The 55,874-nt window shown below is 30.4% G+C and overlaps 6 protein-coding genes across 6 annotated transcripts; 2 read left to right on the top strand and 4 right to left on the bottom strand.

The window, feature by feature from the left end:
• Positions 1-7,719: 7,719 nt before the first annotated feature.
• LOC8280442 (probable methyltransferase At1g29790) lies at positions 7,720-9,144 on the bottom strand. The gene has a single exon (XM_002533426.3). It carries the CDS (start codon positions 9,045-9,047, stop codon positions 7,845-7,847), a length of 1,203 nt encoding a protein of 400 aa, XP_002533472.2. The 5' UTR covers positions 9,048-9,144; the 3' UTR covers positions 7,720-7,844.
• A 5,524-nt stretch (positions 9,145-14,668) lies between these two features.
• On the top strand, positions 14,669-16,216 carry LOC8280440 (U-box domain-containing protein 21). Its single transcript, XM_002533428.4, has one exon. The coding sequence runs from the start codon at positions 14,752-14,754 to the stop codon at positions 16,093-16,095; it is 1,344 nt and encodes a 447-aa protein (XP_002533474.1). The 5' UTR covers positions 14,669-14,751; the 3' UTR covers positions 16,096-16,216.
• Positions 16,217-24,532: 8,316 nt separating this feature from the next.
• On the bottom strand, positions 24,533-28,560 carry LOC8280441 (receptor protein kinase TMK1). Its single transcript, XM_002533429.4, has 2 exons — positions 26,046-28,560; positions 24,533-25,303 (listed from the first exon to the last, which is right to left on the bottom strand). Exons 1-2 carry the CDS (start codon positions 28,369-28,371, stop codon positions 24,774-24,776), a joined length of 2,856 nt encoding a protein of 951 aa, XP_002533475.2. The 5' UTR covers positions 28,372-28,560; the 3' UTR covers positions 24,533-24,773.
• Positions 28,561-30,223: 1,663 nt separating this feature from the next.
• Positions 30,224-32,844, top strand: LOC107262399. The gene is made up of 3 exons (XM_015727963.1): positions 30,224-30,460; positions 30,657-30,989; positions 32,566-32,844. The coding sequence occupies exons 1-3, from the start codon at positions 30,224-30,226 to the stop codon at positions 32,842-32,844; spliced, it is 849 nt and encodes a 282-aa protein (XP_015583449.1).
• A 100-nt stretch (positions 32,845-32,944) lies between these two features.
• On the bottom strand, positions 32,945-35,518 carry LOC8280446 (PHD finger protein MALE MEIOCYTE DEATH 1). The gene is made up of 3 exons (XM_002533432.2): positions 35,197-35,518; positions 34,758-35,001; positions 32,945-34,676 (listed from the first exon to the last, which is right to left on the bottom strand). The coding sequence occupies exons 1-3, from the start codon at positions 35,492-35,494 to the stop codon at positions 33,122-33,124; spliced, it is 2,097 nt and encodes a 698-aa protein (XP_002533478.1). The 5' UTR covers positions 35,495-35,518; the 3' UTR covers positions 32,945-33,121.
• Positions 35,519-41,565: 6,047 nt separating this feature from the next.
• LOC8280449 (potassium channel SKOR) lies at positions 41,566-53,210 on the bottom strand. Its single transcript, XM_002533435.4, has 13 exons — positions 52,278-53,210; positions 50,038-50,262; positions 49,370-49,433; positions 48,933-49,272; positions 47,804-48,099; positions 46,822-46,902; positions 46,189-46,287; positions 45,652-45,873; positions 45,289-45,477; positions 44,625-44,700; positions 44,253-44,547; positions 43,710-43,831; positions 41,566-43,064 (listed from the first exon to the last, which is right to left on the bottom strand). The coding sequence occupies exons 1-13, from the start codon at positions 52,523-52,525 to the stop codon at positions 42,817-42,819; spliced, it is 2,505 nt and encodes an 834-aa protein (XP_002533481.2). The 5' UTR covers positions 52,526-53,210; the 3' UTR covers positions 41,566-42,816.
• Positions 53,211-55,874: the final 2,664 nt, after the last annotated feature.

Here is a 55,874-nt window from a genome sequence, read left to right as displayed (position 1 = left end):
CGAACAATTTTACCTTTTAAAAAAAACAATAAAAAAATAATATTAAATTTATAAGATTCAAATCGTAGTTAAACTATTATCATCAATCATCTCTGAGGAGTGTTTTCAATCCTTTTCAAAGGTATTAAAATGGCAAATCAATATCCAATTTAAGTCATATATTCTTTTTAAATAATATTATATTTAGTGACTTGAAACCGCAAAATGTGCATAATTTAATATATCTACTTAGTTGCATTTGCCAATTAATATAACAAATTTTAAAAGTATATTCCTATGATAACTAAGACATTATCCAAAGTTGGCATGTGTCTCTTTGGGTAACTCGATTTGAAACTAAAATATAATATTTAGTACTAAAAAGAAAAAAAAATCAAAAAATTAGACTAAATGAAAACATAATTCTAAAAAGGGATAATGACATCTATGGCTTTTCAACTTTTTAAAAAATAACAATTAGGTGTTTGAACTTCGAAATATCATAATTAAGTGTCTTAATCAGTAAATCGAAAACAAGTCAGTGTGTGCACTAAGTAATCCTATTTAACTGATGACATGGACAAGTTCGATTCCACTAAGGATGCTGATGTGGATTACAACGGTGGGGAAGGCTAAACACATGATATTCATGTGCGTCTACATTTTTCTAAATTACAATTATACCCGCTAGTGTTTTTACAGTATAATATTAGGGCTTGTTACAAAGAAAAAAATCACATAATGGAGAATCTAGTTTGAAGGAATTACAAACAATTTATGAAGAAAATCCTAAAATCGAATATGAAATTGGAGTTATGGAAATGTTATGTATTATGATTTCAATTTTGTATTTGTATATTTGAGTTTGAGATTTATTGTTTTTGGTGAAACTGATTTATTTATGTAAACTTTTCACACCATTGATGGGTATTTGAATTCTTTTTTGCTTTTCTGTGATATTCTATGGCAAACATGTTGTTGATGTGCTTTATGGTGGATTTTTTCTTAGTGACTATCGAGGTAGTCAAATATATGTGAGGGTTAATAAACGACGAGTTGAAATAGATATAAAAAGTTTTTCTTTTGTCTCTTTTAAAGAAAGAATTAGGAAGATGATGAAGTTTAGTTAGGTGGAAAAAAAAATGCATTTTAGGTCTCCACATGTGCCTATATCACATGGTATAAGGTATTTGAATGCTTTAACTTGTGGGGACATGGTATAGTTGTTGAAAGAGCATAAAAGAATAGAGGTTTATATTGAGCATAAACTACTGAGGGACAATTTTAGAACTTCACATAGTAAGGGGAAACTGAAGAACTAACCTGTGAAACATAATTGGGTGGTCCAAACTTGAGTAATGAGGTTGCTCCTATATCTGAGTTGGTTGGAAAAAGTAATGATACAGTTGTTAGTCAAGCAGAAGTTGGGGTGATTTTAATAGATCTGAAGATACAGTAAGAATAGTGTTAGATCAAGAGTAAAAAGTGAGGAAATTGAAGAGGAAGGTAGAAATTTAGGTAATGGTACATATTATGAAACTGAAGCTGGTGCAGGTGAAAATGAGCATATTGCTGGATTAGAGGTGCTTGATGACCATTTGGGTGAAGATGAGCCTTCAGATGAAGAAATTGTTAACTGTCAATATATATCTAGTGATGATGAAGAATTACAAAATGCAAAAAAAAGCTTTAAAGCAGTTTAAAGAAAACAAAAAGCATAGACATAAGGCAGCTGTAGGAAATGAAGAAAATCTAATAGGGTAGAAGGAATCAAGCAAGAGAAAGTTAGGTTAAGTTATGGGAATGCATCAGATAAATGGGGCTCTTCAGATGATTATTACAGTCCTGTTACAACTGATGCATCAAATAATGATCACACTGTTAGAAGAAAATCTAAATTTCCAGCATTTTAACCAAATGCTGAAATGATTTCTGTTTGCTTAGGTATGCACCTAAATGGTCCACATCAGTTTAAAAAAGCACTTATCAGATTTATAGTGCAAGAAATGAGAGAGATTAAACTAATTAGGAACACATAAACTGAAGTAAGGGCTAAGTGTATTAAACAAAGTTGTGATTGAATGATATTTGCTTCAAAAGTTACATCCATAAATGTTATCATAGTGAAGACTTATAGGCCTGAATACAATTTTCCCTTAACATATAAGAATAGAAGGATCACAACTAAATAGGTTGCTAAACATTACTTGTATAAATACAAGTTAATAGCATTCATGAGGTTGGTTGATTTGAAGGGATTAATCAAGACAGACTTGAAGCTAGAGATGAGTTTGACAAAAGTAAGAAGAGCAAGGATCATGTGATTATTAAGTTACAAGGTGAACTCAAGAAGGAACTTGCTATGCTCTGGGATTATTTATATGAGATTGAAAGAACCAATGTTGGAAGCACAACATACTTAAAAGTGAGAAGACCCATACCTGAGCAGCTGCCTATTTTTAAAAGCGTATACATTTCTTTTAAATGCTTAAAGAAAGGTCCATTAAGAGGTTGTAGAAGAGTACTTGGGTTGGATGGATATTTTCTAAAAGGTGCAATTAAAGGAGAGATTTTAGCAGCTGTAGAGAAAGATGAAATTAATCAAATGTTTCTAGTAGCTTGGTTGTAGTTGATACGGAAAGAAAAGTGACTTGGAAATGGTTTCTACAAATACTTGTCAAAGTTTTAGAGCTACAAGATATGATGGATGGACAATTATTACTTACCAACAAAAGATAGCTACAATCCTTTCATTGATATTTTAATATATTATGTATTTTTATGTAATTATTAAGTAATTGTGCAATTATTATGTGGTTATGCAGGGACTTTTAGATGCTATTAGTGATATACTCCCTAAGACTGAACATAGGTGTTTTGCTAAACACCTATATCCAAATTGGAAAAAAATGAATGAAGGAAGGCAAGATCTGCAAAAACTCTTTCAGAAGTGTGCCAAGTCTAGTAACATGCCTGATTCCGAGAAGAACATGGATGAAATGAAGAAACTAACACCTTAAGAGTTTGATGACATGTTTAATACTCACCATTGACATTGGTGTAGAGCCTAATTCAATACTCAGGTAAAGTGTGACATAGTTGACAATAACTTGATAGAAGCTTTTAATGAAAAAATTATAAAAGCAAGGACAAATAATATCATCTCTATGCTAAAGGATGTTAAAAGATTGGTTATGACTAGATTGCATAATAATAGGAATTTGACTAATAAATGGCTAGGTGAATTTGGAAATAGGATTAGGAGAAAGATATATAATAGCATAGTTGATAGTGGTAACTGTGAAGTAATTTGAAATGGGAAAGAAGTGTTTGAGGTGGCAGATAAAGGTGATAGTTATATTGTTGACCTTAAAAATCATATTTGCCTTGTAGAAAATGGAATTTAAGGGGCATGCCTTGCAGCCATGCCATTGCTACCATATAATATTTAGATAAAAATCCTAATAGTTATGTGCATAATTGGTTTAGAAAAGATAGTACTTAGAGGCTTATGGACATATGATACAACCATTAAATGGTCTAAAATTCTGCCATGAAACTGAAAAGAGCCACCATAACCACCCCTTATAAAAAAATACCTGGAAGGCTTGCCAAAGATAGGAAAAACAAGGAAGGTGAAATTATAAATGGCTATAAATTATTAAGAAAAGGAAGGGTAACAACTTGTCAAGTATGTTTTGAAGGACATAATAGAAAAAAATGTCTAAGGTTAAAGGATTTCATGAATCAGTCTTGAAACTGGCCTCATATGTAGCCTCAAGCTGAGGCAAACCAATCTTCCAAACCATAAAAACTTCAGGTATTTGTTCATCATTGGTACTTTCAAATTTTTTTATATTGTGATTATGATTGTGATTATGGTTGTGATTGTGATTGTGATTGTGATTATGAGTACTTGTTCATCTATATTTGCAGCCTCATGGTGGGAAAGGGAAGTCTGTGATTGGGAGTTCTACTCCAACAAGAATGAGAAAGGTTGAAATTATTAATTTTCAGCATATATTATAAAATACATTTTGTGAATGTGCTTTGAATGTACTATGAAATACTACTTGTTTTTAGGCTCAAGAAGGTTCAAGTACAAGTGTACTAATAAGTACAACTGTCCTTACAAGTATAAGTGTCCTTAAAAGTGCAAGTGTCTCTACTGTCCCAACAAGTGCAAATGTCCCTTCAACATTTGAATGTTTAGATAATATCATATCATATTCAAGAAAGAGAAGTAGAAGCACATATATTCCAGATTTATGAAAACAACCATCAAGGGGATATAGAGTCTATACTAACATTGGAACAAGACATGTGGTTGTTGTGAAGCTTTCACACTATTACATATTATTGTTAATTTTCATAACATGTGCTGCAACTAACATTCTTTCTATTTTCAGCCTAAGATCAGCACTCAAAGAGTGATTTACAAAGAAGGAATGAGAAGAGTTGGCAATAAACCCGAGCCAAAATTTTGGACAAAAAGAAAATTCAAGAAGTGGGGAAAGAATTTCATCACTGGTTCTCAATTGCAAGTAAATCTGAACAATTTATTTAATTTCTTAAAATTTTTTCTTCCTCAACTTTATCATGTTACTGACTTGCTTCTATATTAGGTTCAAAGATCCAAGAAAATGAGAACACAATCTGCCGAAGTAAAAGAAAAGATTCATGAGGATAGTAACCAATCTGAAAATATTAGTAGAATAAATGACAAAAGAAAGAGGCTCCAAGTTGCAACCAGTCTGAAAATGTTAGCATTGAAACAAGCAAGAGATCTACTCAACCAGGAACAGTGATTGCAAGTCAAGAGTCAATATAACTTAAACTATCGATTTTAACTCAATAGTCCATAATGATATCAAACACTCAATTACATTTCTTTTCTTTTTTTAAAGCCATAAGACTATTTTTATGATGTACTGTACCTTTAAGCTTTAAACTTATTTTGTCAATTTGCCTTGATGGCCTGAATCTTGTAACTTTCATTTCAGACAAGTTTTTATTTTGCTAGATTTGTACTCTTGATGTAAGTTAATAGTGATGTTGGGCAAGTTCTTATCTAACTAGTTTGGAATGAAACACAAAACTTTTATTTTTACAAGTCCGTTGTTGTCATTCTTCATCTTCCTTCTCAATTTAATCCTATAAATTCTTATCTAACTATTATTGTCAAAATTATTCTTTCAGTAATTTCATCAAACATATTACCAACAACAGAAAGTATACAAATATTAAGTATAAAATAGGTCATAATTCCATTACATTCATTAACAAAATCTATTACATTAATCTATTCTAGTCATTACGTTACCAAAATACTAACAGACCTAACTTACATTACCATTAGACTAAACAAACAATCATTTGAATATAAACACCAAAACTGAAAAAATCGCCCATGTCCACAGCCATTTCTCCCTTTTGTAGCTCTTTTGCCTTCGCATAGATCGATCAGAAATTGGAAGATCAATCCACCTGAAAGAATTACATCCTCCATCTTTGCATATCATGAATCTTCTTCTTGGATTTTGATTTGTCGAGGAGGTTTTCATTATGCATCTCTTATTATAAGAACACATATCAACATCCTCATTCATTTTCAACAATCTTAAGAATTTGAACGTAAAGAGAGATGAGATTCAAAGTGACTTTCTTCTCTCTTTGATTTACATATATATATATAAAGGGTTAAAGGTAATATTTAGATATAAATGTCTTTTTAAACATTAAATAGCACATGCTTCTCATGTGCAAAGTAAGTTATTTTCACTTTCTACCAGCAAAGTAAAGTTTTTTGGATCCCAGCGCTACATGTATAATGGTTTATAGGGCAATTAGAGATTTACTTGATGCACACACTGACTTGTTTTCGATTTACCAGTTGAGACACTTAATTGTGACATTTCAAAGTTCAAACACCTAATTGTCATTTTTTGAAAAATTATGACACTACATATGTTGTTATCCCTTTTAAAAATAACTCTGTTAAAAATTTGCAAGCTTCATCAATTGTTAAAGTGGATATTTCTAATGGATTTGGATGCAAGTCCGTCCATAATGGATAGATTAATATGGTCTAATAAGTGTATTTATATAAACTAAACTAAAGAAAAAGTAATAACCATTTAGTAGTTATTAGAGAATATTTTCTACACAAGGACTATTGTAGAGAAAAGAAAAAGGTATTCCTAATTGATATAATGTTATGCATAATGGGCTACATAATCATTCAAGTCCATAATGGGATGGATTAGAATTTTATTTTAATGGGCTCATTCTTTAAGTTGCACTAATTGACCCATTTCAAGTTAATGCACTCTTTTAATTCTATTTTATTATAAGTTTTGTTGTGATGAGAAAAAAAATCTAGAAACGCATTACAAAATATTTTTCTTAGCGTTTCATTATTAGTACTTTCATATTGTATGGAATTGTAGCCGTGGTTTCCAGTTTCATGCATCCTAATATATAACTCTTATTACTTCTATGCTTTCTAGTGGTGAATTTGATGCGAGTTCCTTGATTATAACAACAACCACATCACTGGTACGAGCATATCCACGATTACTAGTCCCCATATTGTGAATACAAATAATAATAATAATAATAAAATAAGCTAATGGAAACTTGCAAGTCCTACATTAAGTGGATGAATAGATTAAATATATTAAAAAATATTCAATAAATTTTAGAATGTATCAATATTTTTATATGTTTATTTAAAAAAAAGTATAAAATTTATAAAATTATATGTTAAGATATTTTTATATAAATCTTAAAAGAATTTTTTCTTATGTAAATTAATATAAAATTTTATAATTTCTACCCAATAAATATATTAAATATTGAAAAGTTAGAATTCACCAAAGTATTAAAAGTAACTTTCTCTTTAAGTTTCAAGGTAAGGTAAATATTTTTCCAAAGTTCCATTGTGCCAATATGAACTGAAAAAGAAATACAATACGATTGATACTCTGTTAGTTAGAATTGAGAAAGTTCTGATCAACTTATCAAAATAATTGATTCCCATATTTCGTACTTATTTAATTTTTATTATAAAATTTTAATTTATATTTTATTTTAATTATTTAATTTTAGTTATATTTTACTTTAATTATTTTTGTGAATGAAAATTTTGACGCATCGCAAAAATTAGTTAATCTATAAAGAGTAATTAAAAGAAAAATAATAATATATCAATCTTTTAATATTAAAATAATTAAATTATAACTAAAATTGAAATAGAGTGATTAAAATGAATTAAATTAATATTTTATATTTAAAATAAAATTAAATACAAAATAGAATGACTATTTAAATTATTATTTCTTAAATTATTTATAAATATTATTTTGACAGATAATTATTTGTAAATATTAGTGGAAGTTTATCACATATTCATAAAAATCATATTAAATTTCTTTTATTTAGTTTAATTCTATGTCTTTATTTATATATTAAATCTATAAATATTAATATAAATTTATTAGTTATATATAATTAAGTATAATCTATGATGATTAATTCTATTTAAATGTATATATAAAAATATATATGTAAGTACATATATATTTTTTTATATATATACATTTAAATAGAATTAATCATCATACTAATATTGTATAGTTAAGGGAGGAATTCAACTTTTAGATAAAGAAAAAAAGTTAATGAAAATCCTTTACCAAATAATAATGGGAAAAAAATAAATCAAGAATTGTAAACCAACTCTAAAAAGAAAGGACTCCGTATTTCTCAATTAATTTTTGGGTAAACGTAAAATCCAGTGGATGTAACTCAAAATGAAGAAAGAAAAATTTCCTATAATTTAAAGACTAAGAATACAGGAAACTAAATCACCAAGAATTCTTCAATGGCTTCTCTAACAAAGCAGAAAGGTACATCTCCCTAAGCTCTGGGCCACGATCAAGCTTCCTCCCAACAACCCATTTCAACTTGTTGAATCCAATACTTTCAATAACCGGTGCATAAACTTGCTCTAATTCCTCACCAACACAGAAGAAATGATCAAGCCAAAACAACCCACCAGGCCTAAGAACCCTATAGATATCAAACATCAAGAAATGAAGCGAAGTTGTTGGAATCCAGTTGCTTAATACATGCATAGAATGCACTATATCTAATGTATTATCAAAGAAAGGGAGTCTCTGCGATATGCTTATGTACAGAGGCACAACCCCTCGTGATGCTATGAAGTTATTGAATGGACCATTCAAGTTCATGGATGTTGTCACGATTGTTATGTTTCTGTCTCTCATTCTTACAGCGAATGTTGCAACTCCACCACCAATGTCGAGCCCAATTCGTATCGTGCCGGGTTTCTTTGTTGCTAGTACTTCATCAATGGCGAAGTCTAGTGATCCTGCATTACTTTGTTTTGATGCCCAACGTGCCTTTTCCCTTCCTTCAAGATCAAAGCAATCTTTGCAGTCGTCAAAACCCTTTTGTGTTCGGAATCTGTTGATGAGACATGTATAGCCTTTGCATGTGTAAGCTGTCCACACGACTGAAGAATCTGGAGGCGTAGTCCATAGACTTGTAGGCAGAGGATAGGGTTCGTCGTAATTAGGCTGTGCAGCGGGGCGGCAACGGCGGCGGGGGAGAGGCTCACAGCCCTTGAGGAGGAGCTTTTGAGCTAGAAGTTCGTCATCTGGGCATGACCCGTTGACCTTGTAGTTCATGTAGCGGTTGAGTTCATTAGAAAACAGAGTGCAAGATTGGCCTACTGGTGGATAGATTGTGTCCGAGTCAAAGTTTGTGTTGAAACCAAACGGAAGAAGTTGGCCTGAAGTGAAGGCCAAGAATTCAGATGGGAGGTCCAAACTTGTCTGAGAGGTAGCAGCAGTGGTGATGGTGGCCGTGGTGGAGATAGCAGTAGCGGCAGCGGTGCTGGTGGCGGCTGTGAGGGGGTTGAGAGAGCAAGAAGAAGAGGAGTAGAAGGTGGAGGAGAGGAACAAAGTAAGGAGATTAGTAGACAAAAGAAGAAACAGGAAGAAAAGATTGGTGGAGATAGACTTGGGTTTATGAGGTGATTCCATTTTGGACTTGTGATTGCTTTTGATTAAAATCACTTTGAGATGAAGTAAAATGTATCACTAGGACCAAGTGGGCGTCTTTGTTTCAAGTTTATCTACATTCTCATAAAAGAGATTAAGTAGATAGACTAAATAAATTAACAACATTAGGGAAGGGTTTATATATATATATATATATATTTGTAGAAATCAAAGAAAGAAAGAAGGACTCATATGTAAGTCACTGGAAGGAATAAATAATAGCCAACACTATTTTATAGTTTTTCTCCAAAGTTCCAACTCATAGGGTCAACAATGATTTTTCTACAGCAAGACCAACTTCATAAATTTTAATCTATACTATGATTTGGTTTTATATTAGAAAACCAAGATCCCTTAAATGTGTATTTAGTATACTAGTACATATGACATTAAGTGGTAGGTAATTTGACTTAATAAATAAAATGGAAATATCTCAAGTTTAAATTTTGAAAATTTTTAAATGAGCTCAGTTTATCTTATAGGACTATAAATTTTTCACTATAATTATATTGCATAGCTATAGTTAATTAATAGTAGTTCCATACCACCAAGTCTTTTATCAATATTTCTATAGGAATTTAATTATTTTTGTAGTGAAAATTATAAAGACAAAAAGAACTTGTAATCCAAATCTATAGATACAAAATTAATTTTTCGAATTAACTTATTAATTATATTATTTTATTTTATTCAAGTATCATATAACATATATAGCACTTTTTTTAATAGTAAATATAATTAATATGTTAATGTATTAGGTTAGAGGGAAGGAAAATTTTCCTTTTTATAAAAAAAAAAAAAAATGAGTCACTACATTTGAAAATGAAATCTCTTGAATTTAAAATCTCAATCTCCAATATTAAGTGCCTGGTTGCTAAACTAAGTCCCTGTTCAGTTCCGCTGATGAATGTAGCTGGTGGTTGATAGCTGATAACTGATAAGTTAGATTGTTTAGTAAAATTTTACTAATGATTGTTGTTAGTATGTTAAATGACCATTGAGAGTATAATCTATTTTAAAATATATTTTTATTTATTATACTATTTTCAATAATATAAATTAATAAAAATAATTTATAATTATTAAAAATATTATAATTTTAAATATCATAATTATTAAATATTTTCATTATTTAATTATTAAATATAATTTTAAAATAGTAATTAGTGTATTATAAAAAAATAATTATATAAAATCAACTTAAAATAAATTATTATTAATAAATTTTAATAAAGATAATATTGTCTAAATAAATAAATAAAAGAATCAAACTATCTATAAACTGATAAAAAAAATTAAAATAGAACTGATACTATGAGCAACTGATTGGGACTAAACGAACAATCAACTGCTGATTTTTAAATTTTTATAAAACACTTTAATATAATTATTGGACGACAAACAATTATAAACCGCACAAAACAGACGAACCAATCACCCTGTACATCCTAATGGTTTAACACATTAATTAACACATTTATGATGGGAGTGTTATGTCTAGAAGCAACCCAAATTTCCAATATGTTTTTGTACAAAGTTTAACAAGTCATAATAGCATGGCAAGTACTCCTGCTGCATGCTCTACAACTTGTGAAGGTTAATGAGTGAGTGATGCACATAAATTATTGATGCAAGTCCAAGTTGATAAAGTATAATGTAGTCTTTTTAGAATACCAAAGATTCGTTGAATTTTGTAATGGCTCGTCCATTTATGAATTCCATGGATTTCCCTTCCCTTGTTAGATCCGCATTAGCAGGTAGCATATGCATTTAATTGGGATGCCATTAAAAGCTTAAAAGTCTTCTTTTCTTGTTATAGGGATCCTCGCTCAAGCGCCACCATTCACATGCAAATCCGGGATTTTTGCTTCCACTCCATTAGTCTCAATGGGAATAGGTGCAAGTTTAGCTCGATTTGGCTATTATGAGGCTTTTAAGTTTTATTTACATTTTTAGAAATAGGAAATTTAATTAGTTTTCATTAATAGAATGGTATATTTCTTCTAATTGGGCTATTAAATGCATTATAAAAACTTATTAATTATAGTACATGTCATTATACTAATCATTTACTCCCTCGATTTCATACTTACTATTACATTTTAATAATTCACTTGAATTAAGAAAATATTTAACAAATTGAGCAAAATTAACTAAATTGAACTAAATTACCGTTCTATGGATATTATAAAATTTATTATACTTGTTCCATTGTAAAGACAAAATAAATTAATATTGCATTAGTTATATACAAGTGATAGATAATTAAAATTTTTTTAATTTGAAAGAGAGACGATTAACATGGAATGGAGTTCATCTTTTCATATCTAATCATAGTATAAGCATTAAAATGCTATCTCACTCAATGTGATCCTTGAACTTTATACTAAATGTCAAATTATATAAAAATAGATTTTATTGAGTTAAAGTAAAATTCTTTAATTTTAACATAAATTATTCATATTGTTTAATAAAATAATTAGATAATATTTTTAATTAAAAATTTTAAATTAAATAATATTATCAAACTCATTTAAAATTATACTTTTACAAAAATAGAATAAAATTTTATATTTTAGCATTATTTCTCCAACATGTAAATTACAGGTATGAAATCTATTGATGTTTCTAAATTTAGAATAATTTCTTTAGTGGATCTTTGATTTTAAAGTCTTATTTTATAGTTGTAATCTTGTCGTTACTCCTCTATTGGAGTTGCGTCGCAAGCATTTTTTAAATAATGAATGAAATTTCGTTACTATTAAAGAAAAAAAGAAAAATTAATAATAAATTCAATACAATGTTATATAGTTCAAAATTGATAGATAATATGCCATATGGTAAATATTCATCAATTGACTCGATTAAATCATCAAAAGAATTCTTACAAGAGTGATTAATTTTAAATTAAAGCTAAAACAAACTCAAGAAATTTATACTTGTAAAGAAATTAGATACTCAATTGAGTTCTCATCCTGATTTATTGTCATTCTATTTTAAATATTAATATTAGAACTTAAATTGAGTCCAATAAAATCAGACTTCATCTAAAGAAAGTTTTTTAAGTTACATTTAATCCAAGTATAACTTAGACCTAATCAAAAAAATTCAAAGCTAAGCAAAGATAACTTGTGGCCGAAAAGAGGTTTTCATGTTGGCCGAACTTTGTGGTTGACAGAATGGATAGGATCAAACCCCTATGAGCCCAGCCAAATCCAGCATAATATGACTTGGCCCTGCTCGAAGAATACCATAACGTTCTGTTTGGTTAATACAAATTGTACAAAATTTTGTAAAATTTATTGGTAAATTTAATGTTTGTGTGCTTCACTAAAATGAAAAACTTATTTAAAATTTCACATAATTAAATTTAGAAAATTGGTTATATAATTAAATTAAATTTTAATAAAATAAGTGGAATGAGAAGAAGCAAGGCAATAAAGGAACAAACAACCATGACTGCCACTCAAGCTCCTTAAATTAATTTAAACAGTAGATTCTCTATACCCTCACCAGCAACCATCAACAAACAGTGTCTCACAGGACCTCTGCTGGTGAAGGGTCCGGCCCTTATAAAACCAACAAACCCGATCACCAGTGGCCACATGAGGTACATGCAACACATCAGCAACAACATTAGCAGAGCAATTAACAATAGAAGCTCAACTGATCACTCAACTGATAGTCCCGAACCCATATATATTGATAGCCACCGAAAACAGTAGTATTATCCTAAATGACAGTATAATCCCTCAGATCTTGGAGAGCACAAGTAAGAATCTTAAAAAGGATTTAAATGCCTTAATAGGAAGTCATCCCAAAGTTAGAGGAATACCTATCAAATAAGGAACATTAATCCCTTTTCCAAACTAAAAAGTGGACAATTCTATGCTCTATTATAAAGGAAATTCTAGTAAAAACTAACTCATTCACTCCAGTACTCAGAGATTCTCTCAACTATCAAATTAACTTCATAGTTGGAGGATCGTTAGGCAATGATCCAATATTCACTTAATTAATATTTGTCTTACAAGTTCGTCTTCAGATTGCTATTATATTTATGGGATCCATCATGCACAACAAAAACAAAAGAGATTAGAAGTTAGCTTCTGGTGACTTGACCCTTTTCCCAAAACCATAATTTAAGGGTCCTATTAATGGTAAACAAGACTTGGGTTCTATGGAGAGAGAGTGAGTGAGTGAGTGAGTGACTTTTTTCTTTTATTAATTATTTTTCTTAAGTACAGCTGGATTGCCCCCCTTAAAATCATATGCTAATGAATCTCTGAATTTTCCGAATTGCACCATATAATAGCTACCTAATTGTCATAAGTAGACCAACTAATTACACATGCAGCATCACCAACATTTTCTACCTTTACTTTATTTTTTGTTCATTTTTCAAAATTGATTTTCTTTTGTTTGAAAAACCTAAAGATAAATTGCTCTCTATCACCACATCTTCAGCATCCATCAAATTTAATCACATATTTCAAATTGCCAGGAAAAAGATAATTTGAATACCATTTTCCTCAAATGGGAAGTAGCTTCTTTTTGTTTTTCAGAAAGTTGGCAAAGATTTCTTGGAATTGTAAATTTAGAACCTTCTTCCTGAGCACATGCACCTCAGTTTTACATAATATAGTCTTTCTTTTAATTTTCATGTGATTCTTTGTATGTAAGGATTGCTAAAATTGCTTAGTAGCTATCCATAATTGAAAAGGAAAGGAAAATTCCTGATAAAAGAAAGTTATAGTAATCAAAAGAAAAAGAGAAAAAGAATATAAATATCAAATAAAATAAATTCCTTAAGTTTTGTAAACAATGCATAGGATGAACATGTCCTCTATTGCAAATTTACAAATTTCTTGTCCAACTAACATTAACAAGTGGTTAGTTTTACTTTCCAAGATTTTGAAAATTATACTTATATTGATTTTGCTTTCCATTTTGACTCTCTTTTGAACTTCTGTCTCTGCCCCTGGTATTAACCTTTTACTAGGTACCCATAACTGTAAAAAAGAAAAAGAAAAAAGAAAAAAGAGAAGCTGTACTGATAAAAAGAAAAAGAGAAAAAGCATAAATGCAATGAAAGGGTAAAAAAGTCAGAAATGGAGGACTGGATAAAAAGCACACTAAGTTTAAGAAAGACAAAATATATTATTAAATTCTTGTATCTTTTATTTTATTTTTATTTTATTAAACTTTTACACTTTTATTTTGTTAAGAAATTTTATATATATTTTATAAAATATTTATTTATAGTATTAAATTTTTATTTTCTGATTAAAAATTATTAAATTTATAGTAATTTAAAAATATAAAAATTTAATAAAATAAAATAAAAATTAAAAGACTTGATAAAGTAAAACTGAAAATATGAATGATTTAGAAACTGTATTTTACCTAAAAAAGAATAGCAGTCTAAGGCCGGTCACTTGGTTTACCGACTAAATACGACTGTAGACTTAGTCAGCCGTCAAATATTCAACGGTCAATATTCCAATATTTACAACCCTAAACCAAACAAATCTTCCAATTCGTCACATTCTCTTCTGTAATCCTCTCCTAAACGTATTTTTCTTTTGACCCGCCATTTTCCATATATAAACCCCACACTAACTCTTCTCCATAACCAAGAAAAAGAAAAAGAAGAAAACCCACATACCCACCACAATCCAATAAGATGATGCTATCTTGGAGAACAAGAAGAGCTGCTGCCGCTGCAAGAAAGAAGAGACTCCAGGATGTCTCCGGCAATGATAACTTGGAGATGGATATCACCGTCCCAGTTCCGACACATTTCCGGTGTCCGATATCTCTAGACTTGATGAAAGACCCTGTTACTTTGTCCACTGGGATCACCTACGATAGAGAAAGCATTGAGAAATGGGTTGAAGCTGGTCATCAGACTTGTCCTGTTACTAATCAAGTCTTGTTATGCTTTGATCAGATACCAAACCATTCCTTGCGCAAGATGATTCAGAGTTGGTGCGTGGAGAATCGTTCTTTCGGCATTGAACGAATCCCGACGCCTAGAATTCCTGTCTCTCCTTATGATGTTTCCGAGATTTGTAAGAGAATTATGGCGGCTACACAACGTGGGGATTTCAAGAAGTGTAAGGATTTAGTTGCAAAGATCAAGAACTGGGGAAGGGAGAGCGAACGTAATAAGCGGTGCATAGTGGAGAATGGAGTTGGTTGTGTTTTGTCAATTGCTTTTGAGTCATTTGCAGGTATATCAATGGAGAAACACGCAGATCTGTTAGTGGATATTTTGTCAGTTCTGGTATGGATGTTTCCATTTGGTGTAGAAGGGAAATTAACGCTAGGATCGATGAATTCTTTACGTTGCATGTTATGGATTTTAAAAAATGGAGATCTCACAGCTAAACAGACTGCAGTATTAGTACTTAAAGAGCTTCTTTCTTTAGATCAAAAGCATGTAAACACATTGGCCGAGATAGGAGTCATTCAAGAACTAGTGAAGCTGATCAAGAAACCAATTAGCCCTTCTGCTACCAAAGCTTCATTAATGGTAATATTCTACATGTTGTCTCCACCATCAATTAGCGAAAAGATTGCATCCACATTAGTAGAATTGGGTTTAGTCTCATTGATTATAGAGATTCTTCTTGAAGGAGATAAAGGGATATCTGAGAAGGCATTGGGTGTTTTGGACCATATTTGTGATTCAAAAGAAGGAAGAGAAAAGGCATATGAAAATGCTCTATTTGTTCCTGTATTGTTTCACAAGATTTTGGGGTCAGATTTGGCATCAAATTTCTCAGTATCAATTCTTTGGAAGCTCTGCAAGAATGACAAAAGAAAGGATGGAGGTGTTGTAGCTGAGGCACTTGAACTTAAAGTAGGTGCTTTTCAAAAACTGTTGATTCTATTGCAGGTTGGTTGTGGAGAAAATACAAAGGAGAAGGTTAAAGAGTTGTTGAAATTGTTGAATCTTTATAGAACAAAGGTTGACTGTCTTGGTTCATCAATGGATTTCAGATATCTCAAGAAGTCATACTGATCTAGTGATTTTTTGTTTCTGTTCTTTTGGTAGGTTAGGAAAGAAAATGTAAGAGGTTATCATAGGACAAAAAAGAAAAGAAAAAACAAAATCCATTCAATTGTACAAATTTTTATTTTTATTGAAGTTATCATATGACAAAACAGAAAAAATAAATAAAATCCATTCAATTGTATAAATTTTTATTTTTATTTACATACAATATAGATATCTATAGAGAAAATAATAAAAAATACGAATTAGAAAATACTAAAATATTGAAAATTACCTATAATATACTTGAAATTTAATATGACAACTAAAAAGGATATCAAAATATATCTAAAATTTTACATCAACAACAATAACTTACTCAAAAATAATAAATAACTTACTCAAAATGATGAACTACATACACTTTATCAATAAAGATTGAGATTCTCTCATGGTCAGTTGAATATGATAGATTATGTTTATAATCTATCATTTTAATTTGAAACTAGCTCAATATCCGGCTTATGGACAGAAATCATTTTATATAAATAAAATATTTATATAAATATAAATATAAATTTATATAAAAAAAACAAAATTGAACTTAAAATATTAAATTTTTAATCGGAATGAACAAATAATTATGAATTATTTTACAAATTGAAAGTTCCATTATTTAAAAATTATAAATTTTGTAATACAATTTTAAATTTTTTTTTAAATTTTTTATTTACTTATATTTTAATTATATTTAAAGATGAAAGTAGAATATATAATAAAAAGTAGTCATTAATAAATTGATTACAGTAATAAAATAGTTTATTGCTCGTTCTTTGAGTAGAAATTATTTTCTACGAATAAAAATATGGCTAATAGATTTCTGAATTTGTCTCATTTTTACAATTAGTCCCACGATCTTAATTTTAATTCAATTAGACTTCTCAATTTTACGAGTTATTAGTTTTAAATCTTTCAATCACATAAGTTTGAATAAAATAATAATATATTTAAAATATAAAATAAGTAAATAAATTTTAGAAAAAAAAGTAAAACAATGAGTTTTAGTTCTCAAATAAAACTTGTCATTTTTTGATATCTGTTAAATATTTCATTGCTTTGTTATTGGTGTGGACAAAACCTGTAAGAATAAAAATAAGAACTTGATAACAAAAAAATGAAAGGATTACAACGATTTATTTTAGTTATTTGAAAAATATATTTTTTATTCTATTTAATAAATTAACAAAATAATTTTAATATACAATAAATAATATATTAGAATTAATGGAACACACTTTTTACAAGAGATTAATCTAAAACGCTTAATTTACATCTAATGAATGATTTTTTAAATATAACAACTCGTAAAATTCATACGCGCAATTGAATCAAAGTTGCGTCTAGGGGTCAATTATGAAAATAAAATAAATTCAATAGTTTAATTATATATTTTGCCTATTATAAGTAACGTCGTTAGTGAGAATATTAATTATTTATTACTACCGTTAGTGTAGTGGTTAAAAATAACAACCCATAAAGTTGAGAAGTCCAATTGAGTTTGTAAAAAGAGAGAAAGCAAGTTCGGACCTTGCTTTCATATATATACTAGCTTAATACACGTCCTTTGGATGGAACTCATTTCATATAAATAAAATATTTATATAAATTAAATTAATATGAACGTTTACAGTATTATTAAAAATAAATTATTTTAAATATAAATATAAATTTATATAAAAATATGAAATTAAACTTTTAATATATAAAAAAATAAAATTTTAAATCGAAATAAATGAATGATTATAAATTATTTTACACATTGAAAGTTCTATTATGTGAGAATTATAAATTTTGTAATACAATTTTAGAAATAGTTTTTTTTTTTAACTTTCTTATTTACTTGTACTTTAATTATATTTAAAGATGAAAATAGAATATATAAATAAAAAATAGTCATTAATAGTAGTAATAAAATAGTCTAGTGCCCATTCTTTAGGCGGAAGTTATTTTTATACGAATAAAATATGATTAAATACATAATGAGTTTCTGTACTTGTCTCGTTTTTATAATTGGTCCCACGATCTTAACTTTAATTCAATTGGACTTTTCAATTTTATGAATTATTAGTTTTAAATTCCTTAATCACATACGTTATGCATGACTATTTTACGCCATCTAAAAACAGGTAAGTTTGAATAAAATAATAATATTTAAAAATATAAAATAATAGCTAAATACATAAATGACTCACTGAACTTGTTTCACTGAACTTGTTTCAACTTTACTAGTTGTTATTTTTAAATCATTCAATAACATACATTAAAGGTGTGTTTTTTATGCCATCTAAAAGATGTCTAAGTCCAAATAAAATAATAATATATTTAAAATATGAAATAAGTAAATAAAGTAAATAAAGTAAAATAATGAGTTTTAGTTCTCAAACAAAATTTGTCGTTTTTTGATATTTGCTAAATATTTCATTATTATGGTTGTTACTGATATGGGCATAGCCTGTGAGAATAAAAAAAAAAATTCATGACAAAATAATTGAAGGATTATAACGGTTTATTTTAGTCATTTACGAAATATATATCTTTTTATTATATTATAAATTAATAAAATATTTTTATTATACAATAAACAATATATTAGAATTTGTGGAACACACTTTTCACACGAGGTTAATCCAAAATGCTTAGTTTTAATCTATGGAAGATTTAAATATAACAACTCGTGAAGTTCATATGCACAATTGAATCAAAATTGAGTTTAGGAGGGCAATTACAAAAATAAGACAAGTTCAATAGTTTAATTATGTATTTTGTTTATTATAAATAACGTTGTTAGTGAGAATATTAATTTTTTATTACTACCGTTAGTGGAGGGGTTAAAAATAACAACTCGTAAAATTGAGAAGTCCAATTGAATCAAAATTGAGTTCGCAAGACCAATTGTAAAAATGGAACAAATTTATATATATATACTAAACGGTTAAAATTTTACTAAAAATTTAAATTTAAAACTTTTAAAATAGATAATTATTAATCAATAGTTAAGATTATACAAGCATGATTATTATGTTTAACTTGAACATAAGAGTATTAAGTCTTAAATGGTATGTTTTAAGTCCTGACTGAACTGAATTTGGTATCTCTTGTTTAAAAGGATTTCTCCAGTCTTAAAAGTTGTAGATTTGTTCAGTGGAGTTAAGAGGAAAATCAAGAAGCAACTGAGATGCAAGTGAAAGAAAACTATTGCCTAGCAACTCTGCTTTTGAAGCTCTGATAGAGGTTTGGAAAAGAAAGAGAGAGGAAGTGAAAAGCCACAAAAAGCCAACCTCAATTGAACGAATATTTTTATACAAAGATGAATCTATATGTCAATTTCTTTTTAATAAAGCAATTAAATTGTAAATAAAATTAAAATTAAGAAATTAAAATAAAATAAATTAAAATTGTTTGTTAACAAAATGAAACTAATGTAAAGTTTAGTGATATTATTTTATTTTTTATGAGGTCCTTATCATTGCCAGCATTCCTTTCTATTGGAAAAAGAAAAAGGGACATTCTCCAGAAAGATTAAAAGAAAGGGTTAAAGGGAATCAAATGATGGGCTAACTAAGTCTCTTAATTTTTGGCTAATATTATCCAACTGTGACCTAAATAAATAAATAAGTGAAAGTGTAAGTATAAGTTAAGGCTTAGGAAAAATTATTTATTTTTTAGGTCAATTTAGCCAGCTTTAATTATAAATAAAATATATCATTTGATTCTCAGTTTAGTAATAAAATAATAGGAAAGATTTTAATAATATAAGAAATGATGCATTTTATTTCAAAAATATGGTGTTCCAAAATTTATTGAAAAAGTACAAAAGATTTTGGAAAGAGTATCTTCGTCTAAAATAGAAAATCTAAAAAGACAAAAGAATAAATTTATATAAATTTACTTGAAATAAATAAACATAAGTAGAATTATGGAATATCACTTTTTGAATCGATTTTAAAACTAAATTCGATAACTATATTCAAAAAGAAAACCAGAAAAAAAAAATCTAAATTTCTTAAGTCACAATTATAAATTGCATAATGTTATTTTATTTGTCTTTAAATTTTTATTTATTCTAATCGATTTTCAATTAATATTGATGAATTCGACGCAAGAGTTTCAAAACTGAATAATCAATCCGAGTTAATTTTAAAAAATTAAATCCGAAAAAATAAAGTAAATAACAAACTCAAAAATAATATTGATCTGTTACAAAAAAATAAATAAAAAAACAACATACATAAAGTTAAACCATAAAAACAACATATAATAAAAATAAACTAAAAATATTGAGTTATTGTAAAAATAAACTAAAAAATAACATATTGAAAAGTAAATTATAGCATAACAGAAAATTAACTAAAAAATAATATACTAGAAGGTAAACCATAATATAATATAAAATAAACTAATAATGTTGACCTGTTGTAAAAATAAATCGAAAAAATATATATTTAAAGATAAATATAGCTTAAAAATAAATAAAACATTATATATTTTAAAATAAAAATATTATTTTTGCTAAAATATACAAAAAGTAAATAAAAAATCATATACACTGAAATAAAAATGTTGATATGTTATAAAAATAAATAAATAATTACATGCTCTGAAATAAGAATATTGATTTATTAAAAAAATAAACCAAACATATAAAAAAATAAACAGAATTTTTTTTTTTATATAAAATTTAATCTCTTCATTCTTAATTTCTTCAAACTTTTAACAATACATTCATGTACTCCTTACAAATAAGTTTCTCGTTAAGACAAAAATATAAAAATAAATTATCAAATATAAAATAACAAGTTTAATAGTATCTTCATTGCACATCCATCTCTGCAAAAAAGAAAAAAGATATTCAATATCTTACTTTTTAAGTCTATTTACTATTAATATCATTAATAAAAGAAAAGATAATTTATATTCCCCACAAAATCTACTCTAATGATAAAAGCAAACTTTTGAATAAAAATTTTAAACACCTCACACCCCATTGTTATCAGGCTGCACCAACTCCTTAAAGCAGCAAATAACAAATGAACTAAGATTGAAATCTGAATTCGGGCATATCAAGTTCTTCTAAATAGCTGAAGTTCAACATTAAATAATTTTGACTTCAAATTCAATAATACATCATTTAACAATTTATATGCAACTTTAATGTAAAATGATCATTTGGATCAACTTTAAATTTTCAACTTTACCATACAAATAAAAATAAAATAATAAAATAAATAAATAAAACAATAAAAATAACCAATAAAATAATATACTAAATAATAAAAAGTGAGGTATAATATAAAAGACAAGAATAAACCAAAAACAACCAATAATGTACTAAATAATAAATAAATTATACTATAACCTAACATAAAAAAAAATCAAAATCAAAATAAAAGAAACAACATACTAGAGAATAGATCAAAAATAATATATTGAAAAATAAAACCATAGAATGATACAAAATAAGAAAAAGAGCTAAACCCATAAACAATAAATAATAAAGAATAAGGAAAACTTCAGTAAACTATCTCGTAATTCAATGTATTTTCACTTTAGGATTTGTGGTTTACTTTTTGTCATATTGATATTCTGTAAATATAGTTGTTAGCAAATAACAACTAAATTACATAACACCGTTAGCAAGTGTTAACATAGCAGTTGGAAGAACAATAGCTATTGTATGCTATGTCAGAATCTTTTAGTAGTATTATGCAATTTTTAGTTATTACTTGCTAACAGTCATGTTAATAGGATATTAAATTAAAAAAAAAAACTGCAAACCCTAAAGAAAAATATGTTAAATTACAAAATAATTTAATGGAGTTTTTCCTATAAAAAAACTATTGTATAAATAAAAATATCTATAAAAAATATAAACAAACAAAAGACACAACAGAATAAATTATAGCATAACAAAAAATAACTGGAAAACAATTAATAGTAAAATCTGTCAAATGAACAATAAATACTTTCTACATAAATAATCTAGACAATAAAATAAATATTTTAAAGAAAATATAAAAAAAATAATAGCATACAATTCTGAAATAATTTTTACATATTAAATTAAATAAGAGTAATTATACATTAATCGACTTCACAATCTAAAATCATATGGTTATATTGTTGTATTGAAAGAAATATAAAAATAAAATTACTTAAAGTCAAACAAAAGGGATGAAAAAATTATCAAAAAAAAATTGAGAAACCAAAATTTGCATATAAAAAAAACTAAGAGTAAGTGATTGCAATAATGGAGAAAAGAATAGTTTAGAATGGAGAAATTATGAATGAAAATGAAGGAAATAAGGAAGAAAATTAAAAACAATAAAAATATCAAAAATTAAAAACAATGTAAAAAAGAAAAATGAAAATATAAAAAAGATGTATAACTAAGCTATAGTAAAAAATAAAACTTTTAAATATTAGCATCAAAGAAAATTAAGCATAATGACAAAACATCACAAGTCTATAACAAATGAACAAAGTAGTGAAATGTGGTGTCTATTTTACATTTTAATTTATAGAAAAATAAATATTTACAAATTTAATATTTTAATTTTTTCAACCCAATATTTAAATTTTTTTCCAATAAATTATTTGAATCTATTAATTTATTTATGTTATAATATTTCTTACAAATTTTATAAATTAATATAATAATTTAACTACTATTTTTTATTCCTTTTGTTTTTATTCTTTTCTTATTTCCTTTTTATTTTTTATTAAAATCTTTTTAGCACTAAAGAAATGGTGGATTAATTTTTATTTTATATTTATTTTTTTAAGAACATGGCTCATTACTTTTTATTTTTAAAAATAATATTGTTTTAAAAATAATTTAGTATTTATTTATTTATTTTTATTTTTTTTTGAAGAGAAAGAATGTATGTTTTTTATTTTTATCAAGGTAAATATAAAAAAATAAAATACTAAAAGAATATTAATTATTTTTTATTTGATGAATAACATATTAAAAATTTTCTGTTTTCTAGTTTAATTTTTTAAAAAATAAATAAAAATTTAAATAAAATATTATTAAAAATGGATAAAAAAGAATAAGAAAAGAGAAAAAAATATAAATAGTTTTAATAATAAAATTTAAGTTGATGGACTATTAATTTGAAAAATTGATTAAAAATATGATAGTAAATATATTTAGTGGAATGAAATATTTAATTGAATAAAAAATAATTTATAATTTTCTAGGAAAGAAAGGGAAAGAAAAGAGTGAAGAAGAAAAGAAAAGGATAAAAGAATGGTGAATAAGATGGGAAGGGACAGATGGAAAGCATGTGAAAGGGCAGACAAGTACAGCCTAACACACTCACATGCCTCCGACCGCATCAACAGCCCCACACCTCACTCTCTCTCATGCCTTTCTCATTTTCATCCATCTTTTATTTCTTTTTATCTTTCTCTTCCTATTATTTTATTCTTTTTCCTTTTGTTTTTTAATTTACCATTTTATACTATCATTCAATTAATACCCATATTTAACAGTGAGATATATATAAGAGATTAGAGTTCTTTTTTATGCGTGAACCATTCTTTTGATATATAAATTGACACATCATATTTAAATTTATTTATAATTAGATAATTTATTAATAATAAATTATTTTTTATTAAATAATAATTTTATATTATACTAATTAATGAATTAATTTTTAATTAAATAATATTTTAATATTATATGACTAATACGTTAGTTTTTTCTAATTATAGAATTATTTCAAATACTAGAAATTAACAATATTAATTATATTTATAATATCAAAAATCAATTAGTAAATAATTTTATAATATCACATTAATAAAATTTTAAGATGTTAAATTTTTTTTAAAAGCAAGTAAAACCATTTGATTCATTATTATTATAAAATATATATAAAAAATATATAAAAAATTTATTAAATTTATACTATAATTAAAATAATAATAATAATCGTGCAGAATAGCTAGTTATATTAAATTCAGATTCCGTTCATTAGTAACGCTAAATATTAGAAAATAAATTTGTAAGAATATTGAACTGTGTGGCGTCCTTGTTTTTATTACTATGAATTATTGAAGTAGTAATCAGATATTGGTGCTATATGTTCTATTGGTGAGAACTTAAATTCTTGAAAATGAAGTCTTTGAGACTTATAATGTAATTGGAAAAAAATGATTTTGTTGGACATTTCACATAGTTTTCATACATCTTTTTTCTCTCTACATGGAAAAAAGAAAAAGCTTTGAACCAATCAGGGGCTTTTCTTGATCTGCTTTGGATTGTGTTGTTGACAGGTTTTAATATTTTTCATTAGTAGCAAATGATCTTCCTCTTAGTTTGGGGATTGTAGGAAATGGTTTTTCAATTCCTACAAGGAAGAAGCTTGGAAGAGATCAGGAAAATCACAGGAAATGAGAAATCGTTTGTTTAGTGTCGAGGCCCTCATTTCATTGCGTTATCAGAATCTTTTAAGTATGTGAAACAAAAAAATCGATTACAACAAAATGGGAAGAGTCTAAAAACATGAATGAACTAGCAGTCAGGTACTATTGTTCCCCAAAAATAAATAAATAAATAAATAAATAAAAAAGCAAATAAGAAGCAATGGAATTAACATAGAAAAACCACCACCGTAATTTACAGCTTCAACTCCTTATCTCCCATCTGCTGATGTAAACGAGGCGCCAAATCCACCCGGCACAGCAGGTATACTGGTCTGGGTATTGTCTATGCTGCGGCTGTAAAATGTAGATGGAGACTCCATATTGCTCATACCTTCAAATGCTTGCCATTTCTTAACTACTTGTGGCAAGGACAAGTCGAGATCAATGCCATATACGTCTTCGGGGTATTGGTCGGATGGTTTCCACAGCTCCACCAGAGAAGATAATACATTAACAGCATGCCCCATGTCTGGCCTTTGATATGGCTCCCTTGCGCAGCAGTGACCTGCTAGCTCAGCAACGGTGCTGACACTGGCAAGGGTTTCCTCATCGACATCAATTGCAGGGTCAATGGCCTTGCGGAAAGAGTCCTTGTTTATGTGCACCCTGCGGAACCAAGTCACAAGATGCATGCTTTCCTCGGGCTGGCTATCGTCAAGAGCTTTTCTACCGGTTATCAGCTCCATCAGTATCACTCCAAAGCTGAAAACATCAACTTTAGTTGTCACCCGACCAGTAACTGCAATCAGATCACCAGCAAGAGCTCAAAGTTAAAAACATCTCAAGAAGAATAAAAGAAAAATAGAAACATAGGCTATGTGCTGAAATAAAGTCTGATGCAACTCAATGACTAAATCCATAACAAACTGGTGAGGTTAAGAAAATATAAATATTCAAAGACCTTTGAATTTGATCATAGCCTAATGTAAAAAAAAAAAAAAAAAAGGGAAAAATTGCAATCACAAAATTAAGATGGAGTTGTTTGTCAGTTTATGTAATTTGAGCATGTGATAATTAACAGCATTATTTCGAGGAAGAAAATTGAAAGCATAGTTAGAATGATGCCAAACAGTACTTAGAGACCAAGCATGTGTTTGGTTTTCAATGATAATTACTTGGGATTAAACTGCGACCACCAACTCACTCATTGATGGTCCTAATAAGAAGGTGAAGAAGCATGATGTACAGACCTTCTTGTGCTACATGAAGACATAATTTACTACTTATAGTGTTATAAATGCATTTTACATTATAATTACTCCAACTGCACTTGCTACTACTAATAGAAGTAGGAACCCAACATATGGCAAAATGCAAGAAAATTCAAAGAAATAGCAATTTGCTTAAACTAACGAACTCCCCAATCAGCCCAACACAAACTAGAATTCCGTACACAAATTCCAAAAATATTTGAAGTATCGCTTCACATTAAAAGAATCGTAACCTGATGTAAGGGACAAAGAGACTAGAGCAAAAGTTACCTGCATACTCTGGTGCCAAGTATCCAAAAGTTCCAGCAATTCTAGTCTCAATTGAACCTTTACCATCTGGTGCAAGGCGCACAAGACCAAAATCTGCGACCTTGGCCCTCATATCATCACCAAGAAGAATGTTTGAGGGTTTCAAGTCTCTATGTATAAAACTTTGATGTGCCAAACCATGCAAGTACTCAACACCCCTTGCCACATCCAAGGCTATGATCAACCTCCTTGTCCACTCTAGGGGTTTTAATCCATCGTCTGCCCAATGGAAAAGATGCCTACTTAATGCCCCTTGTGGCATGAATTCATATACAAGAAGTTTCTCATTGCCATCCAAGCAGTAACCAAGAAGAGCAACAAGATGGCGGTGTCTAACCTTATTCAAAACAGCAATCTCTGATTTAAACTCAGCTAGCCCCTTCCCACTGATGACCCCAGATTCCATTCTCTTGACAGCAATCTTTGTGCCATCATGCAACTCGCCCTTATAGACCTTTCCAAACCCTCCTTGCCCTAATAGATTATCCTCGCTAAAATTGTTTGTGACGTTCCTTAAAACTTGAATAGAAATTACCATGTTCCCTGATTCAACCATTTGAATGTCACCTTGCTCGCTTGCAGGAAAAGTATGGGTCTCACTAATTGCACCCACACTAACACTTGAGCCAGCAACCGTTATCTTTACACTCTCATTATCGGATCCAGAATGGCGAGGATGGATCACCATTGCATTTGGGCTTTGCACTTTGCTAAACCGCTTTTGTTTCTTCTTATAAATGCAGAAAATCAACAAACCAATCAAGCTTATCACAAATACACCCCCAATTACAGAGAACAAAATTACTCCAATATTACTGGAAGATTTCTTTCCACCATTTCCAGAATTGCCACTTCCGGAACCTGTACCTGCCATCGTAGCTCCTGATGGTGAACCTGGAGTAGTAGAAGTATTGACATCCTTCCCAATATCTGGATTACCATTAGTATTCATCACCACATTACTCTTAAAAGTTGGAATTTTCCCTGAAATTTGATTGTTTGACACATCGAGTTGCTTAAGTGCAGGCAAGGTAGTAAGCTCCTGGGGAATTGAACCAGTGAGATTATTATTATCAAGAACCAATCTTTGCAGCGACAAAAGCATAGCAAACTCAGGTGCAACTGTTCCTGTAAGACCCATCTTTTGGAAGTTGACAACAGTAATGTTCCCTCCAGTACAAGTGATTCCAACCCAATCAGCACAAGGATCATTTCCTTTCCAACTCTCAGCGAACCTTTGTGGGTAACCCACAGATTTTGCAATCAGAAGCAATGTCTTAACCCTGGAATCGCAGTCACCGGGACTTGGCAAACAAAAACTATTCGAATCCGCAGTCAAATCCACAGAAACCAACCTTTTAAATACCGGCATTGGTCCTTGAAATAAATTATTTGACAAATTCACAGCCTTCAAAGACGCGAGAGCCGTCAAAGACAAAGGAATAGGACCAGTGAATGAATTATCCCTTATACTCAAAACCTCCAAATCTTTCAAACCCGAGAAGTCCGGTAAAGGACCCGAAAACCCATTAGAGTGCAACCAAACATCCTTCAACAAAGTCATGTTCTTTATAACATCAATACCACCTGTAAGCTTGCCTTTACTCGTCTGCCCATTAAGCCACAAAGACTGAATTTGTGACCCAGAAAAGGTACCAGGCAAGCCACCTTGAAGCTCATTCAAAGCCAAATGAAGAATCGTTAACCCCGGAAAAGAATCCGGGCCAAAAAAATCCGGAATTGACCCAGATAAATTAGCAGAATTTGCAGAGAAATTTTGCAAAGCAGAAGCATCTTTAATACTTTCCGGGATTACCCATGTAGAAAACGGGTTATCATCAATCTCAACAGATTGCAGAGAAGACAAACCAGTAAAAAAATCACTAGGAATTGAAGTAAACTGATTACCACTTAACATAACAACTAGAAGTGAAGCTAACCCTTTCAAAGTAGGTAAAGGACCTGAAATGCTGTTCCATTGAAGCTCTAAACGTTCAAGTTGAGTAAGGTTTTGAAGATTAGAAGGAAGTGTACCTTCAAGATTTTGCCTACCAATTTGGATCCGGGTAACCCGTTTTTCATCAGAACAAGTAACATGTTTCCAGTTACAAGGATCCGGGTCAGACCAGCCAAGTGAATCAGGTACATTGAGACTTTTCCTGAGTGCAAACATAACTGGAGCATCTTCACTAGGGCTTCCTTGACAACTTACATTTACAAAGAACGAACAAAACCCAGATAGAAAAATGAGTAAAGATTTGAACTTGATGTAAACTCTCTTCTCCATTTTCAGGGAGAGAGAGAAACAAGAAAGAGAAGTTGTTATATTATGAGTGTGCTTCTTTTGTTATTGGGTTTTCAGCTTTTCAATAGGCAAAAAAAGTGCATAGGTAATAACAGAAGTGGGTAGCTAAGGTGTAAATGATGGGAAAGCACATGGGTGAGAGGGTCCCAACTCCCAAAAGAGAGAGTTAGATAGAGAATCAAAAGGCTGGCAATGGCTGTAAGAGGAAGGAAAACTTGGTGGCTTTTTATATGGGTTCTTTGTATTGTTTTTGGGTAATATATTTTGTATTGTCGTATCTTCAAGCATTTGCATGTGTTATTGTGTTCTTTACAATTTCAATTAATATCTTTTATTGAAAATCCTCAATAGAAAGTTCAGCTTTTCTTCTGTTCTACTTTCTTTTTATTTATAGCAAAAACATGGAAATGGGTGTGATGTGGCAGATGATGATAAGAGGGGAAGAGTGAACAGTATGGATGCACATGGGCTCTTCTTGACTATTTTTTAGTTGGAATTTTTAAGGAAATAAATATAAAACAAAAATCATATTTCTAAATTTGTGGCTGTTTTCAAGAAAAATATATATATATTTGTGGTCTTTATTCCCATGATCTCCTCATACAAGATATATACTAATATTTCAATTCAGGGTCTTTTCTTTTTATAAAAATTTAAATCTTTAAAAATCTAAAGTATCGGCACTTATAATCTTTAACTTTTATAATCTTAAAATTTATTATTTTTAATAGATAAATTTTAAAATCTTATTTATTATATTTAAATCTTTATTTTTATATTAAAATTACATAAAAATTTATAATAAATTAAATCGATTTACATATTTTAATATTATGAAACTTATTCATATAATCTTAGCTTTTAATTATTAAATTTTATTTTTTAAAATATATTAAATATTTATATTAAAATCATAATTAAAGTAAAAATTAAAAATTTAAATAAAATAGTAAAAAATAAATTTAATAAATATATTTTATTATCAGAGATGATTGATCAACAAAGAATTTTAATTTGAATATAGTACTTCAAAATTTATTTTTCAAACTTCGAATATATTTAAAAAGTCTAAGACTAATAAATTTTTAAGAATTACTTTTAACTTATCTTTTTCAAATTTAGATTTTTATGAATTTAAAAATTCCATCTTCAATTATTTAAAAAACAGTAAAATCTTATTAATTTCTCATAATTTTAATTTTATTAATTATTATTCCATTTAAAAAAACCCTTATTGAATTCCTTAAGCTTCTTCTTAAATTGGACTGGAGTTCTTAAAAAAATAGGACAAATGCAACAAATGACAGGACTGTTGTAAGTTTGTTGTTTAGTATATTAGTTTAGATTTTGGATTGTTGACTTTCTTCTTGAATTAATCTTTCTGTTATGCAAATATTTGTCTCTTTTATTTGTTGAACTTTTGCTAAAATAAAAATCTTGTTCAATTTAGTAGTTTAAATTTAAATTATTCTAAGTTTGGATCAAATTTGGATCAAAATATCAATTTGATAAAAAGGAAAATCAAGAGTTCCGCAATGCAGGGCATGATTTTTATTCCAAGTCAAATTAATCTAATTCGTTTGACTATGAAAATAAAAATGTCTCTGTTCCTCAGCCTCTTTGAGTTTCATAAAGCTCCTTTCTTTGATTTAAAAAAAGAAAAAAAAAAGAAAAAGAAAAAGGGGTTTATTTGGGTTCCCTGAATTTTGTGGGTTTTTGCTATTGGATTTTTTAAGGTTTAGCCCGGTTATATAGTGAGTGAAGAGCAGGATTCCAATGATCAACCAATATTTTCTTCTAGTTCTCCGATCACCATTGATATTAGCGAATAACAATGTCAAAGTCGGTGCGAGATGATGTTGTATTCGATATATTAAGTTCCTTACCCGTCAAGACTCTTTTGCGCTTCAGGTGCTTATCGAAATCTTTTTGTTCATTAATCGACAGCCCTGATTTCATCAACTCCCATCTCAATCTATCTGTCAAAACCACAACCAATCGCCTTCTTCTTGCTGATGAATTTACTGGTTCCGTCTACGGGGTCGATGTAGACTCTCCAGCTCTGAGTTATGTAACATTCGACCTCCAGCATAAGCGTGTCCCTTTCTAGGAGAAGTTCTCATCAGCTCATAATTAAATTATATGGTACTATAGCTGGATCTTCTAATGGTTTAGTTGCTTCGCAAGATGATCACGGTATCACATTGTGAAATCCATGGACAAAGAAGCACCAATTTGTACTTAAGTTTTGGACTGGGGATGTCCAGCTTGATGGATTTGGGTGCGATGTGATTACTAATGACTATAAGGTGATCATAATCACTCAAACTGACCATTCTTTTAGTGTTATGCTTTATAGTTTAAAGAGTAGTTCCTCAAGAAGGATTCAGGACCTTCACACTCCTGCTCCTGATTGTTTTCCATACTGCAGGAGGCTGCAGTGTGTTTCTGTTGGTTCCTCTCTGCATTGGTTAGTCATTTCTCGCAATGAATCTACTCCGGATCATATAATCCTTTCATTTGATTGCCCATCCCTGGTTTTCATATATGTGAAGACATGGCTAATTATTGTATGCTTTCAGAACTTGGAGGATGCCTCTGTATGAGCAATAATGTCTTTGCATACGACCATGTTGATATCTGGATTGTGAAAGAATATGGTGTGGAGGAGTCTTGGACTAAATCATTTTCTATACCCAAATTGTTGGATAATGGTATTTTTCATCGTATTCGGATGAAGCCTTTATGCTATACAAAAATGGGTGATAAACTTCTACTAAAGTGTCAGCTTGTGGCATTTCTTATATTATATGATCTGAAAAATCATAGGGTTGATTTCAGAAAGTATGGCTATGTGACTAGGACTGGATTATTTTGTGTGACAAGTCTTGTTTGACTTGTTAATGCTGAGACTAATGTTGAGAGCAACAATCCCCGCAAGAGAACACCAGGAAAAGGCAATTAAAGCTGCTACTATTTGATTTCTTTATTTTCTTTTTTGCCGTTATTACTATTTTGATTATGGATGTTTTGTTATAATAACTCTTTTAAGCTGTGAATTGCTTTGGAAGCCAAAGTGACCGACTAATGTATTTTCTTCATGATTTTTTGCCGTTTTTAATATTCATTGATGTTTCTATATGGTAAGTAGCTCCATTTCACCTAACCAGATCTAAAGCCGCTTCAGCACTATCTTCATTCTCAATGTGGTGTGGCATCTTCCACATTCATATTACCCTAGTAATTATATATGCTGGTTGTTTAGCCCTGGTAAGTGGTTGGACAAACTTGTGTATACATGGTTTAAGTCATGTTCCTCAAACTTCAATTTGCAAATTTACAGTTCTAATTGCGATTTTATTTCTTCTAATTATGTTTTTAATCTTGCTCATGCATATAGTTTGATGCACAATTTTCTGCAAAAACTAAATGCACTTATGCTGCATTTATGCTTTAGATTATATTCCTTTAATACCACTTAAGTGTCTATGCTCACAAATGTCAGTAATATATGTTAAGCCAATGGGCAGTCGCGTCATAGCAGGCCATGAGATTCTGCCTGTTTTTCTATATATGCTACAAAAAAATGGGTGATAAAGTATGCAATCTCGCAAACTTGTGTATACGTGCTTCAAACAATGTTCTTCAGACTTCAATTTGCATATCTACCATTCTAAATGCTCGTTTCATTTCTTTTAGTGTTCAGAATAATCTTGCTTATGCATTCAATTGTGGAATTTGATTGTTGCACAATTCTGTGCACAAAAAATGCACTTGTGCTGCATATATGCTCTAGCCAAGCTTCAGTTTTTATCTTCAGGTTTCTTTCTTAAATTTAGATATCTTATTATTGCTGGACTATGAGGATGGGGAATGCCTGGTAGGGCACCCTTCTTCTGAAGTCTGATGTTATCCTACATGGTATGACTGACCTTTCAAGTATAGTGATTGGAAGTGAAAGTTTTATATGAGATACCAGGTCAGTGAAAAAGTTCTTGGTTATAAGTTAAAACCTTTTTAAGCTGTGATTTGCTTTAGGCTCTAAAGTGACTGATTAGAACTCTATTTCTTATGTATTCTGAACCAATAGTATGCCATTCTTTAGTATGAACAACATATACTCAGTGGTGCCACTGCCAATGCTAATTCCATTTTCCACTCAAAATTAAAAACCAGGTTTTATTTTTGGCGGAGACAGAGACAAACAGCAGGGATTTTGTACGAGTACTTAATACAACACAAGTGTCTATGCTGCCAGGTTTCAGTAATATCACTAGCCAAAGTGTGTCAGTAAAATGTGAAGGGGAAATGAAAAATCAGCTGGACATGAAAAATCAGCTGATTGAATTGAGTGGGGAAAGGGGAAATGCAGGACTAACCATTTTTCTGGATTCTGCACTCCGCAGAACTAAGATTTCAGCATTGCATCCTGAAATGATAAGCATTCTGCTCTAAATCTCCTTTTTCATCATTCACTAACAAGAACTGTGTGCAAAATCTCATATTTACTTCATCCACTTACAAGAATCGTGTAAAAGAAAATCTCAAATTTACATCATTCACCTACAAGAATTGTGTACAAAACTTTTACATCATTTTACAAAAAGAGTTGTGTACTAACTCTTATGTATGTAAACTGATTCTGATATTCTTTGACACAAGAATCATCAGTTTATAATGCATCATTTATGGAAGTCGGATTACTTGTCGCTCTAAACTCAATGATCAGTTATCATAGTAACATCCCAATACCATCATTAGCAAAGTCTTGAAATATTGCTGGAATCATCAACAGATCTTCAGAATTCCCAATTTCCACTTTCACTTTTTTCCTTGATTTTATCATAGAATCACAGCATCTTGTACAGACAAAAAGCAGAGGCACAGCCTCAGAGTCCTCAATGCCATTGCAGCGAGTATGCTGCCATACCTCACAGATATCACAAGCAACCATTCTCTCTCCATCATCATCTTCAGCCCCACATTGGCATCTCACCTTCCAGTTATCAGGTCCACTTTCGTATCTCAATTCAGTGTTTAAGTCCATACCGTTCCCTCTCATAAAAAGTTCTGCACCAGATTCAACACTTCCAAACAGCAACTCCTCATCCATCAGTTCTTCCATCTGATTTATCTCTGTCACCTCAAAGTTCTCCATTATACAGTAAGTATCCCTCAATGCATTCTCCGCAGCTTGCTTGAGTTCTGCAACTGTGGAGTGCAATGGAAGGACAACAATTTCCCCAGGAGGTAATTCCTTTTTCAGTTCAACTTCTAGATGAATGATGTTAGGCATCACTTGGCATATGAATCTCAACAACTCATCTTCTTCATCTTTAAAAGGCCACACCTTGACAAAATGCTTGGAATCAAGAATTGTCTGAGTCGCCAATTCCGCCAGTTCTGATTCTGGGTAGTTCAGTAGAACTTTCAAGTACAAGTAGCCCAAATCAGCATACAAATCAGCTCCTGGAACAGGTGCTGCTGGAAGTGGCTCTGGAACTGCTGCTTCTATTTCAGTTAATCCAGCAGACCTATTCTCTTTACCTAGCTCATCAATTGAGTATTCCAAAATCTTTGTTTTGGGATTCACTGCGCGGCGAACAACATGACCTCCAATAATCACGTTGTTCATTGATTTCAGCACATAATCAAGCAAACCAGTATCACCAATGTGCATTCTAGCTGCATCTCTCACATCTTGCCGAGTCATCCCTCCATGACTATACTTGTCAGCCTTCTTCTTCGCCTTCAGTGCATCAACAATCACCCCAGCTGTATATTCTAGTCTTCTTGCAGGCCATCTACTCTCCAAACTCCCAATTAAAGAACTAAACTTTCTATATCTTGTACATTTTTGCTTCACTAAAGGCTTCTTTTGTAATGCTGCTACACGGGCAGTAGACTTTGGAGCAGAAGATGAAGCAGTGGCATCAGCAGCCAAGCGTAGTTTCTTCTGCGCACAAGGACATGATTTGATCGTGAGCATGAACCTGAGAAGATCCCTGAATGTGATCAACTGGGTTTCGCTCAAGTTTCTATAGTAATCAATCATCTGCTTCATTTCTTTGTATTCATTTGTGTTGCTGAAGTCTTGAATGATCTTATTAAGTGCTAACGAGCTAAGAATCTCAATTGCACTGTTGTAGTTATGCTCTGTAACACCAAAGCTTCCCCGGCAGAATTTATAGCCCCATCTCCCAAACCATGAATGCCCATATGCAACTCCATAAAGTAATCGAAGATCCATGAATCGCTTCTTTGAAACATCCTCAACACTGATTTTTCTACGACACGAGGAAAACCAAGAAAAATCAGTAATACTTTTAGGCAACTAAACTCAAAGAATCTAAGAATTGATAGGTTACCTAGCTCGTAGATTTATACATAAACGATCCCAAAGATCCATGATTTCTCTACCAGAAAGGGTCTTGGAACCCCCTTCAATGCCATTAATACAGAGCAAATGACCAAATCCATTGCAGTGAATCAACCCATGTAAGATATGAGTATGCACATCAAAAACACCCTCTTCAAGTCTCTTATTCCACTCTTCATCTATAGGTATAATCACATGATACCTTCTTCTAGTCACAAAATTATCACCCCAACCTAATAAAATCATAAATTCATTTCCAAGTTAACAAAAACCAATTCGATATTTCAAACAAATCATAAGAAGTAGAACAGGAAACAATCCCAAGAACCAAGATTCAAACATACTACAGGAACCCAGATGGAAACAACAAGAACCCAGTAAAGAAACTCAAACAAGAGAACCAAAACACAAAAAAGAAGCTAACCAACCAGTGCATCGGCAGTGATCACAGAAGGGATTTGGAGAGTCATTGGCATTCTCTTCAATGGTGTAAAGAGGCAAAACAGTGCTTTTGCTTTCGATAGCAAGGTGAGTACACCAAACAGGCATACCATCAACATTATAATCTTCAGGTTCTGCACATTCTTGAAGAAAGGCTCTAATGTTATCTCTAAAAGGACCAGTAGGGTTTATTGCGCTACCTGGGTCACCAAAACTATGGAAATTATACACTTTTGTCTTCCTTTTTCTCATCATTTTACATGTTTGAAGAACTGGTATTGACATTCTTGATCTCCAATCTCACTCACTCACGCACGCTCTCTCTCTCTTTCTTTGTTCCAATAACTTGTGATTCTCACTCTAAAACAGTTAAAGGTTGTAGAGAGAGAGAGAGAAAAGAAGTGTTTAACGGATTGGCTTCTGTTTGGCGTCTCTCATGCGTTAGCGTTAGTTACAGAGCTGGATTAGGCTTTTCGCGCTCCATTTTGAAAGTGTCCTTGTGGACGATATTGCCCTTGTAAGGAAATATATTTACGGGTTTATTTATCAGTTTGGTTGTTGTTTCTTCAGATCTCACGGTTATTGTGAGCTAGAATTTTAGTGAACATTATCTAGACCGTAGGGTTCCTATGCCGTTATAGAGTTCGTTAGGGAAGCGGCATCTTGACACCGAGAATCTATGCTGACGTGGATGAGTTGCTGAGTTAGCTCGAGTTGACTCAGAGACCATTGACCAACAATCTCATCCGACTGTTTCATCCCTAAATTTTGCATTTTCATTCTCTAACACCCCTCAACTTTACTTTTTACCTATGATATCTCCCAATTTATATATATATTTTTTACTTATTTCAACGTTTTATATTTTTATTCACTTTTTCATGATTAGATATAAGTAAATAACAAATAAGAATTTCTACACAAATATAAGAAGTAAAAGATAAATATAAAGGATTTTATAAATTAATATAATAGTTAAAAGGTAATATGCAATACTGAAATTATACATAAAGCTATTATTATGCAAGACAAAAGAAATTATGTAAAATTAGTTATTTTATTTTTAAATCATCTTCATTTCAATTTTAATAAGATAATAGTTTACATGAAAAATATTATTAAAAAGAGCATGGAGTCCTGCATATGGTCGATGCAAATTACACAATTTAATTATTGGTATGATTTAATTACTTAATTATGTATCCACATTAGATAAGTTTAAAGGTACACTAATAATTAATTAGGAGAAGTGTCTTTTCTTCTCTCGTTTATTTATAGATCAATTCCAAATATGTTTATAGGGGAATTGACAACTCTAAAATCAAGATATAGTCTTTTTTTGTAATATATAACTAGTCATTTTTTATCCGTACGTTACAGAATCGTTATTATTATTTTGATTATAAAATTAAATTCATATGTATAATTTATAAAAGAATTTATATATAATATATAATAAACTACTTTTAAATGTTCTTAATTTTTTAAAAATTTAAAAATTTTATTAATACAATAATATAGAATTATTTTAAAAATATTTATTAATAAATTCTAGTATTATATAAATTAATACTATCAATACAATTGATACTACTACTTTTTAGGATTAAATATTTATTATATAATCAAAAATTAATTTATCATTAAATATAATTTAAAATATTAGTTTCCAGAATTAGAATTATTATTTAATTATAAAATTAATTTATTAGTTAATATAATATTAAAATATAATTAATATGTTATTTCTTATGATAGAATGAGTATTATTATCTAACTAGAAAGTTATTTATTAGTTAATATGATATTAATATATAATTAATATCCTATTTCTTAGGATAGAATGCGTATTATTATCTAATTAGAAAGTTATTTATTAGTTAATTTAATATTAAAATATAATTAATTTACTATTTCTTAGAATTAGAGTAAGCATTTAATTATGAATGTAATATATTAATCAATAAATTAATAAAAAAAGTTATAAAATTACAAATAAATTTGAATCCGATGTGTCAAAATTAAAGAAAAGCTGATATGGATAACACGTAACTGCTATTGACCTACTATATGCACTCAATTGTAAATATTTTATTAAATTTATACACTAAATTATAACTCTTAAAAATTTAAATATTTAATTGTCAAATCTTAACTAGTTCATACATTATTTTTATAATTATTTCTCAAAAAAAAATGATCCTAGAATTTCTTTTAAAAAATGAAACCTTTTATAATAGTGATAATAGCTATGTAACTTACCTAATTGATTTACATTTTATACGTTTGTGTTTTCTTCTATTATTTAATAACCTTTTATTTCACTATATACTAATTATTAGAGAGGTTAAATTACAAACATAATTGATATAAAACAAACATGGTTGTCTTGAGTTATACATATATAATAAATAAATGATAGGTCATATTTTTTTTAAGGAAAAATTCCAATCATCTACGGGCTAATTAAAGCATACACATTATGGTATTCAAATTTCTTCCTTGGTTCATTGTCTTTTGTCTCTTCCAGTCTCCCACCCGGCCCAAAAAGTCATTCCTGGTGAGTTTGACATAGCATCTTCCTTGCACTTGACTTGGTTGTATTAATATAATTTCAGTTATATATTAGTTACCCAGGTTTCAGTCAGCAATGTACCCATACATACATTCGATTTTTTAGCAGAAATCACGCGATAAACCCATGATTACTAGAGTCTTTCTCTGTCTCTAAATTTGGGTCATTTTGCGATCGAGAATTGGTGTTCAGGTCAGTAATTGAGAACAATAAAAATTGAAACCAATGACTCAGATTTTGGCTCAACGAGGCAGTGGCTCTTCTTCTTCAAACCAGAGCCGAGCACGGTCCTCTTCAGCTGCTCGGTCAAGTTATAGCTACCCCTCAATCCTCAAGTCATTTCAGCTTTGAAAGATGATGAAATTGTTGATGAGGCACAAGAACTTCAAGTTGTGGAGTATTGTGGGAGTAGCAAGATCAACGCTGCAAAAAATGATGAGCTAGTGAGATCAAGGCTGCAAAAAATGATGAGCTACTGGTTCAAGCGGTGGTTCTCCAAAGTAAAGGGTAAAAGGATTTTTGGGATCTTAAATGGGGAGAAAATTAGGTTATATTGAGAGGGGAATTTGGGGATTAGGGATTAGATTGCTGACCAAGGACTATTTGGGTACAAATCATGGGTGATTTATTATCTGGTCACTAATTTTGGCTGTCACATCAGCTAAAAGTTTATAAATATTTTCACCTGATTCATTAATGGGGAGATTGGGTATTTATTAAATTCTCTTTATTCAGTTGAGGTACCCCAATACCCAATCGGATACTAAATCACCGTATATCTCTACTCTTCCTTCCTTGCAAGATGACAGTGTTTCGAGCAGCTTCAGTGCCTTCTCTGTCATGGTGTTTGAAATAACGCCTATGTTTGGCTCTGCTATTAGGTATTCCTCAATTCAGGAATTATTTTGAGATTCACTAGTTTTGATCCAACTTGTTTTGCCTTTGAAATAGAGATGAAAGCAATGGAGCTTAAAGTGTCAAAAATCAGACCGAGGGCATCAGCACCAGCTCCAACAGCCCCTCCAAACATAGTTAATGTCACCAGAAGATAATTCAAAAGGAGAGGAACCTGAATATTCCGCCGAAAAGAATGGTAAACAACTCTAACCTCCAAACATAGCACAACGATAACCAAAGCAACAACACCATTGAAGTTATCATCATGAACCTTTCCTTTGTGATAATTAGCTTCCTGTTTAGATTTTTAAAGGAAGAAACTCTAAGAATCACAAATAGCTAATAAAAGATGCAATTAAAGATCATGAGATAGTAAGAGGCGTTATTCATTCTAATTGCAAAGATTCAAGCCCATATGAAGAGGGAGGAAGCTGCAAAAGGTAGCAGGCGAACAAGAGTCGCTCGAGAGTAAGCACGATGGTACGGTTTTCAAGCTGAATCCACTTGAATTGAAGCCCATACACCGATTTAAAAATTAGCATAGGCGTAATGGCAAGAGACCAAAAGGAATAAAATATAAAGTGGTGATGAGGGATGAGCTAAAGAAAAAAACAATCTGAGCAGCAATTAGAGAGAACCAAATATTGAAGATTACACCTGACTTGAAGTTGAAAGAATTGAGGATATAAGAAATCATCAGACCGTGAGTCAGGAGGAAGGCATCGCCGAGGTCAAAGAGGAAAGCAATGTATGGGACAAGAGCGAGAACCAGAGCGATTACAGTGTTGTGAGCAAAAGAAGAAGGCAAAAAGCAAGATCTATAAGAAGAGAAATGGAAGTTGGAGTTAAGGGTAGGGCTAGGGCTAAGGTTAGGGTCAGGAGTGTAAGAGGAGCAGCCATTGTTGAAGGATTTTTTATTTTCTTTTTCTAATTAAAAAATTATACAGTAAGCAAAAACCACTATTTTTGGTGGTTGGATAATATTTTAGAAAAAAAAATTAAAATTTAGTGTTTTTTATGATAATGTTGATAGTACTGACATTCAAAGTTGGGAGTTTTTTAGGTAATTAGGCCATAACTTATTGATATTTTTGTTATTAATAATAAATAAACTAACTAAACAATCAAAAAGACTATTTTAGTAAACCTGTCCGTCCTTCTTTCTTTTGCATTTTTAATTGTTATTGAGTTTATTTTACTTAATATTATTTAAAATTTTATTTTACAATCAATATTGAAACTTTAATAGAGTTAAACTTATAGTTAATAACTTATTGATATTTTTTTTATTAATAAAATTAATTAATAGATGACCTAATTAAATAATAAATAAATTAACTAAACAATCAATAAGGATATTTTAGTAAATTTATCTTTTTTTCCCCTTTAGCACTTTTATATATTGTTATTGATAAATATGTGTGATTCATTTATAGCTTCAACTTAGAACATCTCGAACAACATTCTATATTTGCTCTCTATTATATTATGAATAATGCAATTCTATATCTAGATTTGTCTCAAAAATTATATATATTTTAATAATATTACCTATTTCACTCTTATTCTGAATTTTTTATTAATAATAGTTTAATTTCAGATGACTTAGATGAAAAAGAAAGAAGAGAAAAAGGAAGAAAAAAGAGAAGAAAATAACAAATAATTCATTTAAGAGCCATGCTGTCGTCCTTGTATTTGAGTGAGGTTTTTGGCATTTAGAGTAGAAGTTTATGAGTTTTAAGAGATTGTTAGAGAGCTTATACTCCCTATTTAGTTTGAGAGAGATCTAAGAGCTTTTCTGGGGATGCTTTCGGTATACAAGTAGGAAAACACTTATTTATTGTGGGTAAATATTATGCATGTAATTTGATTTTAACTCATAGTTAGGTTTTGAAATGATTAAGTGAATAAGCATCTACTGATGATTTATTCACAATCAACTTGTACACAATGATTTAGCATAATAAATCTTGTAATATATAGAGGAGATGGAAATTTTGGCGTATAGAATGGATTGTAATTTCCCAAAAACATTTAGCATGGGTTGAGTGGGTTTGATCTCATGAAAATTGCTTACAGTCTTTGCCCAAGGAATTTCATTTAAGTTTTATTTCATCAGAGTTAATTATTTTACTTTTGATTATGTAATATATATGTGTATATATATAAATGAAAACTCATCCCTAAAGTTTTTAATAATAATAATAATAATAATAAGAATCCAACTTCAAAGAAAAGTATAAAAATAATATACATGGTCATGGCTTGAAGATGTGCTACAAACATACTGCAAGAACGATAAACTACATTATTATAATTATTGTATGCAAACATACATGATAATAAGTCATCCTTAAATCAGTCACTATAATAAAAAATTGTCGTATGAACCACTCATGGAAAAAGAACATTAAATGTCAATAAATCAACAAAAGAATAATGGTCAAGTCATTATCCGTGGGAAATTCTAGCCATGGTACAGGAGTAACCGGACTAAAGCACATATTCTTGTCTACCAATTCAATAGCTTTTAGGAGTCACTTGGAAACTTCCACCAATCCAATACCCAAAAGTCAAGTTTTGCGAGCTTCACTTTCTGTAAGCATAGAGCATTATTTCTCGCCTTGATAACCACGCAATTGGGTTATATATTAGTATTACCCAGAAACAACATATTCTAATTACTCTTTATTCTTTTGATCAGCCATGAATCTGAGGCAGGTAACAGTGGTATGTTCTTCTCTTCCCTTACTGGGTTGTGTGGTAGCATCTCTACTTCTCCTCTTCACTTCTGACGAGCCATCTTCAAGTGATAGTGGCAGCATGGTGAATGATGAAGCAGTAAGCAATAACAGAGCAGCCCAGAAACATTTCCGCCAAATTCAACAGATCCGTGGAGCTTAATTTTGATTGTGTCTCATATGATCAGATATTGATAATGGTATTGGAGCTATGTTAGCCTCCATTGTGTTATTTTCTTTGTTTCTTATATGTAATTTTCAAGCCCAGAGATGGGTTTAGGTTAACATAGTTGCTGAGACTTGTATACATACATACAAGTGTGTGTCTATGGCCAAGTAGCCCAGTAGTTGAGTAGTTGCTAAGTAAAACAAGAGATCAGAAGCTGACTTGCTAAAAGAATAATTTGTGCAATCAAGAATCTACCAGGCAAGAATTTCACTCAAGACTTCTTTACTTCTAAAGAGGTAATTGCAGTAGATATATCTTGATACCATTTAACAATTGCAGCCTGCACACAGGCATACAGAGGATATACATTGCACACACCCAGTAGTAGCATGATTGCAGGAAACTAGATCTAAAGAAGAGGTAATGGAATGTCCTTTTTTGAAATTCATATAAATTGAATCTTATCCCTGCAAAATTTCCATAAGGCTAACAACTAGGTTCTGTTTTGTGTTTCAACATAAATGATCGCTTCAGTACCTTGATCCATGAGAATAGTCTAAAATAAACAAAAAATTTCTCAAGAAACTCAAGTGGATATAATCAAATCGTATAATTAGAGGGTTATAATAATGGTGGTGACTTCTCAAATAGACGGATAGTATTACACAGAGGTTCAGGCTCAAAAACTGTTGGGTTTATGAAGAAGAAGAAAATGAACATTTAAGAAACATAACATTATATAAACAGAAAAGTAAAGCTTAAAAACACAGCATTTCATAACATGAAAACACTTTTTTTCTATTTTTCTTCTTCATATCCGTTTGCTTTTCATGTACACACCGAAACTTTACATCCCATGCTCTTTGTATAGAGCCAAACCAATAACACAAGCCACACTTTGGCTTTCTAACAAGTATGGTTCACCATTACTTTTTGACTCTCTTAACTTGTTTCCTTAAAACAAGGAGTTCCACTCCTTTTTAATTAAACCACAAATCTCAACTAAATCTAACATTCCAACAAAAACAAACTCCAAACTTTGATTCAAGCTGACAGCCGCAAGATTACACGAGTAGAAACTTTTCCGGCAAATGCTACATATAAATGCTCATGTATTAGCATGATGAATGGCTCTAGAAATGCAGAGTAGGCTGCTTTGCATATGCAATTGGATACAGATATGGTACAAGGCTATGCTACAATACATCACAAACAGTGCAAGTTCTCATGACAAATGTGTTTCACTGATTAAATACAACATCTGTCCATCATCAACCATGTCTACATCAAGAATTTTACCTCCATCTTTGGATAGCATAAAAGAGTCATCTGGAAGATTTAGTTGCTCTGCTGCTGCTTTTATAAGCTCTTCCATGGTCTGCGGAACCCATAACACTATTCCTGGTCTTTTTTGTTCTTTAGGATCCCATGGATGGAAAGGGAAAATTGTGCATTTCCTCCGTTGTATTTTATCTGTAATTATAAAAAAGAAAAAGATTATGTAATTTGCTGTAGTTCTATTGAAGTTTCAAGCCCTCATGATAATCAGAATAATAAAAGAAAAGAGTTCCTCTCTGCTCTGATATTTAGCCTAAATGTTCGTGTAGAAGTTCCTAGATGGAATCACCCGTCTTCCATTGAGCAAATTGCTCCACAGTGCTTATAAACCAAAAGAATCAGGGTTCAAATTGAATAACTACGATCTTCTCAGCATGACAAATTCTATCCTAGTTGATTACAATCATTAAGCCGACATTTATATTCAACAAAATATACCGAGAATTGGCTTTCAAATTATTTCTTTCTTCGACATTTTGGCTTGACCCTGACAGAAAATTGTTGAAGAAAACATTCCTGGTCATAATTTAGGGTAAGTCCATAAACACAACACAAGCATGGCAAAACAACTACCGCCATACACACTCCTTCCCTTAAATGTGACAATCTATAATGCCAAACCATAATTATATGTTACTTGATCAATTTCGATATCACATTAGGCTAAATATCTCTCTTGAGAAAAACCTCATTGAGAGCCATTTTAACCAGTTTGCTGGTTTAAGTATCATGAAAATTCAGTTTCCATTAGCAAAACTGAAACCAGTTAGTTAGCAATACCTGTAAGTTCTTGAGTGTGAGGAAGGAATTCCGATAGCTGGGTAGATTTTGCATCTTCTAGTAGCTTGATCAAATTCTTGTTTCCAGATATCCGACCTTCATCAAGTGGAGTTTTTCCCCATCTAAAAAGTTGAAATAGCAATACAATGTCTGTTTACTAGAATTGCACATTACTAATTGGGCATGGATTAAAATCATTCCAGATATAACTTCATTTAAAAGAAGCAAGACATTTACTCAACCCTCTTCCATTTTTCCTTATCAATTGCTTTTGTATATAACTAGAAACCCAGCTCTACTCATCTCCATATATTTGGCTCCTCGAAGGAAATAGACTTCGGTAATTTTCCAAATTTTCTTTTCTTTCCTTTCCATTTCCAGATATCATCAAAGATTAGCTTCGCTTAAACTAATTGGGTTGGGTTGGCTTTCTTCATTTCAAATTAAATCTCAAATTTAGTGATATGCAAACCTAATTACTTAACTGGCATAAATAGTCATGTTATTTCCACATAAGAAATCATACGAATCTTTCAGATTTACCTGTCCTTTGAACAAACACTAGCTCCAGCTTCTAACAGCAACTTTGCCATCATATATAGTCCTTCTGAAGCAGCTACATGAAGTGGGGTCCGATGGTCATAGTCCTTGGAGTTTGGATTAATGCCATTGGACAAAATCCTTCTCAGAAGATCAGAATCTCCCTTTAAAACAGTTGAACAAAGAAAACTACCAGCATCGTCCATTCTCAATTCAGCCCCTTCTTTAACGAGTAAAGATGCAACATGATCATGTCCGCTCTTGATGGCTTCCAGTAAGGGCGTATTACCAAATTTATCTAACAAAAACAAATAATCAGATGTTACATTGTTTTAACAGTTTAAGTTCACATAACTGCAATGGCAAGAAAATTACCTTTGATGTTAATATCAACTCCCTCTTGAATGAGGAAACATGCAATATCTTCATAACCTCTAGATGCTGCAAGATGCTGCTCAAAACAAATGGTCTTTCAGACACAAAATTACTTTCTTTTGCTCTATCTTTTAGAAAAGAAAAATAAGTTGTTTACAGAAATGGTGAAAGATTAAAGCAAAAGAAGATACAGCAAGAAATGGCATGTTATAAGCAAAAGAGATATTGCAGAATTTTTCTCATGGACTGAAACTATAATTATGATCTGATCTAGCATAAATATCCCGAACATGAACTAATAATTATACGTTTATGCCTATACAATGAAAGTTCATTTCAGAAATAACATGGGCCTTACCTGGAGTAGAAACAAATAATTCACATCCACTTGCCAAATAAAAAGGAAAAAGATTTAACTAGGTACCCGTCCCCAGAAAATTGCAATGGTAACCACGTAATTTCTGAAATTTTAGCCCTTGAATATGGTCAAATGATTTAAACTAAGAAAGTTAACTGACAAGAGACAAACCAACATAAGATGCACACACTATTTAAATGATTTAGACCTCACAGGAAAAAGTAAATGGACTCAGTACAAAGACATTAATACATGTATTAGATGAACATATAAATGCAAAAGATTCATCAGAATTTATATTCATACCAAGGGTGATCTGCCATCATAATCTGTTCTGTTAGGATCAGCTCCTGCTCGGACAAAACCTTTGAGCTGATAAAGATCTCCATGATAAGCTGCACTATTCACCCTCAATGCAAGTTCAGCTTCTTGCTTTCCAATGTGAAATGTAATGTCCGATTCCAGTTGCTTGTCTCGAAGACTGGATTCTTTTCCCTGTCATATTTTCTAGTTTTAGACATCTTCATTGAACATAATTTAATCCCATTTTAAAAGTTCTTTTAGAAAATTAGTATGCAAGGTAAACTTGACATACATACATGATATAGTATGGGGAAAAAGAGAATAAAGCAGGGAATGAAGTTTCAGAATATGCAAGAACTTTATTACCTCAAAAATGTTGTTCACTATTTTACGTCCATCATAAAAATATATCTCGAGTATATTTGAGAAAGATTGTTTGTCAATTCTTAAAAGCCGGCATAATTCACAAACACGAATGGTATATGGCTGAGGTATGTTACAAAGGATGGAAATTTCTCCGAACGAGCTGTTAGGTTGTAAAAGCGAGGCAGTCTCTTCTGATCCATCTTCACTCGTGGCAACCATCTCCTGCGAACAGAAGGAGAAGATATGGTCATAATACTGTTCTTCATGTTTAAGAAAATCCAAATTTTGCTATAAAGCTTCTCAAAAACTAATAATATAACATAACCAGGATTCCCACCACAGGTATCTGACAACCGTAAAAAAAAAAAATGAACTAGTATAACCATTTGAAAGCATCCTCTAGCATTGCAACACCACGTCAAAAAAGAGCAATTAAGTAATAAATTTTTTTATCTTAGAAACACAAGTATTTGAGATAATTCAGTGACAAGCAGAATAGTAATGATATACAAGTAACCAAAGATAATGGAGTAGTACCAGCACACCATGACAGACAAAATAAAGTTGATCTACAGCATTCCCTTGCTCCATAATTACTTCTCCTGGAAGAAAAAACTCTTCATGAAGTCTAATAACCTGCAATGTTAAGATTTCTTTTCTTTAAGAAGATGAGTATAGCAGAGACAAATATGATACACTAATAACTAGTAGAAAAAAACACTGATAGATTAGGAAAAACATTGGTAGAGAAAAAAGATGAGAATAACCCTACCCTCAAGTTAAGAGAGGATGTCTCTTTGGACAGACAAGAAGGGCCAAATGATTCACATAGCTAGCAGTCTAATTGGAATTAAGACGCACTTTCATAACCATCAACCATTTATTCCATTAGCCTATAGGTTCAGCAAAGATACAATGGTATTCACACATAAAGATACATGTACTGCAATTTTCTTTACCCATAATACGGGAGTACTCAAATCAGACTCATCCTAATGCTAACGAAGTAGTACTGTAATCCTGTAAATGGCATAGAAATCCATTAACAGACCTAGTAATCAGAGCTTCATTTTTCTCTTGTTACTACCCCATTGCACCTTCTCTTAGTCCTAACTAATTTACCACCTATCAAATGCAGAGATCCAGGAAAGATTAAAAAAAATTACTTACAATCTGATTGATGAATTCTGCAGAGCATTCTTTGAACAAGGGAACTTTTTCAATATATGGCATGTATAAAGTCTGAGAAATCTGCATAGAGAAAATCATAACAATAAGCCTGAAAGTCCTAGAAACTCATTAAGGGAATAAGATATGTTCGTCTAATAAAAAACAGAACTCACAATAATACCAATAGAGATAATTAATAGCAAACAATTGGACGTCAAGCATCCTCTTAAGCAGAAGACAGGGCTATTTTGTCAATTGTTTATATCAGATGAATGAGGTTGAAGGAATGCATCCATTTGAGAATTTTGCTCCGTTTTCTCTTTTTCTTTTTTCCTCGTTTCGGGTCTGTGTGATTCTATTGCATAATGCAGAGGTTCAGTCCTACCAAAACTTCCACCCCATCCTGCTCTTTGAATCTTCTGCCCTCCTCTTGAAGATATGTTGGTGTTAACTATTTTGACAGTTTCTTTCTTAGAAAGCCTGAATGTTTAAGGTTTAGAGCATTTTGATATATAAATTGAAAAGCTTCTTTCACAATTTCTTTCTTGGAAACCTGAATGTTTATGGTTCGGAGCATTTTGATATATTAATTGAAAAGCTTCTCTCATTAATCATTGTCTGGCATATTAATCTTAATAAATCGGGCACTTCAGCTATTGTCAAGGTTTAGAGGTGGTGTGGTATCGTATCATTGTTTTGTCGAAGTCAATGGTGCTCCAAAGAATTTCGGCTCTCGCAATTTTTCTAACCACTTTCTTTTCTGTGGCATCAATGTCCGGCACAAGATTACAGATTTGATCTAAAACAGGCTCATGTACAGGATGGTGTAGCTAGACAAGTAAAGGTTTTGTGCAAATTAACTTGCTCACTCATGGGATAGTTTTTCCTTTTCCCCTTAGCTGGAAACATAGATCGGGCAATATATTGCCATTAGAAAAAACTCGAAAACAGAAAAGCAAAAATACTCCCCCATAGACTTTACCTTAGCACGAATGGAGATAGGAATTTCCTGAAGAACAGAAGCTTCAGTATAGCTGCTTTCATACTGTAAGCGCACATGTCCTTTGATCTGATTACGAATATCCCTTCCGAGTCTATTTCTGTTCATATATTTAATGAGATCTGTCATTTTATCTCTGAACTTTTCTGTCTTTGATCCTTTTACAATTAGCGCTGTCATGTTACCAATCAGATAAGCACCAAGAACCATGTCAAACGACACATATATCATTACAAATATCATTTCCCTCAGATTTACAGCATGTATATCTCCATACCCTGGGACATAAAGAGCAGAGCCGTTAGGTTGTTACAAAAGATAAAACAAAAGTGTACAGCAAGAAAAACTCTCCATATAAAGTTAAGGAAAGAAGTACTGCAATTCTTAGGGGATATGTGTCACATATGTACTAGTTCTAAATGCAGCTGAGGCAATTACAGAAGTTCTGTATTTTCAAATGAAAGTAAAGTCCAGAACAAATGGAAGCTTTGTTTTACAATCAAGAAGACAGAATTCCCACAGCACTCTGATTGACAGCACACAAATGAGTAAAGCTAAAGCTCATAAGATTATCAGAAACAAAATTTGTGCAAGAACGGAGCTTTATCTTCAATTTATGTGTGGCTGCCAGACCAATCTCTTACATGTAAATCAAGTAACTTCTGCACTAGCCACTAGTTCATCAAATTCTTTCTCCCACAACAGACATAATTTGGTTCTATATACGAACTTATATTTTAAGATTAAACTGTCACATTTTTCTGACAATAGAAAACAGTGAGATTGACTGAATCAAATTTACTGTCTACTAAAGTAACAGATCTCATTTCAACATTTTGCCCTCACATTAAAGCTTAAAAAAAATTATTAGTAAAAGTATAATTACAGTAACAACTTGTTATATTTTTCCAGTAATAACCTAGCAGATATTACTCTGAATCACAGACCATTAGCTCTCCATAGGTTGATTGATTTTATGCAACTTTGCATCCTTAACCATTTTGTGATTGTTTTTGGGGCACCAGACTCATGATATGAATAAGGTTAAGATATATCACAAAACAACAATGTACAATGTCATTTTAAGTACCATATAAGAAAGGCATCTTACCAACAGTGGCCATAGTAACAACAGCGAAATATAAAGATGTTATGTATCGCTTCCAGATATCAATGTCTCTGAAGTGTGAATAACTGTAATCGCCCATCTTTAAGCTTCCGATCCATGTATAACCCTCTTCAGAAGATGGCAGAGTGGTAGCTAAATAATAAAAGATGCAGGCTGCCGTGTGTGTACAATAGAGTTCTACAACAGTAAGCTTTATAATCCTGGTAAAGAGGTAATTGATTCGTATATCCTTCTCCATTGTTTGAAAAAAGTTAGTAACTTTGCGCACTCGACTTAGCCTAATCCACAAAAGATACCTCACTTCTTCTTTATGTCCACAAGCCTGTTAATACATTTAGAAAACAGATATTAAACATAAGGAGGTGAGACTTTATGTAATGGTATAAAATTCCAGAGTAACCAGATAAAGAAATGAATACCTTGTAGATCAGGTCCCAAGGCATGCAAGCAAGCAAATCAATGAAAAAATGAGTTTTCAAGTAACTGCAGAAGATAAGTAAAATTAGGGGAGAATTAACTGTCTATATAATAAATACAGAAGAGTCAAATACACGAATGCACAGTTCGTCTGGAATTTAGATTGATTTATGCAGTAAAGACTAATGAACCTCACTGAAACAGCATTCCACTTGAATGCAAGAAACAAGCAATATATGAGGAGTTTCTACTAAGAGAAAATGAGGAACCGCTACATGTGAGGAAACGAACCGTTGGCCGTAAAAAAAATATTAGGCAAGAAATTTACATTTTCTTTACTCTTAGATAGGTTAAGTCCCATCATATAGAATTTATTTGATTGTGAGAGTCAAAATGCATGCACCAATTGCATTCAATAATTTCTCTAGGAACAAAGAAACCAAGGGTCAAACTGTGTACAATGCAATAAGTTCAATGAACTCTTTTCGGCGCTACCATGATCGCTAGAGTTAAAAGTTGTTCATACTGTAAACCTAAAACCTACAGTGATAACTGATAAGTTGACTAAGCATGAATTATCAATGATACTAGCATTGAGATGCAACTAAAGAAAATTAATAATCAGGTATAGTTGACAATCTACAGTGCAATGGAGATAAGATAAATTTACCGCAGAGCAATAGGAGTGCGTTTATAGACTATACGATATGTCTGGCTGTCTCTGTAGGCAGTGAAGAATTGTAAAACGATATCAAAAAGGAAAGCTATTTGTCCAATGATGTCAAGTATAAAGAGGTTCTCAGGTAATCCTCTGAAGAAACCAAACTCCATGGGTGTAAAGAAGGACGAGTACACTGCCCATAAAAGTATAAATTTCGTCCATGCCCTATACCATCTGCATTATTTGACAAGGAGTAACTCATCTCAGGCTATCTATAACAAGAAGCAACATAAATTCAAAATGTCAGCGAATCATTAAATTACATGCCTTGATGATGTTGCAGCCCCTACGGACCAAAATGCCTATTAAACATAATTAGCATCACTTGAGGCTCGTGTGAAACAGTTAAAGGAAAAACAAATTTCCATATTTGCAGTATTCTTAATGTACATGGACTTCAGGACTAGCTCAAGACATTTACTTTTGATCTAACTGATTAAGCTTTTAAGAATTTATAATTCAATGTGAAACCAAAAATTATTAATATTTAAATATATTTGATAATTCACTCAATCGTAAGTATTTATTAGATTTATTCAATAAATTGTAACTTTTAAAAATTTAAACACTTAATTAAATCTCAACTAGTTGAAATACTATTTTTATAATTATCTAAAATATAATAGCATAACCAACTTTTATGACATGAAATTAGTAATCCCTTACAAAAAATAAAAGAAAGAAAATCACATAGAATCCATAATTCAAAACCTCACAAGAAGGCATGCAATCAAAGATTTTATTATTAAATTTGTTCATCTACTTGTTACCAATTAAGGTTGATCCAATCTTCTATATCCTAAACCCAATTAGCAGGGTACAGCTTCAAGTAATTGCATACTGGTACTCATATATTTATAAAACAAATACATAAAAGAATACTAATCAGCTAAAATACAAAAAAAAAAAAAAAAAAAAGAACCATTCATATGTTTTTAGCTATTTTTTAATTTTAAGTATGTAATGTTGTCTTAATAAACCAATCTATGTAGCTTACTCGTTAGTAAAATTAAACATATTATTATATCACTGTTAATTTTAAGTATTTTTAAACATTGATAATTTTAAATTATATTTTTCTGACATGTCACTTTTTTACTGACTTGATGTTACCATATCGCACCTTTTTCCCTCACCATAGAAGAACCACGTCAGCATTTTGCTATGACTATATACTGCATTTTGTTCATTCAAAAAAAACTATACTGCATTTGGTTAAATAGAACATACAATGAACACTAATTTTATTAAAAAAACTGTTACATACTTAAAAGTTGACTAAAGGCCAAAAAATTACTTTCCCCTAATAATTAAGAAAAAAGCTGACTTGTATACTTTGCCCTGGTAATTAAGAAAAAAACCTGACTTGCACAGAGAATAAAAGTAGCGGCACAGTAGCATGCGTTTTCTAAAACGGAAGGCAAGGAAACATTGAAGGACACCAGATAAGTGGCCTGTTATCTTCAAATAAAACATACGCAGGTGGGTTGCCTGGTTCTCTCTCCAGTCAAATTTATTATGTGATTAGAATTTGGTTCTCAATACTTTTCTTTTTCCTCTATATTCACGAAATTAATTATTTGAAACAGAACAAAAAATTTCAATGAATGAAATTTTGAATTCATTTGCAGATTATCACGGGTTGAATTGGTTGTCTTGAGAAAATAGTTTAACCGCAACCTTGGCAAGAACTTTGTGCAGTCACGTCATAAAGATAATATTGAAAACTGATACGAAGGAGCAAGACAAAAACTGCAGCGGCACGCAGTCGCGACTCACTACATCCGAGTTCTGACTCAGATCAGATGATCCCCCTAATTTTTTTCTAATTTTCTTAAATTAAGATTAAACTAAAATATTAGCTGTATGCATCGTCACTAAATAAATCTAGTTCCTTCAAGTGGATAATTAAGAGCCGTCAGATGATACTAAAAGTCAAAAAAACTAGTTTTTAATAGATACTCCATCCCTCCAGAAGAAAACTGCCACTTGTAATGAAACGGCGGGAAAGACGGGTTCTCTTCTAATTTTACCTAAATAGCCTCAAGAAAAAAGCTTAGAAATAATTAAAAAAATAAAAATTGAGGCCAGAATAGCAAACGATAACTGCAATTTTCTAAATTCCAGTTGTAAAAAGAAGATAAGAAAATTTAAAAAATAATAATAAAAACAAAAACAACCAGGAATACCTGTTATCGGGATGGATAACGAGACCTTTGGAGACGTTACGAATGCCATTGATGACCGATTCACGACTGAACTTTCTCCGATTCGTGGACGAGTCAAGACCGAACTCGTTCTCTATCAGATTGAATCTACTTCCTCTTGAAGATTTGATTCTCTCTCTTACATCTCGTATCTCATACTTGCCATCATTATCATCCGAATCCTCCTCATCTTCTCTCCTCCTCTCCGGTCTCTCTCTGTCGTCCACCATATTCTTATTCTTACTTTCCTTTAATTTAATTGATTAATGAAAGTTTAATCCAGAACTTCAATCTATATGATAATACAAGTCTCCAAATTCATATGGATATATAATGCACGCATTTGCATTTCAGTGATTAGAGAGTTCGAGAGGTCAATCGAATCGAATCGAATCTGCCCGTCCGTGACGTTATAAAATAGGAAAAGAACGGATGCAAGTTGGGAAGGAGGCTAACCGTAAGTCTGCACTTTGTGATTTCAGAGAGAGAGACAGAAGAAGGAGGAGAAGAAGAAGAAGAATAATCACGAGAAAAATGAGGTTCTCTATAATACATTTAAAGTTGAAAACAGAAAGAAAGAAAAAGAAATGGGAAGTCGGCGTGTCTCTGTGTATGTACGTGTATGTCTATGTGTGTCTGTTGCTGTTGCTGTTGCTGTTGCTGGTATGATGAGACTGCGAGGAACGAGCAAGACCCACTTAAGGCTGGAGGGAGAGAGAGAGGGAGGGTCTCAATTTATAAACCGCAGCTGCTAGAGGATTTATTATTTAGTCCTATTACATAGGAACTATTGATTTATTTATTTATTTATTTTTAAATATTTAGTTCTGGCTATATTTGGATGCTATTTTTGCTAATGCCAACTTTTAACGGAATTTTTCTTTTTTCTTTTAGGTTTACTTACAATAAAATAAAGTGTACGATAAAATAAATTTCTTTATAACCGTAAAGTGACGATATATATGAATTCAGTTAAAGGCAGTTTTACCAAAATTATACATTTTAATTAAATATAATATATATAAAATACTTTATGATTAATATGACACTGGAGTTATTTAAGTGCTATTTATTTCCTTATGGTTTGAAAATAATAATGTGAGAATATGAGTTGGAAACATAGCTATTGATTTTGTTGTCCAGAAAGGCAAACACGTTCCATTTCAAACAAAAATTTAAAATGAACAAATTTCGTCTAAAATCTCGACTGCTTCAGTGCATTAAACATTTTATTATTATATGGATTGATATGGTTTTTTCAATATCTTAAAATTTGTTGTATTTTATAATGTAATTATTCAGATTTAATAGTTATAATTAATACTTTTAATATAAGATAGGGCTGATTATTTTGTATTCATTAAATTTTATAATTTTATGTAAAGTTATGAAAATAACTAAGAATATGTAATTTTATTTTATTTTATCAAAAACTTATGTTTTAACCCATCGTCCATCACTTTTATATTGCGGTAATCTTTTTTATTTTTTTGTTATTAATTAATTTTAATAAATAAATATTAATATTTTTTGAGAAATTTTATAGTTCTCTTGAATTCTTTTTTTTATAGAAATTTTATAGTTCTCTATTACGAGGTGTTAAATTCTTTCTTTATAAATTTGGTGAAGAGAATAAAAAAATTCAATTGGCTATTTATATGTGTTTTAGTACTATCGAATGAAGTGTTCTTCTAACAAAATTATAATCTACTATTCCGTCAACACGATTGATGATTGTCAAAAATAAATATTCTTTTTATGTATTCTTAATATTTGATACTAATTTTTATTTTTTATATCAAAATATATTTGTTAATCATCATTAATGAAATATTTATATTTCTTTAAGAAAAAAGCTAAAAATATGAAAAAAATTAACCACTATATTTATATATTTAAAAATATAAATTTTTAAAATAATTATCAAAAATATTATATATTTAAATTTGTAACTTTATTTAATTTCTATGTAATGATATAAACCAAAGTACAACATCAACCATTTTAATTAGTATTTGATACCCACCAAGATGGTATTGATAACCTTGGCTTGAAGTTCAATGCATAATAAAATGTAAAAATTTAAAATTGACACTCTACTATATATATATATATATATATATATATATATAGTTATTGTTTTTTCTTAATGTGTTACTTGATGATAAAGAAATTGCAATCACACATTGATAGAATAAAGTCCCAGAACTGAATTTTTTATATATAATGTCAATAAATCAATTAAATTAAACTAAACTAAATAAAAATGAAATATATTAATAACTGTATTTGGTATGCGTTTGACAGTGTCTCCGCCAATAAGTCATGACATCTTTGTTTGTAAAATGATATTCTTTCTTTCGATATTCATGCCAAATGGCTCAGATTAAATGCACTTAATTATCTGCTAATTATAATTAATATTCGTTACTATTGTCTAGGATCAATTAATGTTTCAAATTCATGATGGGTATATGTACCAAGCAAGGCGATGGCTTTTTTTATTGTTAAAAAATTACTGGTTCAGTTCTATAAATAAAGATAGTCTCTATTTTTGGTAAGTTCTAAATTATAATATACTTAATTATATTTAATTGTTAATTTAGTAAATAAATATTCGAAATGCTCTTTGTTCATGCAATTAAGTTTTACATTTTATGTGTTGAAATTACAGCATTTATAGAAAACTTAATAAGGATATTTCAAAACGTTAATGATAAAATTTAATAATATCAATTGAAACAATCTATATTTATTAATTTATGTGTAAATAAAATAAAAATGGACCGTTGTTTTGAGACCGAAAGAGTACATTAAATTGAGGAGTATTAGACAGATTAAAAATAGTTAAGATATTAAAGGGGTTTTGGTTGACTGATGACTCATCCTTCACGATAACGAAGGATGTTAAATTATTAATGGAGTCCCGATCTGTGTTCTGTATTGCATAATTTGAAGTGGCTTGTAAAAAAGATAAATAAAATAAATAAATAAAACTATTCTTTATCTTTACTTATATTCGAATGCTTTGGGCGAAGTTTGGATCGTCTAAGGGTATCCACAGGGTATAAATAAATTATTTCAACTTGGCTTTACACTATACCCTTCTTTAGGCTGACCTGTTAGTACTAGTCTCTCTTTGGGGTTTCAGTCTGTTTTACACCGTACGATTTGCTAGATTTGGTATCTATTAAGACCTCCGATGCCAAAGTTGGTAAAGAAGAAAAAGAAATAATGTAACCGAATGAGTTAGAAGAATAAGAAGTGTTACTCTGTTCTTAGCTAATGATGAGTTTGATTCATATGTAGTTGTTTAAATGCCTTTTTGATGTATTAATTTCATAATTGACGTAATAATATATTTTTATTTATTATAATTAGATAATTATTTTAATTAAAACTGAAATATAACTATCACCTATTCGTGTCTGAACTAAAACGAGACGATATATGTTTTTTATAGACTTAATTTTTATCTCAAAGAATTAAAGATATACATTCAATTTGCGTAATGCTCTTTGTAATTAATTTAAATGATAAAAATTGAAATTCTTATTTACGTTGTTATAATTAATATAT

Source organism: Ricinus communis, chromosome 5 (genome assembly GCF_019578655.1).
Source record: "Ricinus communis isolate WT05 ecotype wild-type chromosome 5, ASM1957865v1, whole genome shotgun sequence".
Lineage (NCBI taxonomy): Eukaryota > Viridiplantae > Streptophyta > Magnoliopsida > Malpighiales > Euphorbiaceae > Ricinus > Ricinus communis.
This window is presented reverse-complemented; position numbering and strand designations above follow the sequence as displayed.

Excerpts from the sequence above, each read along its gene's own strand:
- LOC8280442 (XM_002533426.3), bottom strand. The coding sequence starts at position 9,047 with ATGGAATCACCTCATAAACCCAAGTCTATCTCCACCAATCTTTTCTTC.
- LOC8280440 (XM_002533428.4), top strand. The coding sequence starts at position 14,752 with ATGATGCTATCTTGGAGAACAAGAAGAGCTGCTGCCGCTGCAAGAAAG.
- LOC8280441 (XM_002533429.4), bottom strand. The coding sequence starts at position 28,371 with ATGGAGAAGAGAGTTTACATCAAGTTCAAATCTTTACTCATTTTTCTA. Across the intron at positions 25,304-26,045 it reads CTTGGCACCAGAGTATGCAG|TTACTGGTCGGGTGACAACT; the intron begins GTAACTTTTGCT and ends ATCTGATTGCAG.
- LOC107262399 (XM_015727963.1), top strand. The coding sequence starts at position 30,224 with ATGTCAAAGTCGGTGCGAGATGATGTTGTATTCGATATATTAAGTTCC. Across the intron at positions 30,461-30,656 it reads ACTCTCCAGCTCTGAGTTAT|CTTGATGGATTTGGGTGCGA; the intron begins GTAACATTCGAC and ends GGGGATGTCCAG. Across the intron at positions 30,990-32,565 it reads AGAACTTGGAGGATGCCTCT|GTTTTATTTTTGGCGGAGAC; the intron begins GTATGAGCAATA and ends ATTAAAAACCAG.
- LOC8280446 (XM_002533432.2), bottom strand. The coding sequence starts at position 35,494 with ATGTCAATACCAGTTCTTCAAACATGTAAAATGATGAGAAAAAGGAAG. Across the intron at positions 35,002-35,196 it reads TGATCACTGCCGATGCACTG|GTTGGGGTGATAATTTTGTG; the intron begins GTTGGTTAGCTT and ends TGATTTTATTAG. Across the intron at positions 34,677-34,757 it reads TGTATAAATCTACGAGCTAG|AAAAATCAGTGTTGAGGATG; the intron begins GTAACCTATCAA and ends CTCGTGTCGTAG.
- LOC8280449 (XM_002533435.4), bottom strand. The coding sequence starts at position 52,525 with ATGGTGGACGACAGAGAGAGACCGGAGAGGAGGAGAGAAGATGAGGAG. Across the intron at positions 45,478-45,651 it reads TAGTGAACAACATTTTTGAG|GGAAAAGAATCCAGTCTTCG; the intron begins GTAATAAAGTTC and ends AAAATATGACAG. Across the intron at positions 44,701-45,288 it reads ATGATGGCAGATCACCCTTG|CATCTTGCAGCATCTAGAGG; the intron begins GTATGAATATAA and ends TGTTTTGAGCAG.